We start from the raw sequence: 72089 nt of genomic DNA on the forward strand, positions 1-72089 counted from the left end.
AATAACAGAATAAACCATCACACATAAGCAACACACATGAACGCCAAGAATTAAGGTGAAAACCCAATGCAGGACAAAAACCACCTGCTGTTGTCTTCTTTTAATATAATAAAAACCTTTTTACAATCTTGTATTGGTGCAGACTCATACCAGTACGCAGGCACCCACTTGCAGAAGGATACAACTTTCTCTCATTCTCTAGCTTCTATTGGAAGTGAGCTACAACCCCCTAGCTCTTGTACTAGCCGATCCATTTACTAATACGTAGGTGTCGGCCTACAGAAGGCTCCAACCTTCACTCATTTTGCAACTGCTACTGGAAGGGAGCTCCAAACCCCTGGATCTTGTACTGGACAATATATTTACTAGTACGTAGGCACCGACCTACAAAAGGCTATGACCTTCTCTCTTCCTCCAGGGACCACATTTCATAAATTTTCAACTATATACTCCTGGAACACAACACCACAATCTGAAGGCCTCATTTCATCCAATTTTCATACTGGACCCCTCAGCAACATTGAAGCTCAAAATCAATCACCACTGTAATACAATCAATCACTGAAAACCCATCATCACTGAAGAAAATCACAGTCGATCAACCTGAACATTCAGAACATTGTCACGAGAACACAGTCACCAGAATGCAGAGCAGAACCGAGAACTCTGTAACAACAACTAGAACCAACTGCAACTTCAAACATCATCTTTGAAAACAAGACTGAAAGAGCACGAAGTTGATATTAAGAATGGGAGATCTCGTACTTCAGCCCTTGCGAAATGCTCATCCAAAACCAAACATCATGTGTGTTTAGAGGACGCCAAAATTATTGCAAGAGAGGATCATTATCAAAAGAGGAAAATCAGAGAGGCTATCAAAATTATGAAATTTCCTCAGAACCTCAATAGGGACAATGGGAGTGAGATTAGTGGAAACTGGCTCCCCCTGATTAGACAAATAAATCCCTCCAGATCTTTTGAGGCGTAGTATCACTAGTTTCTCCCCGTTCCTTAATTAATAGCTGTCTTAGTGAAATTTTTTTAGGAATTAATAATTATTTATTTGACATAATAACCATTTATCTTAAAATAAATAAATAAATAAATGATTATTATTAACAATAACCAACATAACAAAATAAAAATTTATTCTAGTGACTATAGATTATAGTAACAATAGTTTTTAAAAATTAACATTTCCAGAAGGAGAAAAAGAAAAAATATTAAATTATTAAAACAAAAATTATAAATTAATTAAATAATTTACTTCTTTATTAATAAGATACTTTGGGTTTAATTATCTATAAATAAAATAAAATAAATCTATAAAAAAAGAAATAAAATAATTTAAATCTCTCATCACGTTAGTATTTAATAGCTTAATTAATTGACTAATTGATTAATTTATTTAGTAATAAATAAAATTTGATTTTAATAAATTAAAATAAACTATTATATCAAAACAAAAGAGAAAAATAAAAATATATACGAATTAAAATTAAAAACTTATTATAAATAATAAATAAAAACTAGAAACTAATCATTATATAAATAAACTTATTACAATTATTTTATTTATTCAATATCTCATTAGTTTTAATTAGTTGTATTAGTATACACTAATTCATGTTAGGAATTAATAATTAATTATTTATTTGACATAATTAAAACTAAAATAATTAAAAATTGAATAATTCATATATGTATGTTATTCTTTGAACTGGTCGGAAGATTCTTCTCTTAAACTATCATTCATAATCTATCATTTTCGGTCCTGATGATGGACCCCCTTTGGGGTTCGAAACGTTGACATAATGAGCATAATACTGTGGATAATCTGGATCATACTACTCCATCATATTTCATAATGTATACATTACTTTGACGTGTTGAACTACCGTGTATATGTGCTTTTAACAAAGCGAACCAACGTATAGATCTGCAAATACTAACTTAACACTGCACAACTATTCCAAACTTCAATCATATCGAGATCATAACATTTATAGAATGAAACATGCGTTAGTATTCAGAGCTAGACTATCCATGATCAAACCACATAATGATAATTCATTTCAGGCCTTATGATCTTGATCCATCATCCATCATCAACCACTGAGGTGCATCCTTAGTTTAGATTGAGCAAAGCATTAGAAACCCATAACCTGCATATTTGATCTACCTTTCATAAGATATTCAATACTTGCACTCCTCTAACCCTTTGATTTTCTCCTCGTTATATACTTAGATCCTTTGTTAACACCTCGGACTAAAACCACTTAGTACACGTGGTATTCTTGGGCAGGATCAAATAGTCGTTACTCCATTCAATATTGTGGGCTAATACCATGGTATTGACCCCTAGTATTCTTTGCTCTTGAATTTCCTTGTTTTTCCACCCTGTACGCGCTTTTCTTCTTGTGAGAGTGTGTGTATACGTATACTCCCTTTTTGTTCTATGGACCCATGTCTATACGCTGCTTTGACAAAGTGAACCATTGTATACTTCTTAAACCAATCTCTTTCTTCAATCTCTGGAGTCTAATTTGGGAATCTGCACAGTACGCTACCATAGCATTGTGAAAGTATTTGAGCCGCCGTTAGGGTTGCGCGAAGGTTGATCATACCCTTCCACGAAGGTATTGAAGGGCAGAATAAGGGGCTAGTCTAGCAAGCCCTAGAGCTAAGTGACCTGCGCGAAGGCAGTGATAGAGGGAATTAACTAACATCACAACCATCTCAGGGTGTGGAAACTTGGTTCCAGCATCCCCCCATACTGCTTCGGGTGAGACTTCATTGCGCGCTCTGCGGGTTGATGCTGAAAGGGCCAGTAGTGTAGGGATTTGTTTGGCTAATTAACGTTGAACCTGGGTCAGGCCCCAACAAGCCAACAGTCATACCCAGATCATAACATTTATAAAATGAAATATGCGTTAGTATTCAGATCTAGACTGTCCATAATCAAGCCACATAATGATAATTCATTTAAGGCCTTATGATCCCGATCCATCATCCATCATCAACCACTGAGGTGCATTCTTAATTCAGATTGAGCAAAGCATCAGAAACCCATAACCTACATATTTGATCTAACTCTTCATAATATATTCAATACTTTCACTCCTCTAGCCCTTTGATATTCTCCTCCTTATATACTTAGATCCTTTGTCAATACCTTAGACTAAAATTACTTAGTACCTGTGGTATTCTTGGGAGGGATCAAATAGTCATTACTCTGCTCAATATTGTGGACTAATACCATGGTATTGACCCCTAATATTCTTTGCTCTTGAATTTCCTTGTTTTTCCAACATGTATGTGCTTTTCTTCTTGTGAGAGTGCATGTATACGTATACACCCTATTTGTTTTGTGGACCGGCGTGTATTCGCCACTTTGACAAAGTGAACCAGTTTATACTTCTTAAACCAATCTCTTTCTTCAATCTCTGGATTCTGATCTTTAATCCTTTGCTCTTAACCTGTTGCACTGTGAACTGTCATCTATGTGAGTTGCCATCAAGGACAACACCTGTATCATAATGCCAAAAATCTCCCCCTTTGGACTTGATGGTAACCACAACACCAAGATACTCTCCCCCTTTGACATCAAGGGCAAAGGGAGGACCAAGATATTCTCCCTCTTTGATATTCATTATGGTGTCCATGCTTCCCCTAAGTTCATGTAGAGTTTGCAAATATATTTTTCAAAAGAATAACATGAAACTATAACTCAACTAAGTGAGTATGAATTCCCTAAGACCAATGAATCATACATACATCAATCACCCAACCAAGTGGGGATACACCAAATTTGACTCATCCACCCAACCAAGTGGGGATATACCAAATGTTTATACATGACTGAAATAACAATTATTACATCATCCTTCCCATGCATAGTGGGGTTACAAATTAGGTCTTTTCATGACCTTTACATCAAATGATATACATGAAATTTATAACAAGGACCAACAATATAAACAAGACCATGATAGTCATCAGCAACTATCATACACCATATATGATCTGCACCATCAACATCTGTCAGCAGCATCAAGATCAACAGCCTGTATATGTCCATCATCAAAAGAGTCACTTGAATCAAACAACTATGTGGATCAAGCAATATAATTATCGTCATGTACCAAGGTCTTCTAATATAATTCCAACAATGCATTATTAGAAACATATGCTCCCCCTGAACCTATGCCAACTATTCACTATCAAATATGATCATTGCATTTGTTAGTAAGAATCATCAAGGCATCATCGTCAACGAGTTATTCATCAAATTATTAAAAACTTATGAGCGCCAAGAGTACTTCTACATATTATCAACAAACTATAATCATCATCAAATAGAACAGAACACATATTAGATAATTGACTGAACCATATTAGACCCTTTTTTTCTAAGTTTGTCCCACTACTTTTTCCTCAAACCAACATATACGCGATTGTGCAACTTAGAAATTGCGTATATACTTGACTTGTCTTCATGTTAACTCCATATGAGATTTATAACAATGAAGTTTCACACTTTCAGCTCCCCCTGAGTCTGTTATGTCTGTATACTATGCTATGCCACATCTTTCTAGTTGTACTTTGTTCTTCTTGCATACCTTGGAGTGTGATGATGATTTCTCCTTTTGGTATGTTGGCTGAAATTTGCTCCTGCATTCTTTTGCTATGTGCCCAAACTTGTTACAAGCATAACATCTTATATGTTTCATATTCCCTCTATAGCAGTCAATGGCTTTGTGACCAAACATATTGCAAGAAAAGCAATATCCCTTAAAGTACTTGGAAGCTGATGATCTTTCTGTGTGATGGTTATTAGCTTGAACCATTCTACTTCTGCATCTGGCTGCAACATGTCCAAAATTATGATGTACAAAACATTCAACATTATTCATCAGAGGAAATGACTGACTATCACTTCCATATTTATGAGTAAATGATTTTCTTTGAACACTTTCTCTCCTTCGTTGTTGATGGGGTTGACCTCTTATCTCCTTGTTGATCATTTCAGAATTTTCATTAGAGTTCCTTGCCTCATATTGTGAGCTAGATTCACCTTCAATAGTTTCATGAAAATCAAGACCAATTTTGATGGAAGGAGACCTTTGACTACTAAGAATATTATCCAAAATATTAGTATTGTCTTGAAATCGTAAGAGTTTATCCTTTTCTTCTAATTTACCTTTTAAGATATTTACCTCAACCTAATATTGCTCTTCCGTTTCCAGATATTGCTTCTTCATGATTTCTTCAACCTTTCTTCCTTCTTCCACTTATTTCCTTAATGTGTGAATCTCATTTTCTTGTTCTTCATCTGCTTGAGGTAGTTCTTTATTCTGCTTATTTGAATTTTCAAGATATTCTTTTAGAGAGAGGATCTTAGCTTCAAGACTTTCGTAGTAACTAGATCTATCTTTAAGTCTCTTTATTGTTTTACTCTTTTCATTTACTTCATTTCTTAATGATGTCACTTCATCCTGCAACTTTTGACGTTGATCTTCCTTTTCCTTGTATTGTTTTCTTACCTTGTTTCCTTCCTCCAACTGAGTTTTTAATCTAGTAACTTCTTCTTTGAAGGAACACTCCCTTTTGTTAAATAGATCTTGTTGATCTCTAATTTTATCTATGAGTCTTTTAACTTATACCTCTATATTTCTTTCACTATTACTTTCAATATCTTCAACATTGCATGAGCGGAGAAAAGTAGCACCAGAGGATCAAAAATTTGTACCTCATATTTCTTTTGCTTGTTCATCTTCAATCTGAGGTGATTTTGAATCTGAATACTTGCTTTCACCTGATGGCCAATTGTTTCTCCTATTGTCACTATTCCTTTGAGATGTCTTCTTCTTCTAAGGCACTTTCTTCTTTAGCTTCTTTCCCATTGTTTGCACGGATATCCTTCAAGTGATCAGGGTTCTGCCAAAGGACCTGCTCCAATTCCAATTGTTGGAAATAATACTGAGAGGGGGGGGGGGGTGAATTAGTATTAGTCAAGTCAATAACTTTTTCGTTTCATACTCTAATTTATATATGCTACTTCAATGAAGGGAACTCACGTGTGCATGCAACTGGCTTTAAGGAAACCAACGTATATCCAGTGAACTTGTGATTCAGTTAATTGATCATATGTTGATCTTTAGTCAATGCATCAGTACTTTATTAACAATTTGAATGATAACCATGTGCGGTAATAATAGAATAAACCATCACACATAAGCAACACACATGAACACTAAGAATTAAGGTGGAAACTCAATGTAGGACAAAAACCACCTACTTCTGGCTTCTTTTAATATAAGAAAAACCTGTTTACAATCTTGTACTGGTGCAGATTCATACCAGTACGCAGGCACCCAACTATAGAATTCTAAAACCTTCTCTCGTTCTCCATTTTCTACTGGAAGGGAGTTACAACCCCCTAGCTCTTGTACCAGCCGATCCATTTACTAGTACGTAGACGTCAGTCTACAAATTGATCCAACATTCACTCATTTTCCAACTGCTATTGGAAGAGAGTTCCAACCCCCTGGCTCTTGTATTGGCCAGTATGTTTACAAGTACATATGCACCAGCCTACAGAAGGCTACGACCTTCTCTCTTTTTGCAGGGACCACGTTTCATAAATTTTCAGACTGGATACTCCTGGAACACAACACCACAATCTAAAGGCCTCTTTCGTCCAATTTTCATACTTGACCCATCAACAACATTGAAGTTCAAAATCAATCACCACTGTAATACAACCAATCACTGAAAACCCATCATCACTGAAGCAAATCACAATCAATCAATCTGAACATTTAGAACTCTTTCACCAGAACACAGTCACCAGAACACAGAGCAGAACCCAGAACTATGCAACAACAACTAGATCCAATTGCAACTTCAAACATAATATTTCATATGTATACACTACTTTGATGTGCTGAACCAGTGAGTATACGCACTTTCAACAAAGCGAACCAACGTATAGATCTGCAAATACTAACTTAACACTACACAACTATTCCAGACTTCAGTCATACCGAAATCATAACATTTACATAATGAAACATGTGTTAGTATTCAAATCTAGACTATCCATGATCAAACCACATAATGATAATTCATTTCATGCCTTATGATCTCGATCCATCATCCATCATCAACCACTGAGGTGCATCCTTATTTCAGATCGAGCAAAGCATCAGAAACCCATAACCTTAATAGAGTTCAGGCTTCTGTGATCCATATCAGGATAGAGAAAAATTCTTCGGCGAAAATCACTTGGAATATCATTTGTCGACGCGTTTTGAACCAACTAGTGTGGTTCATCGTCAGGACAAGTTGAAGAAACAGATCTAGCTCATCATGTTAAATAGTCTGAGCGGAGCCTCCAGCAGCTACCTTGCCTAACGGCTAGTTTGACTCTAGGATTAGGGTCAAAATTATTATATTAGATTAATTAGTATAAAATAAATAAATTATTATTCGGTTTAAGAATTAATTATTAAAAATTATAAAATAATAATTTAAAAGAAAAATTAGTTAAATAAATAACCTTATAATAAATGAATAAGTAATAAATTTTATTTAAAAGTATTATTAAAAATTGTATGTTAATTAATAAAAGTTAATTAAGTTGTATGAAGGACCATATAAGATAGAAATTAATAAAGAAATTCAAAGGGTGTTATATTAGTTAGGAAATTAGCTAAAAATATAAGCTAATTAGAATTTGAAAGGAAAAATTAGTTAAATGAAGGACCTCAGAAGAAAAAAAAAAAAAAAAACAGGAAGGGGTGCCAATTTATAGGAATTATACAAAACATAATTGAGAAGGGGGTACCAATATATAAAAAGAAGATCACATCAGGAAAATCAATAAATATCACGTGAATAAAAACTAATAAATAAATAAACATAAAATAAAAATAAAAATGAAATAAAAATAGAAATAATAAATATAAAAATAAATTAGTTAAATATATATATATATATATATAAATAAATAAATAAAAATAAAAAATAATAATAATAATAAAATAAAAAAAAATAGTAATAATAAAAAAAGAAGAGGACGAAAAAACGACTAGGAGGAGAGGGCAGGGACCCAACACCTACTGACATTCCAACCATCCTCTCTATTGAGATTGCTTGGTCTCTTTTCAATCTCAAGCGCTTCCCTGAATTTTCGATGATGAAAATGCAAAACCTTAGCAATAACACTGGCCTCTTCTATACAAACATGATGATTGGTTTTCTCAGCATGTTCAGCCAAAGCGGAAGACTTAGCTCTCCTATGCTTAAGATCCGCTGCGTGCTCGCTAATCCTCTGATTAATGGAGCGACCAGTCTCCCCAATATAGGGGGTCCCACAGGAACAGGGGATCATATAAACACCCTTCATATCCTTAGGGTCGATAGGATCCTTCGCTGATCTGAGGGACATACGAATGGTGTTCAGGGGCCTAAAGGTCACAGGGATACTATGCCTCTTGAGAATCCTACCAATTCTATCAGTGGTCCCTTGAACATACGGAAGATGGACACCTTGAACTCGATCTTTCGGTTCTCTTTTAGTCAGAGAACTCTTGGAAGCTTTACGGAAAGCCCTTTGACCCATGTATCTACTATAACCATTCTCCACAAAGACATCCAACATATGGGATTTTTCTTTCTCAATGCTCTTCTTGTCCGAGATCCTCAGGGCTCGAGTAGCAAGGGTATTGAGGACACCCATCTTTTGAGCCGGGAAATGGTGGGAACTGGCATGAAGATACTGCTCCGTATGAGTTTTCTTTCGAAAAACTCGATGGGCAAGGGAACCATAATCATTCTTAGAAATAAGAATATCAAGGAATGGAAGGCATCCATCAACTTCCTGCTCCTTAGTGAACTTAATGGCTGAGGATTGCCTATTGAGATGATCAAAGAAAAGATCAAGCTCATCCTGGCCATGAGACCAGATGACATTGGTGTCATCCACATACCTCCTCCATAGCTTAGGCAGGAGTCGGGCAGAATTCAGAGCCCTGGACTCAAAATCTATGAATTATGCTCAGCTCCTGCCTAAGCTATGGAGGATGTATGTGGATGACACCAATGTCATCTGGTCTCATGGCCAGGATGAGCTTGATCTCTTCTTTGATCATCTCAATAGGCAATCCTCAGCCATTAAGTTCACTAAGGAGCAGGAAGTTGATGGATGCCTTCCATTCCTTGATATTCTTATTTCTAAGAATGATGATGGTTCCCTCGCCCATCGAGTTTTTCGAAAGAAAACTCATACGGAGCAGTATCTTCATGCCAGTTCCCACCATTTCTCGGCTCAAAAGATGGGTGTCCTCAATACCCTTGCTACTCGAGCCCTGAGGATCTCGGACAAGAAGAGCTTTGAGAAAGAAAAATCCCATATGTTGGATTTCTTTGTGGAGAATGGTTATAGTAGATCCATGGGTCAAAGGGCTTTCCGTAAAGCTTCCAAGAATTCTCTGACTAAAAGAGAACCGAAAGATCGAGTTCAAGGTGTCCATCTTCCGTATGTTCAAGGGACCACTGATAGAATTGGTAGGATTCTCAGGAGGCATAGTATCCCTGTGACCTTTAGGCCCCTGAACACCATTCGTATGTCCCTCAGATCAGCGAAGGATCCTATCAACCCTAAGGATATGAAGGGTGTTTATATGATCCCCTGTTCCTGTGGGACCCCCTATATTGGGGAGACTGGTCGCTCCATTAATCAGAGGATTAGCGAGCACGCAGCGGATCTTAAGCATAGGAGAGCTAAGTCTTCCGCTTTGGCTGAACATGCTGAGAAAACCAATCATCATGTTTGTATTGAAGAGGCCAGTGTTATTGCTAAGGTTTCGCATTTTCATCATCGAAAATTCAGGGAAGCGCTTGAGATTGAAAAGAGACCAAGCAATCTCAATAGAGAGGATGGTTGGAATGTCAGTAGGTGTTGGGTCCCTGCCCTCTCCTCCTAGTCGTTTTTTCGTCCTCTTCTTTTTTTTTTCTTTTTTTATATTATTATTATTATTATTATTTTATTTTTATTTTATTTTATTTTTATTTTTTTATTTATTATTATTATTTTAACTAATTTATTTTTATATTTATTATTTTTATTTTTATTTCATTTTTATTTTTATTTTATGTTTATTTATTTATTAGTTTTTATTCACGTGATATTTATTGATTTTCCCTGATGTGATCTTCTTTTTATATATTGGTACCCCCTTCTCAATTATTTTTTGTATAATTCCTATAAATTGGCACCCCTTCCTGTTTTTTTTTTTTTTTTTTTCTCTGAGGTCCTTCATTTAACTAATTTTTCCTTTCAAATTCTAATCAGCTTATATTTTTAGCTAATTTCCTAACTAATATAACACCCTTTGAATTTCTTTATTATTTTCTATCTTATATGGTCCTTCATACAACTTAATTAACTTTTATTAATTAACATACAATTTTTAATAATACTTTTAAATAAAATTTATTACTTATTCATTTATTATAAGGTTATTTATTTAACTAATTTTTCTTTTAAATTATTATTTTATAATTTTTAATAATTAATTCTTAAACCGAATAATAATTTATTTATTTTATACTAATTAATCTAATATAATAATTTTGACCCTAATCCTAGAGTCAAACTAGCCGTTAGGCAAGGTAGCTGTTGGAGGCTCCGCTCAGACTATTTAACATGATGAGCTAGATCTGTTTCTTCAACTTGTCCTGACGATGAACCACACTAGTTGGTTCGAAACGCGTCGACAAATGGTATTCCATGTGATTTTCGCCGAAGAATTTTTCTCAACCCATAACCTTCATATTTGATCTAACTCTTCATAAGATATTCAATACTTACACTCCTCTAGCCCTTTGATCTTCTCCTCCTTATATACTTAGATCCTTTGTCAGTACTTCAGACTAAAATCATTTAGTACCCGTGGTATTCTTGGGCGGGATCAAATAGTCATCACTCCGCTCAATATTGTGGGCGAATACCATGGTATTGTCCCCTGGTATTCTTTGCTCTTGAATTTCCTTGTTTTTCCAACCTATATGCGCTTTTCTTCTTGTGAGAGTGCTTGTATACATATACACACTTTTTGTTCTATGGACCCACGTGTATACACCGCTTTGAAAAAGTGAACTAGCGTATACTTCTTAAACCAATCTCTTTCTTCAATCTTTGGAGTTTGATCTGTAATCCTTTGCTCTTAACTGTTGCACAGTGAACTGTCATCTATGTGAGTTGCAATAAAGGACAACACCTGTATCATAATTCCAACAGTAACTTCAACACAAAGAATATCAACATGTGATTTTTATTAAAATAATCAAATAACTATGGAGAAGAAAATGAAATATTATGGTAATCTTGTTCCATTTTAGATCCAAACATGTCGCTAGAATGAGGATGCACATCTACATGATATGATCATGCTTCTAGAGGCCCATATCTATAAGAGAATGTACAATTAACAAGCTAATATCACACAATTCAATGCAACCTACAGTCTTTGGGACAATTCCATAATGGCATGGTTTTCTTGGACTAACTCTCCAAGCTCCACCACTCCACCATTGACAAGGATTAATTCAGTACTATTTTGGTTGGAAGTTCATATTACCATTTACAGTTAACGAAAATTTTTCTCCATTTTGGTGAATGCATCACATAATTCCACACCTTTGGCCTTTTTTTATGGTGATTTTGCAATGCTTTGTGTTGATTTTCATTTTCCATATCAAATAATCATTTTTCGTCGTTGAAAATTACCCTAAAATTGCATGATAAAAAACTACAAAAACAACAAAAAACTTTGGGATCAACAAGAAGATAAGGGGCAGTGGGAAACACTAACGATACTTAGAGACAATAAGATAATGGAGACAAGCTACATCAAATGGAGTTTGCAGATAAACCGTAGCTAATAATAAGCCATGCAAGTAATGTTTGATTGGGATCATTATACCTCTTTAAATAGCATAATGTGTAATCATTTTGGCATTGCAAATGCAAAAGGAGGCACACCTAGACATGAAGGCGAATCCACAGTGTAAACATAGTTTAATTGAGACTTTTGGGCAACTGAAAATCATATTAGATACTCATAAGATTTGAACATGCGGTGAAATGAAATACCTGGTCATTTTAAATGTAAATGTATTATTATTATTATTATTTCTACACCACCAAAAACATTATAGCTATAAACCTAATATAATCACCTAAAAACAAAACTATCTTTCATAACATGAAGAAACCTAAACTATAAAAGAAGATATGACCATTGAGAGCTTCTTGCTTATTATTTGCATGATGATTGAGTTGCAAGACTACATATTCATATATCATCTCTTCTTATCTTTGTTGCACTGTTTCATCATCTTTGGAAGTTGTTGACCCTTGGAAATGATTACAAGGAATGAGAGCTCCTAACAGGACCTAAAACCAGTTAATAGAGCATGTTATGATTCGCGATAAATTTCTAATTTTTCTTGCTTTGGATGGTCACCATTGTGTTGTAGCGTTTGCAACCACCCTCCAAAATTTGTCCTATGATTCGATTTTGAAGCCTTCCTTCTAAACCACAACAACTCATCTCGCACTGATCCAGGTATTCATGTTTCTACTGAGACTTATATTTTCATTTTTTCTTTTGTTTGATCACTCAACTGATTCTTCTAAGTCACAAGCTAATCTCCCAACTTGGTCTCACAACAATTTTGAGCTTGCGTCCAGAAACTGCATAATCCTTGAGGGAAAGTAACCTTGATGATGGGAATTGTGCAATCTTGACTACCAGTGAGTCTTGAGCTCAAAAACTGCGTAGTAATGGGAGGTAGCCCAAATTGAACCCAAAAATTATGTAACCCTCACTGAGCTCATAAAATGTGCAGTGCACTGAGCCAAAAAGTTGCCAAGTTCTTGAGAACTGCGCAATCTTTCCTGACAATGTGCATGGAAAGTTTACCCAAAAAAAAAAAAAAAAATAAATAAATAAAAATAATCAAAAAGAAAAAGAATCCCTAAAATATAGGGATCTATTTTTAGTATCATGAAGAAGACGCTTACACTATTTTTAGACACTTCTGCCAAGTGTCACTTTTTCCTTGATTTTAGACATGCGTGCCATAAACCCTGATTTGTTAATCTATTTAATAGATGCTTCTAGAGCTCATTTGCACACTTGATCTTAGAGCTCTAGAATTCCTAAGGAGATCAAGGAACCTTTAGTGCGATCGTCATTGCTTTTCCGGGTGAGTTTTTCCTTTGTCGTCTTTTGCCGCTTTTTTTGTCACTTTTTGTCCTTTGTCTTGTGTAAGTGTTGTTTCACTTGTTTCTCTTAATGGTTGCTAGTTTTTTAACTTGATTTAACTTGTAGAAGTGTTGTTTTAAGTTTTAGATTTCCTTTCCCAAGTGTTGCATAATTTTTCCTATTTTTTGCACCAATAGTCACTATTGCAGCGACTCCCCTCACTTTGTTTTCCTTCTATTTGATCAATTGTTCCACTTGATTCACATGCATTAATATACACTTAGTTAGATATGCACTCATATTCACACTATCTCTCATATTTGCTTGTTTTCACACTTCCCTTGGGTAGATATTGGTTTCCCTTGGCCGAATTTCACTTTGCACAGCTGGAACTGCGCAAGCTTGGCCTATGGAGTTGCATAGTGCATAGTTCAAGATGGCTCCAAATTTGTATTATGTAATTCCAGGAGCCAACCTCTCAGCATGGTCACTAAGATTTCATAAGGAATAGTCTCTCCCAGGTTGAACTGTGCATTGCACAGTTTCAACCATTAGGCTTCCACCTTGGCTTCTAGGATTGGACAGTGTGCAGTTCCCACAAGAAGCCAATGCCCCCTGTTAGAAAAAAATTGCTCAATCCTTCCCATGTAGTGCCTGGTTTGTTGCTTGAACTTGCCTTGTAAGTTGTTTTTCTTAAAACTGACATTTTCTTTCCGTGAGTGTCCTTTCTATCCCACAAGTACAATAGTTATTGAGCACCTATCCATTAGTCATTGTTACCATGGCATCTAAGAGAGCTGCATCAAAGGAAACCACCGAGAGAAGTACTGGGGAAGCAATTGAGAAAACATCAGTTCATTTTCTAGTGTATGCAGATACTCAACTATTTATAGAGAAGGGATCAACAATGACATGGCAACATATTAAAGACACTTTTGCAAAGGACTTTGAGGTAGACATAGAGGACCGGTAAGTTTATCTTAGCATCCGTCAGTCAGGGTTATACAAGGTTTCATGCAGGTATCCTTCCTTCCCATGTGTAGACATCATCAGCTAGATTGTCTCACATATGGATGAGAAGACCATGATATTGAGAAGTACCATCCGGTAAAAGCTTGTGACTTTCCGGGTAGAATATTTTCAATAGATGTATCACTTGCCCGAGCTAGTAAAGTGCATGGATTCACTCTTCTATGCCACCCACAAATTTGTGAACATAAGAGACATTATCAAACGATTGGTGAAAGAGGAAACGTATTGAAATTGAAAAATTACACAAATAAAGGTAATTTGCAAAAAAAAATCAGTAATAAGAGGATAAAAATGCAACATAATACAAAAGAAAATTGATAACAAAGTTCACCCATTTTGGGATACATCCACAGGTCGAACTTCCATTGGTGATCACTTCATTAAAATGTTAAAATTTTAATTACATATGTTTATAAGCTTCAAACTGAAAATATGACACTTCCACACTGCTCAGAACAGTCAAAACCCCCCATTTAGGCTCTTCTTGAGCTAAAAAATGTTAAAAGTTTAGTAAAATATGCCCCTTACAAAATTATATCTACAAACCCCCTTCATTATCTCTTGGCCCTATCAATTGTGTAATAAAAACATAATAACCCGATTGGTTGGGTGCTTAGGTTAGTATTTCACAGGTTGGGGATTCAATCCTCCCCGCCTGCCATTCATTGCATTGTTTGTTTTAAAACGTGGCGGGCTTCGCTTCAACAACTCCACCCTTTTTGGGCCACCCACTAATGGTAGTGACAAAAGGGAGGGTGTGGAGGTGGTTTAACAAACTTCACCCCACCCATTGTGGTTAGCACGTGACCATTTAAGAACTTTGGCAGGGCTTATCAAGGGTTCGACCCACCAACCCACCACATTTTCCACCAACCATCCATTAATTATAACATAAAATAATGTTTCCATCCTTTGGTTAATGAGAACCACCTGTGGCTCAACGGTTGGGAAGCTGTTTCGTGCAATGGAGGTCCCGTGTTTGAATTCTCCAGAGGTTGGTTGGTCCATTAAACAAATTTTTGGTGTCAAAATATAATCCACTTGGCAGCCTCTCATAAGGACATGTGACACCCTCTAATCGGCCCACGTGGTGACTTATTATTGGTCCATCAAATAAATCATACACCCAATAACCGTGTGCCATGTTCCCTCACTCCATTGGTCCAATTACCATCCATACAACTCTATCAACAATTGATGTCATTACCAATTCAACATCCATATCCTACACAATCAACTTGCAACTTTGACGTTTTTACTATTTGGCCAAACCTTTAGAATGTGATAACTTGCTGATATTGTGTCATATTGATGTGATTGAAGCATCATTGGGATCAGAATGTGGAGCTATACAATTTGGCACTGGTTTTGGGATATTTTGAGCATTTTTTGGATCCCTTGGATCAAGTAATGGAGACAAAATACATATTAAATAATCGATGTATAATTTTCTCTTTATCAAAACATTGATGAGTTTGTCTTTTTTCCAGAAAACTAGTGTAAAGGTGAGACACTCTTGTCCAAGTCAACAATGAGTGTGTCCCTTAACAAAATGAATAAACATGAAAGCATGATACTCTCACTGATTAGGAAAATGTTCGAGGACTAAAATATCCAAGGATATTCAAAAATCACTCTAGAAACACAAGGCATGATTAGGATCATGGCTGGTATTGCACTGCTTAGGAAATGATAGTGTGGGTGCCTCTAAGCCCATTTTGAATTTTCTTTAACATGGGAACTTGTCATAACAAATTGGTGGCTATAACAATCCACTAAGATATGCATTAAACATTCCTCTCCACTATCATTGGTATTTAATGATATCACTCAATGATTTCCTAAGAATTCATTTCAAGCATAAAAGGAGTTATGTACATACATTTTCCTTGCCAAAAATGTTGAGTTCATGCTTCATCCTTGGCAATGTTCATGGAGATGTTTTCTCCTAGACTTTAAATTCGAATAGAGTTTAAATTCCAAATTACTAGTGAGGTATAAGTGCACGCAGAGGTCTAAAATTTGACCTTTCTCTCCCACAAAAGTTTGAACTAATCACAAAATAAAACCATAGAAGCTTTGACCCAGAAAATCCACACGTGTGAGCAACATAAGGTCAAATATCCACACGTGCGAGGTCTTCTCTCTCTCCTTTGACTTCCTACTTCTTCTCCATGTCTCGGCTTGCTATTTGGGAGGGAGAATAAATGCATATTTGTAGTCTTCTAGAGAGGTTCAAATAGGTGCCACTTAGGGGCTAGGTTGACTTGACCACTAGAAGGTCGACTTGGACTTCTTGTGGTGCCAAAAATAAACATTCAAAATTCAAATTTTCTTTTTGAGAAGGTCATTAAGAACATGAATTATTTTTCTTTTTGACAAATATATGAAAAAATAACTTTCTTTTGAGCATGAAGAACATTATTTACATAAATATTTAATGTTACAATTACATCAATGATACAAAAATTAATTGTGAAGGCCGACCATATCCACAAAATTCAACACTCCCTCTTAGCTAGGGAGGCATTCATAATGTCTGCCTAGACGCTCTCAAGTTGAGGAATTCTCTAAGGAAGGATCAAGATTAAGATAAACATCATAATCAATATCATTATCAGCAACATCAATCAAGTAGTCAATAACCCATACTTATAGTCATGGTACTCTTGACATACATGCATCAACTAGTATACATAGCCTTGGTTCACCATCAAATGACTAGTTCCCCTACATAGTCTAGGTGAAACTCCAAAGGCCTCATCTTAGTCTTGATGCCAAATAATCTCACTCTATGAAGAGATTTGAGCATGGTGTTGGGAGGCTCCTACTCACCTAAGTGACCTCTAAGACTATTCTTCTTATAGAAGAATACTATCCTCTATAGAGCATTGTCCAACAAAGGTCATAGAGACATAGGGGGAATGTTTTTCCATTGAACCATTCTCTAACAAAGGTCATAATGACATAGGGAGAATATCCATCCATTATGTTATCTAATATGTCAAACCATTCTCCAACCAAGGTCATAATGACACAAGGGGAATGTTGGACCATTCTACGAGCAAGGTCATAATGATATAAGAGAATGTTGGTACAAAATGCTAACTCATCAGCACTCTGTTGGGCATGGAATCCCCCCAAGACAGTTTTGATCGAATATTTTTGTAAAATGAATTTCAGGCACAGGGTGTGAAATTATAATAGAGTCATAGGGTTGTCCGCCCTATTTTTTGTGATGTGCGGGCTGGATAGACCTACCCATGGTTCAGGGACCATCGGATTGTATAAATAGAGCAAGGCTCTAAGTTGTAAAACATATCAATATCAAGATCAAAATGGAAGTTTGAGTCTAAGTATAGAGTGTGTCTTTGGGTCGTAGAGTAGGAGAAGGCTCTGCAGCTGAGTGCACAGAGACCTAGTAGTCCGCAGCTGAGTGTGCGAACCCCTGCAGCTAAGTGTGCAGGGCAGGATGATTCTATAACAGTTGGAAGAATCAATAAAGAGAAATTTTACCATATTTCTGTGCATCTTTTCCTATTTCAATATATGTTTGGGTATAATTTGCAAATATACTGTTTATATGATGTGCGAGCTTATTTGAATGTTTTGCATAACTAATTATAACATAAGGCGTCCAAATACGTGAAGGTATTTAACTGGTATAAGAAGATAAGTAAGGCCGCATGTAATAGCCCCGAGTGTGGCTCTAGTAGTGCGGAAGCTCCACAATCCCTGGTTAGGGTTGTGCGAAGGAAGTATATCAGGGCGTAAGGGATAGAGAAGCATGCGAAGTGACTTGCAAGCAGGGACACCCAGTGAGACCAGTCAAACCCCTCAGAAATCTCAAGGGTGTGGAAACCTGGTTCTAGCACCTTCCCGTACTACTTTGGGTGAGACCTCAGTCCACGCTCCACGGACTGTTTCCGAAAGGGCTAGTAGTACCGGGATTTTCTTGGCTAAATTAACTCCAAACCTAGGTTAGGCCCCAATAAGCCGACAAATGGTTCTGTTGTCTGGACCGAGATCTACATAAGAGATGTCTGATGTCGTATCACTGGAATTCAACAAAGAAAGAAATTGAAGATTGGTTGGACAAGAAGATTCTCTAGTTCGTGGTGTAGGAAAACAGGGATTCGCGGCTATCAAAAGAAAAGTGGTTAGACTACTACTTATATATAGAAATCCATGAAATTTTCTTTGCATCCTTCCCCATTGAGTTGTATGAGTGGATCGCAAAGCTAGTAGATATCCAAGGAAGGTGTAAACTCGACAAACCGATTGTGTGGACCCCAGAATTGGTGCGCATACTGGAAGCATCGGAGGATAAGATTGCACACGCTATCAATCATTGGCTCGATCGAATCATAGGAGGATTCATCACCGAATTCGCGGTAGATACTTCAGTTAGTTATAGTGAGGCAAAATGACACTTCCTCAAAGGACCACAAGGTAAGTACATTAAATCTTTAAACACTTGGATTAAAAAAGTACTGTGTGAAAAGCGGGTTATGCGAATAAATTGATGTTTGGGGATATGCGAAGTGGGAAAATCTATAAAAACGAGGGTAGCGTAGACCCAGAAACTCGCCCCTTGATTTCACCTCCACGAGGGGGCGAAGAAGAGCTCGCAAAAGTCTCGCCAAGAAGTGCGATCAATCTGATAAGACAAAGAATTCTGCGCATACCAACTCCACCTACACCACCTCCAGTTTCACCATTTTCACCCCCATATTTGCCCATACCAACCCCGCCACCACCACAAAGTAGTATGGCAAGCGCAATAAAGCTACCAGTGTTCAAGGGAGTAGCAAATGAAGATTCAGACCAATTTTGGTTCGTGATAAAAGCTATATGGGAAGCACAGGGAGTCACAGATGACAATATAAAGAAGGCAATGTTGGTCAGCGCTATGCAAGATTGTGCGCTAACCTGGTACATTAAGCATTCCAATGACAATCCGAATGCAGGGATCACAGATATCCAAGTGGCACTAAGTAAAGAATTTAGCAGGCCGAAGTTAGAGGCACAGTCAATCATTGGGTTCAATGAAATCAAAATGCTACCAGGTGAAACCCCGTGGGAGTTAGATCAGAGACTGAAGTGAAAAATTCATGAAGCAAACATGACATTAATAGATGGGAAACACTGCGAATGGTTTGTAGCATTGTTATTTCCGCATCTACGAAATGCGTTGTCGCAACAAAGGCTAACCACTCAGGCCGAGGCCTTGGAGGTCGTAATGAGATTGCACGAGACCCCGATACAAGATCCTAACCTGGGAGTTCAGTAGATTCATGCGTAGTTGAAAAACTTGTTCCTGGAAATGCAAAGTTTGAAACAAGATAGGACAACCCACCCAGAGGTGCACGATGAGGTATGGTGCATCAAATGCAAGGGTTGGGGCACGACAAAGACCATTGCCCGGTGTTTGAGAACTACCTTGCGGGAGGAGGGCTAATGCCACTAAGACCGGAGGCACAAGCAGGACCAAGCGCGGTGCTTACATTATGGTGCACGATTTATCAGATAGGAGGAAAGCATGCTACAAATAATTGCCATCTATTACAGAAGTACAAAAATAATTCACAACAGTTGTTCTACAATTTTTGTAGGTCCGTAAGACATGATGAGTGCACCTGTAGGAGTTAGGAGATGATGATGGACTGGACCCCTACGTATAGGGTTCAGGCCTAAATGTGGCCCCTTGACTAGGATGTAGGAATAGCGCGGACCGGATTTCAGGGGCATGGACAAGGCCAAGGTGGAGGGGGACTAGGAAGAGGTCGCAGACAACTAATATCTTACAATTGCAGAGGGCAAGGGCATTATGCTTGCGATTGTACAAATCCAACGCAACCATCATGTTTGTACTGTACGTTGTTTGATCATGAGACAGAGGACTGTCCCACACTAATAGCAAGGTTGCACAATAAGGGAGCACTCCAACCTCCCCCAACCCAGAACCTGCAAATGATGAGGTCTGAGCTGCGTGAGGAAGACCCTTACGTAAATATTGGGCTTCGGAGTGGAATTACGACAGGGGATGACAGAGGCAAGAAATCTGAAGCAAGTACCTGGGTTCGCAAGGCTGCAACGAAGGAACCGTAATTTGATTTGGAGCATGCTAAGGAGACTTTCATGGAAGCTAAGAAGAGCTTCGCTGAGGCCTCCACTTCAAGAACTAAAGACATATTGGAGCCATAAATGGACCGATCGATGCTTACTATGTTCTTGGAGACATGCATGAAGTTGTTGCGCGACAGCAAGGCTGTAAAGGGACTACAAGAACTCATAACTAGATGTGCTCGGACCGTGTCAGGAAAATCGCGCCTAGTCCGGAAGCTCGAGAAACACACGACGCGAATAGGAAGAGGGATGAGATTAACCACGGAGATTGGGGAATATGAGATGGACCAAGTGATTCAGGATCTAGGATTGGACGTGAATGTCCTACCAAAATAGACATGGGAGCGCATGGGCAGGCCTGCATTTCAATGGTCTCCTATCCAGCTGCAAATGGTGAATCAACAAAAGATCATACCTATGGGGAGATTGCAGGGAATCACAGTAGATGTGGAAGGAGCAAGCGCTCTAGTAGATTTCAAAGTAATAGAGATTGTTGATGACATCAATCCCTACCTCGCGCTATTGGGAATAGATTGAGCCACTGACATGAAGGGAGTGATAAATCTAAAAAAGCACAAGATGATCTTTGAGAAAAAGTCACTACGCGTAGTGGTACCCTTGGACCCTGTAGAAGGATCGTGCTACAAGGAGCCAGTGCGCGACTATGACAATGATGATGATCTAAACTGCATCTACAAAATAACCACACGAGAGCAAGACTGGGTAAACCCAACCGTGGATGACCGACTCTCTTGGGAGCGTGAAAGCTCCTGCACATCAAATTCTAACGAGGAGATAGAACGATGGAGGAACCAGTTATATGAGGTAACCATGCTCAAGTGTAACATGATGACGAGATCATTGCGTTGTGTAGCGACAAAGGTAAGAGCTCTGCCTAAGTATGATGGGTTAAGCGAGGTGGATGACTTCCTAAACAAATTTGGAAAAGAAGTACCAGAACAACAGCGTTTCGAAGCTCTGAAATGGGTACTGCGCACTACGCCCACAAGATGGTGGGGTATGCACCAACGAATTTTTGAGGACTGGAGAAAATGCAGAAGGATGATGCGCATACGTTTTGGGAAGCCACCAATGCGATTAACAAACAATATTGTCGTACAAACCGGCCTGTGCACCCACCTATCGAGGTGGATACATACATATGGTGCAGTAGGAGACACGATCAGTAAGCAGGTGCAGGTAAGGCAATGGCGTGAACAACCCCTCCGGTTGGAACCACAAAGTATGGAAAGACCGAGTGCGCCAAAGGACATCCACACAGAAGCCTTTAACAAAGTATGTGAAGCGTTGAACAGGGTCCACAATGCGAAGCAAACTGACTATGACCTGTGCATACCAATAGTTCTACAGGCTTATAGGACCGCGTGCAAGAACCTAACAGCGCAGGCACCCCCATGGCTGGAGTATGAGACAACAGCTGTAATCCCCATGGAGCATGAAATACCTAGTCCATGCATGGCAGCAATAGTAGATATGATGGTTCGTGGAACCTTGAAAGAAGGGATCGCACAGCCGAGATAAGTAGAATGCTTGGGACTTGAGGAAGAAGTCCAATAGGGCAACTTTAGGCTCCAAGAACTTGTGAAGGAAAGGGTGTGATTAAGGAAGAAAAGCGCTCTAGTAGAAGTGGGATTCAAGAAGCTGGAGGACGAGATAAAGGAAGAGTTTCTCGATAAGAAGACCAGGCTGACAAAACAAGGTGCGCGTGGTCACGTTGACCAGTTTGAGGCCTATTGCCACAAATTGATCAATCTGATGCCTTGGCTTGAACCACACATTACTAAGAGAATTGACCATGGTAACGCATTGCAGAGAGTAACATGCGTGATACCGCCTATAACAATGAAAGATGGGTATTTCCTAGGGAATGCGATGGATGACAGGATGAAACTTTACACAGGTGGTGCGACCACCTGAATATACGAGGGAAGTACAGTCTTAGCGCTCCATGTAGTTGAAAGGAAGCGCGGGACTATAAACTACTATGCCTGGGAGCTACGAGATGTTGAAGCTGTGTGCTGAAACAAAGAGTCACAAGGTCTATGACCGCGCACGAGTGGCTGCACTACTGCGTGGGTTGGCCAGAAAGTGAACATTGAAGTCACTATTCACCATGGGATTCTCAACTTGAGGCCAAATGGAGCGGGCGATAGGCATTTAAGACGCGATTTATGGGCAAGATTTGGGAAAATCTACCGCCAAGGGACCATTTATGAACCGAATTTGGTGCGAATGATCGAATTCAAATTCAAAAATCGCTATAAATTACAATGGGCTACCCAGCAAACAACCCTTGGTCGTTTGCGAATTGAGCTATTGAGCAGAGCCCTGTTTGTTTTGTGTCGAGCGTTGATTGATCCCCTGAGTTTGCGAGTGCTAAATTTCTGGATGGACACAATGGCAACAACTAAAGACATTAGGGAGATAGCAGGAATAATCGCCGAAATGGCCGCACAGGCCCTGATTGTGAGGGATGCCCCAGAAGCGTCGGGATTGTGGCAGAAATCCTGAAATCACTGCGCACGCCAAGACCCGAGAAGGAAAAACAAGCGATGGTTCTCGTACGTGTTTCCCCAAGAAACCCGCTACGCACCAAGCTGTCAATGGAGGACAAGGGGAAAGCCGTCACCATAGAGACCAATGAAGAAGAGAAAGACCTGGAGGACTTGATTATCGAAGAGAATGAGGATGAAGGCATGGGGGAGGAAGTTGAGCCTGTGCACCCCCCGAAAAAGTTGTCCGATTATATCCCCTCGTGGAAGGAAAGGCTAAAGTGCCCAAGGACCTTGACGAGACCAAAAGCTCGCTCCAGAGCCCGCTCCTCCCAGACAACATTATTTTTGAGGGCACATAACTAGGACGGGTGCTGAGCTTAAAATTAGAAGATTGGGACCTCATTGACCACGAGAAGTTCCCTCATCTTGCAACCGCAAATTTCATGAGGCCCAAGCAGAACACAATGGTGGGGGTTGCAGATTTAGAGCCACGAAAGTGGTTACATAGAGTGGAAAAGGTTGGACTACTTAACCTGCTCTGGGTGCCGCATTTCCATCGTGCCCCAATAACCATTTTCGTCATCAGGCAGCTGCTCTGCCTGGTGCATGATGGGTGTTTGTGGCTGGCGGAGCCCATCCCCATCATGGTAGACTTAGTTCACCAAATTTCCAAGCTTTCATGCAAAGGGGAGGACCCCACAAACATCTCGGAAGGAAAAAGTAGTGATTTGGCCATTGCAAAGGCCATGAAGAAGAAGTACAAGCTGACCAAGAAGAAGAGGGGCTATGCCATATCCAGTATCAACGATAAAGCAATAAGAGTGGCGACCCAAATACTGGCCGGTAAGGTTATGCGCAAGTGTCGCGCGGACGAGGTACCCACACCAGTGGTAGCACTTGCTGAAAAGTGCGTGGAGGGGGTCCAATTCAACTGGTCTAAGTTCCTCTGCAAGGAATTCTTGGAGAATTTCCACGAAGCTCAGGAACAGGGTAAAACGTTCCACTATGCATGGCTTCTGCTGTCCATAGTGCTCATGGTAGGAGAATTACCCGAAGACAGTCAATTCCCCATAATTGACAAGAATCTGTCAGAGGCCACAAAGTATGCTTTGCTCTGGGCCACAAAGAATGCTGAAAGGATCCACGACAATAAATATTCTGGGTGTTCATGGAGATGAACCTCAGAATGTGGATCAACCGCAAGCCGCAGTTGTCGCCCACTATCTACGACAACCTGCAGAGTTTTGCAGAATTTAAAGCAGACATCCATGGTATATACATCAGACCACGCAAAGACCCGACCAAACAATGGAGGAAGCTACCCTTTGTCACCACAGACGATGTCATCTTTAACATCTTGGAAATGTGGCTGCCAGAGTGGCACGCCCCTGACCTCGCGAAAATAGAGAAGTCGGCAACACAAAGGCAGAAAGAAGAAGCCAAACTGTGCATGGCCCAGTTGGCAGAGAAATGAAGGAAGGAGGCAGTAGCAGGCGAAGCATGGATGGCACAAGACGTTGCACAAACAGTAACTGAACTGGAAAAGGTAGCAACAACAGTAGCACAGGAGCCAGCCGTGAAGGCGTGCGAAGGCCAAAAGTCACCTTCTCATGGGCATGAAGCAGAGGAAGAAGGGGGAGGCGCAAACCAGCAAACCGTGTAAATACAGTTGAAGCGACTGCACCCGACCGAGCGGACAAGGTCGCGCAAGAAGGTTAAGGCATCAAAATTGTCTATGGACCCAATCACCCTTATCGAGGGTGATTTTCACGATATCGATGAAACAGTGCGTGATGTCACCTCCAAGGCCCTCCAGGATTTCATGCTGGAGATCCAGATTGTGTTGGGGGTCCTCAGGATGCAGCTGCAGGAGTTGCAGGTGCGCACTCCTCAGCAGGGAAAATTTTAAGGATGGAAATTTATTTTAAAGTTTCGAAACCTTGGCCAATATCATCGGTACATGACATGCAATTTGTAAAATGTTTGGCAATGTTTTTGTAAAAGTATTCAAGTTTCTATTAATTTAATATTTTCTCTATTTAAAATTGTGGCGATTTTTAAGGCAAAAGATTTTTATACTATAAAATTTGGGCGAATAAGATTTAGAAAAAATGTAAATTAACGATTCTTTTTTTCGAAAAAACATGGAAAATTAACCCATTTGTGAATATTAGCCCCTAAAATTTTCCCTGCTCCTCAGGTTGGTACCCTTTCAACCAGCCTCGCAGTTGGAAAAACGATAGCCGAACAGATGACGCGCGCCCAAGTGACGAATATCATCATGTTGCTAGAAGGGGCACTAGTGATAGCAAATGAGGCTGACAGGCCTACAATTAGCGCGATGAAGGGTCTCGACATCAACCTATCTGTGCTCCCACTGGATACCTTATACGTTCTGCAAGATGGGATAACGACAGAATTGTGGGCTAGGGAGAGCCGCGCACTACAAGTCATCAGCAAGTAGAAAATAAATATGGAACAATTGAGCTTGCAGCGCGACGAAGTGGTGTCATAGAATCGACAGCTGGAACAGGTAATAGATGACACTTGTCAAAGCATCCTCGAGTTGGCCATCCCAACGGACACTCCAGCAGAGGCGCGCATCTTCAGGTTAGCAGCAGCAGTACGAGAGGCGCGGGAGGAACTCACAAAGGTTCAGCTGGAGTTGAACCTCCAGATCACCGAGCTGCGGTTAAAGGCACATCTGTCCACCCCTCTGGAAGTCAGAGAATAGTGCGCTAGCGCTATTACAGCAGGATTGGATGAAATTGACAGTGTAGTGTAGGACTACACCAGCGTGTTGGAAGAGTCATTGGAAGTCTTCATAAGTTTGCAGGAGGAGCCCAACATCTAGCGCTTAGAGACAGAGGCGCGAGAACTCCAACAATAGTTTTATAGTGTTAAAGGAACTACTTAGACGGTGGCCCTCACCCAGAGGCTCGCGTGGATGCAGCAAGCCAAAACACTGAAGGAACAGGTGGACGCGGCATGACTCAATGAAGTAGTACTAAAGGTGCGCGTTCAACCTTGGATCGATGAGGCCTTCACTATCACGACAGCAATTGAAGGCAAGCTCGCAAACATGCAGGGGGTAAACATATAGATGTACAGAAGCACTTCCGACAACGTGGTCCCAGAACAATGCATGCAGTAGATCCAGCGGGCAACAGCTCAATGCACTGTCGACCTGGCCGCAAGTTTGAGTAGATTTGGAGGGACTCCATGCAAAGATCTCTGTGTCAATAGAGTGACTCGAGGGCGAGTCATGATGTTTGTGTTGGGGGCCTGTTGGGCATGGAATCCCCCCAAGGCAGTTTTGACCGAATCTTTTTGTAAAAGCTCCGCGAATTGCGGACATGGGGCACGAAATTATAATAGAGTCATAGGGTTGTCCGCCCTAGTTTTTATAATGTAATGTCGGCTGGATAGACCTACCCATGGTACGTGGACCATGGGATTGTATAAATAGAGTGAGGCTCTAAGTTGTAAAACATATCAATATCAAGATCAACACGGAAGTTTGAGTCTAAGTATAGAGTATGTCTTTGGGTCGTAGAGTAGGAGAAGGTTTTTCAACTGAGTGCGCAGAGGCCTAGTAGTCCGCAGGCGAGTGTGCGGACCCATGTAACTGAGTGCGTGGGGCAAGATGAGTCTGTAATAGTTGGAAGAATCAATAAAGAGAAAGTTTACCATATTTCTATGCATCTTTTCCTGTTTCAATATATGTTTGGGTATAATTTGCAAATATACTGTTTATATGATGTGCAAGCTTATTTGAATGTTTTTCATAACTAATTATAACATAAGGTGTCCAAATACGTGAAGGTAATTAACTGGTATAAGAAGATAAGTAAGGTTGCAGGTAATAGCCCCGAGTGTGGCTCTAGCAGCGCGGAAGCTCCATAGTCCCTGGTTAGGGCTATGTGAAGGCAATATATCGGGGCGTAAGGGACAGAGAAGAGCGCAAAGTGACCTATGAGTAGGGACACCTAGTGACACCAGTCCAACCCCTTAGACATCTCAAGGGTGCGGAAACCTAGTTCTAGCACCCTCCCATACTACTTCGAGTGAGACCTTAGTCCACGCTCTACATACTATTGCATTAAGGGCTAGTAGTACCGGGATTTGCTTGGCTAAATTAACTCCGAACTTGGGTCAGGCCCCAATAAGCCAACACACTCCCTCACAATAAGAGAGGCATTCTTCACAGGTCCAAGCTTCTCCATGAAGTACACAAACTTCATTCTGGATAGAGGCTTCGTAAGAAAATCAACTATCTGCTCATTAGTGGAGATATACTGGAGCTTCACTGCTCCCGTTTGCACCATGTCTCGGAATGAAGAGGTGCTTGATCCAATGTGCTTCGATATATCATCATGGTTGTCTCCTGTAATTGATAAATACAGTACCACAAACAATCTTTGAAGCTACACTGTCGTTGAGTTGCCAAATTGCCAGTATTTTCACCATCAAATTCTTTCCTTTGTGATCACCCCTTCAATCATTTATTTTAATTTTCATCACAATCCTTCATTATAAGCCTTGATAATTTAATAAGCATCAAGTAGTTAATTTTCATGCATTTCGTTTATTTTTAGTGAATTAAGAAAAAATTTGTTTGGTTTTACTAACGATAATTTTCTAAATTAATCTCTATAGCTATCTCTGTGATCGAGGTAGTACCACCATTGTTGAAGAAAATATGGCATGTGGACTTAGTTTCTAAAAGCTCTAATATGGATTTTTGTTTGCCAAATTTCACCCAGCTTGTATGTGTGAACCTTCAGTAAGGGATTAAAGGAATACCTGACAATTTTGACTAGTCAACATCCAATCAATTTTGACCAGTCAAATTTCAATTTTGAGGAAGGTTGAAAGGGTGGGGTGACCATGTGTCCAGATAAAAAATGTATCATCAACAAAGCAATATCAATAAATGGGTTTTTGGAAGATCTAGCAAGGGCTAATTCTTTAAAATGTTCCATAAAGATGCTGGCAATAGTAGGGAAAATGAAAACCCCATGGGTTTAGTCTATTCATAGCAGATCTCTTTAAAAGTAAAGAAGGTTGATGTAAGGAAAATGTTAATGAGGTTGAGACTTTTAGGGCCTATAAGGTTGGAGAGCATGTTAAGGGATTCAAAGATAGGGATCTTGGTGAATAGACAAAAACATTAAAACTAACCGTAATATCATTATCATCAAGTATAAGATGTTGATATTTTTCAATAAAATTAGAAGAAACTTTGATAACGGAGGGGAAACCCGTGCATCTCTTGAAGTAGCATAAGAACTATGAATGATCATTGAAATATACATTCACAAATTCATGTATTTAATTAACAAGAAATGTTGACATATGTAACCTCACAAGTGAAGTACATCTTGAAACTCTGGCATATCGAGTGTGACACCCATACTATACAACATTGAATAATGACATTCCCTACAACTTAGTTTCTTATGCAAGCAACCCTTGTAATATAGTAACTATATTCATAGAGCTCAAGTCTATACAACAAAGTTCACCAAGTCGTAAATTACTGTACAAACAATTGAATTCCAAGAAAGGGAACCATAACCTCATAATATGTACTTAAACTTTGTTGAGTAAATTTGTGAAGTTTTAGATTTTTCATGTAGATATGTGTATTAGTCTTAATTATTTGTAAATGGAAATGTTTGCTGATATATACGAAAACAACCCTCAATCTTAAAATATATCTCAAAGAAATAAAGGCTCCTAAATAATTTTATGATTTTCATATTCAAATATCTTTTAAATTTTATAACCTTAGCATTCAACTTAAATATAATCAAATTAAATACTATACAGATTGAGAAAGTGAGAAAGTGAGACATAAATCATGAACTTATACTTCCCCATATCCAAATTTAAAAGCCAAGACACATCCTTATAATTTAGAGAAGTTGTTTATCAGCTCATCAAATGTATTATTATTATTATTATTAGAAATTTCTAATTTTTGATGACAACTGATTATTTAGAATAAACAATACAACAAAGGAGATTAACTATTCAGATTAACTGATCATTTGAAATCAAAGTCAATAAATATGTATTTCCTCTGTCACATAAAGGCATATTTAACCTAAAAATCAAGCAATGCAGTTGTAATGAAGAAAATAACTTCTACAACTTATTCAGACTATGAAGTTAATCATGTCGATTTCTCCAACCATCATTATATTACTTCAATAAATCATGTATTATGTAGTTGTTCGCCATTTCGACAATATTAATGGGTAGTCCTTTTACATTTGAAAGTTGGGCCTCGTGTAACTTCAACACAAAGAATATCAACACATGTTTTTTTATTAAAATAATCAAATAATGATAAATAAGAAAATGAAAAACTATAGTGAGCTTGTTCCATTTTAGATCCAAACAGGTCACTAGAATGAGGACACGCATCTACATGAGATGATCATGCTTCTAAAGGACCTTTTCTAGAAGAACACGTACAGTTAACAAGCGACTATCACACTATTCAACATAACCTATAGTCTCTGCGACAACTCCATACTGGCATGGTTTTCCTGGTTTTTCCCCATCGAATTAGAAGCCCTTTGGTCTAACTCTCTAGGATCCCCCACTCCACCATTGGCAAGGATTGATTCAGTACTATTTTGGTTGGAAGTTCATATTACCATTTACAATTAAGGAAACACTGTCTCCATTTAGGTGCATGCATTTCAAAATTCCACACCTTTGGCCTTTGTTGATGGTGATTTTGCAATTCCTTATGTTGATTTTCATTTTTCCATCTCAAATAATCAGTTTTCATTGTTCAAATTTCCCTTGAACTTTCATGAATACAAACTACAACAAAAAAATATAACTTTGGGATCAACAAGAAGATGATAAGGGGCAACGGGCAAAAGTAAGTATAATGAGACACAATAAGATAAGGGAGACAAGCCAAATTAAATGGAGTATGAAAATAGACTGCCACTGATAATAAGGCATGGCATGTAGGTAGCTTTTGATTGGGATCATTATACCTCTTTAAGGAGCACAATGTGCAATCATTCCGGTGTTTCCAATGGAAACAATTGCACACCTAGAGATGAAGGTGAATCCACAGTGTAACCATAGTTTAGTTGAGACTTTTGGCCAACCCAAAATCATGGTGGATACTCATAAGAATTGAACTTGTGGTCAAATGTAATAGTACTTGATCATTTGAAATGCAAATGTATTATTATTGTGTTTTAAAAATTGAAATCAGTATTGATTATATTGAAAGAAAGTTGCAACCACAATGTGTAGTGGGCTTACAACTCAAAAAGAGAGACTCTAATACCAGGGATTCAAAAAGCCTCGAGATTTCAACAATACTACTTGCAAGCTGTGTAATTCTTACAATTATTTATACATCACCAAAAAGCTTATATATATAAACCTAACATACTGGCATGCCAACAAAACTATATGGCATAACATGAAGAAACCCAAATTTTAAAAGAAGACATGCCCATTGACGACTTCTTACTTGATGTTTGTGTAGAGATTGAGTTGCAAGACTACATTTTCATATACCATCTCTCCTTGGTTTTGTTGAATTGTTTCGTCATCTTTGAAAGCCGATAATCCTCGGAAATGATGACAAGGACTGGGAGATCCTAGTAGGACCTAAAACCAGTTCATAAAGCATGTTATGGTATGCAACAAATTTCTCAAGTTGGTTGCTTTGGTTGCTCACCATTGCAGAAAAATTATGCATTCGTAGTTGTATGAGGCTCCAGTTGGGAAGACATCCTACTGCCGTAGTGGGAAAATGCAACTTGTAAGTTCTCAATCTGACAACCATTAGTCCACTAAATCTGAAAAAGATCGCGAAATTTGCACAGGATGCATTAATTGGAGTGTCTATGGCCCTCTTTGTTGGGTGCAAGTGTGCAAAGGGTTTCAAAGCCAAAGACAATGAAAGAGACAAAAAAATTCCAAAATGAATGAAACAAAAGAGGAAACCACCAACTGAACTAGAGAGAAACAGAAAACGTGCCACTACATAGAACAAAAAACAGGCCTGGCCCAAAAAGTAGATTCTTATCCAAGTTAGAAGGCAGAGCGTGCAAAGACCTTACTATGCTTTCTTAACAAATACTTCAACATAAACCATTAAGAAAACCTCACCTTTGTTATGCGTGAATATCTCTTTAGGTTTAAAGACTCTCTCGTCACCATGATTGAAGAAATGAGGGGTTTACAATGAGAGGGGGTTGTATTATTGCCTCCCTCATGTGCTTTAATGCACTATGCCACTTGTCCTTCTTCACTGTCGAGTGGCCAATTCTAATGTTTCGCTGGAAGGTTGGAAACAATTGTTGGGAGAGAAACAAAAGTAGGAATCCTCCCATTTAGACTCAAAAGTAGTGATTTGGCCATTGCAAAGGCCATGAAGAAGAAGTACAAGCTGACCAAGAAGAAGAGGGGCTATGCCATATCCAACATCAACGATAAAGCAGTAAGAGTGGCGACCCAAATACTGGCCGGTAAGGTTATGCGCAAGTGTCGCGCGGACGAGGTACCCACGCCAGTGGTAGCACTTGCTGAAAAGTGCATGGAGGGGGTCCAATTCAACTGGTCTGAGTTCCTATGCAAGGAATTCTTGGAGAATTGCCACGAAGCTCAGGAACAGGGCAAAACGTTCCACTATGCATGACTTCTGCTGTCCATAGTGCTCGTGGCAGGAGAATTACCCAAAGACAGTCAATTCCCCATAATTGACAAGAATCTGTCGGAGGCCACGAAGTATGCTTTGCTCTGGGCCACAAAGAATGCTGAAAGGATCCGCGACAATAAATATTCTGGGTGTTCATGGAGATGAACCTCAGAATGGGGATCAACCGCAAGCCACAGTTGTCGCCCACTGTCTACGACAACCTGTAGAGTTTTGCGGAATTTAAAGCAGACATCCATGGTATATACATCAGAGCACGCAAAGACCCGACCAAACAATGGAGGAAGCTACCCTTTGTCACCACAGACGATGTCATCTTTAACATCTTGGAAATGTGGCTGCCAGAGTGGCACGCCCCTGACCTCGCGAAAATAGAGAAGTCGGCAACACAAAGGCAGAAAGAAGAAGCCAAACTGTGCATGGCCCAGTTGGCAGAGAAATGAAGGAAGGAGGCAATAGCAGGCGAAGCATGGATGGCACAGGACGTTGCACAAATAGTAACTGAAATGGAAAAGGTAGCAACAACAGTAGCACAGGAGGCAGCCGTGAAGGCGTGCGAAGGCAAAAGTCGCCTTCTCATGGGCATGAAGCAGAGGAAGAAGGGGGAGGCGCAAACCAGCAAACCGTGTAAATACAGTTGAAGCGAATGCACCAGACCGAGCGGACAAGGTCGCGCAAGAAGTTTAAGGCATCAAAATTGTCTATGGACCCAATCACCCTTATCGAGGGTGATTTTCACGATATCGATGAAACATTGCGTGATGTCACCTCCAAGGCCCTCCAGGATTTCATGCTGGAGATCCAGATTGTGTTGGAGGTCCTCAGGATGCAGCTGCAGGAGTTGCAGGTGCGCACTCCTCAGCAGGGAAAATTTTAAGGATGGAAATTTATTTTAAAGTTTCGAAACCTTGGCCAATATCATCGGTACATGACATGCAATTTGTAAAATGTTTGGCAATGTTTTTGTAAAAGTATTCAAGTTTCTATTAATTTAATATAATCTCTATTTAAAATTGTGGCGATTTTTAAGGTAAAAGATTTTTATACTATAAAATTTGGGCGAATAAGATTTAGAAAAAATGTAAATTAACGATTCTTTTTTTCGAAAAAACATGGAAAATTAACCCATTTGTGAATATTAGCCCCTAAAATTTTCCCTCCTCCTCAGGTTGGTACCCTTTCAACCAGCCTCGCAGTTGGAACAACGACAGCCGAACAGATGACGCGCGCCCAAGTGACGAATATCATCATGTTGCTAGAAGGGGCACTAGTGATAGAAAATGAGGCTGACAGGCCTACAATTAGCGCGATGAAGGGTCTCGACATCAACCTGGCTGTGCTCCCACTGGATACCTTATACGTTCTGCAAGATGGGATAACGACAGAATTGTGGGCTAGGGAGAGCCGCGCACTACAAGTCATCAGCGAGTAGAAAATAAATATGGAACAGTTGAGCTTGCAGCGCGACGAAGTGGTGTCATAGAATCGACAGCTGGAACAGGTAATAGATGACGCTGGTCAAAGCATCCTGGAATTTGCCATCCCAACGGACACTCCAGCAGAGGCGCGCATCCTCAGGTTAGCAGCAGCAGTACGAGAGGCGCGGGAGGAACTGACAAAGGTTCAGCTGGAGTTGAACCTCCAGATCACCGAGCTGCGGTTAAAGGCATAGCCGTCCACCCCTCTGGAAGTCAGAGAATAGCGCGCTAGCGCTATTACAGCAGGATTGGATGAAATTGACAGTGTAGTGCAGGACTACACCAGCGTGTTGGAAGAGTCATTGGAAGTCTTCATAAGTTTGCAGGAGGATCCCAACATCTAGCGCTTAGAGACAGAGGCGCGAGAACTCTAACAATAGTTTTATAGTGTCAAAGGAACTACTTAGACGGTGGCCCTCACCCAGAGGCTCTTGTGGATGCAGCAAGCCAAAACACTGAAGGAACAGGTGGACGCGGCATGACTCAATGAAGTAGTACTAAAGGTGCGCGTTCAACCTTGGATCGATGAGGCCTTCACTGTCACGACAGCAATTGAAGGCAAGCTCGCAAACATGCAGGGGGTACACATATAGATGTAGAGAAGCACTTCCGACAACGTGGTCCCAGAACAACGCATGCAGCAGATCCAGCGGGCAACAGCTGAGTTCACTGCCGACCTGGCCGCAAGTTTGAGTAGATTTGGAGGGACTCCATGCAAAGATCTCTATGTCAATAGAGTGACTCGAGGGCGAGTCATGATGTTTGTGTTGGGGGCCTGTTGGGTATGGAATCCCCCAAGACAGTTTTGACCGAATCTTTTTTTAAAAGCTCCGCGAATTGCGGACATGGGGCACGAAATTATAATAGAGTCATAGGGTTGTCCACCCTAGTTTTTATAATGTAATGTCGGCTGGATAGACCTACCCATGGTACGTGGACCATGGGATTGTATAAATAGAGCGAGGCTGTAAGTTGTAAAACATATCAATATCAAGATCAACACGGAAGTTTGAGTCTAAGTATAGAGTATGTCTTTGGGTCGTAGAGTAGGAGAAGGTTTTGCAACTGAGTGCGCAGAGGCCTAGTAGTCCGCAGGTGAGTGTGCGGACCCATGTAACTGAGTGCGTGGGGCAAGATGAGTCTGTAATAGTTGGAAGAATCAATAAAGAGAAAGTTTACCATATTTCTATGCATCTTTTCCTGTTTCAATATATGTTTGGGTATAATTTGCAAATATACTGTTTATATGATGTGCAAGCTTATTTGAATGTTTTTCATAACTAATTATAACATAAGGTGTCCAAATACGTGAAGTTAATTAACTGGTATAAGAAGATAAGTAAGGTTGCAGGTAATAGCCCCGAGTGTGGCTCTAGCAGCGCGGAAGCTCCATAGTCCCTGGTTAGGGCTATGTGAAGGCAATATATCGGGGCATAAGGGACAAAGAAGAGCGCGAAGTGACCTATGAGTAGGGACACCCAGTGAGACCAGTCCAACCCCTTAGACATCTCAAGGGTGCGGAAACCTAGTTCTAGCACCCTCCCATACTACTTCGAGTGAGACCTTAGTCCACGCTCTACAGGCTATTGCATTAAGGGCTAGTAGTACCGGGATTTGCTTGGCTAAATTAACTTCGAACTTGGGTCAGGCCCCAATAAGCCAACACACTCCCTCACAATAAGAGAGGCATTCTTCACAGGTCCAAGCTTCTCCACGAAGTACACAAACTTCATTCTGGATAGAGGCTTCGTAAGAAAATCAACTATCTGCTCATTACTGGAGATATACTGGAGCTTCACTGCTCCCGTTTGCACCATGTCTTGGAATGAAGAGGTGCTTGATCCAATGTGATTCGATATATCATCATGGTTGTCTCCTGTAATTGATAAATACAGTACCACAAACAACCTTTGAAGCTACACTGTCGTTGAGTTGCCAAATTGCCATTATTTTCACCATCAAATTCTTTCCTTTGTGATCACCCCTTCAATCATTTATTTTCATTTTCATCACAATCCTTCATAATAAACCTTGATAATTTAATAAGCATCAAGTAGTTAATTTTCATGCATTTCGTTTATTTTTAATGAATTAAGAAAAATTTTGTTTGGTTTTACTAACGATAATTTTCTAAATTAATCTCTGTAGCTATCTCTGTGATCGAGGTAGTACCACCATTGTTGAAGAAAATATGGCATGTGGACTTAGTTTCTAAAAGCTCTAATATGGATTTTTGATTGTCAAATTCCACCCAGCTTGTATGTGTGAACCTTCAGTAAGAGATTAAAGGAATACCTGACAATTTTGACTAGTCAACATCCAATCAATTTTGACCAGTAAAATTTCAATTTTGAGGAAGGTTGAAAGGGTGGGGTGACCATGTGTCCAGATAAAAAATGTATCATCAACAAAGCAATATCAATAAATAGGGTTTTTGGAAGATCTAGCAAGGGCTAATTCTTTAAAATGTTCCATAAAGATGCTGGCAATAGTAGGGAAAATGAAAACCCCATGGGTTTAGTCTATTCATAGCAGATCTCTTTAAAAGTAAAGAAGGTTGATGTAAGGAAAATGTTAATGAGGTTGAGACTTTTAGGGCCTATAAGGTTGGAGAGCATGGTAAGGGATTCAAGGATAGGGATCTTGGTGAATAGACAAAAACATTAAAACTAACCGTAATATCATTATCATCAAGTATAAGATGTTGATATTTTTCAATAAAATTAGAAGAAACTTTGATAACGGAGGGGAAACCCGTGCATCTCTTGAAGTAGCATAAGAACTATGAATGATCATTGAAATATACATTCACAAATTCATGTATTTAATTAACAAGAAATGTTGACATATGTAACCTCACAAGTGAAGTACATCTTGAAACTCTGGCATATCTAGTGTGACACCTATACTATACAACATTGAATAATGACATTCCCTACAACTTAGTTTCTTATGCAAGCAACCCTTGCAATATAGTAACTATATTCATAGAGCTCAAGTCTATACAACAAAGTTCACCAAGTCGTAAATTATTGTACAAACCAATTGAATTCCAAGAAAGGGAACCATAGCCTCATAATATGTACTTAAACTTTGTTGAGTAAATTTGTGAAGTTTTGGATTTTTCATGTAGATATGTGTATTAGTCTTAATTATTTGTAAATGGAAATGTTTGCTGATATATACGAAAACAACCCTCAATCTTAAAATATATCTCAAAGAAATAAAGGCTCCTAAATAATTTTATGGTTTTCATATTCAAATATCTTTTAAATTTTATAACCTTAGCATTCAACTTAAATATAATCAAATTAAATACTATACAGATTGAGAAAGTGAGAAAGTGAGACATAAATCATGAACTTATACTTCCCCATATCCAAATTTAAAAGCCAAGACACATCCTTATAATTTAGAGAAGTTGTTTATCAGCTCATCAAATCTATTATTATTATTATTATTATTAGAAATTTCTAATTTTTGATGACAACTGATTATTTAGAATAAACAATACAACAAAGGAGATGAACTATTCAGATCAACTGATCATTTGAAACCAAAGTCAATAAATATGTATTTCCTCTGTCACATAAAGGCATATTTAACCTAAAAATCAAGCAATGCAGTTGTAATGAAGAAAATAACTTCTACAACTTATTCAGACTATGAAGTTAATCATGTCGATTTCTCCAACCATCATTATATTACTTCAATAAATCATGTATTATGTAGTTGTTCGCCATTTCGACAATATTAATGGGTAGTCCTTTTACATTTGAAAGTTGGGCCTCGTGTAACTTCAACACAAAGAATATCAACACATGTTTTTTTATTAAAATAATCAAATAATGATAAAGAAGAAAATGAAAAACTATAGTGAGCTTGTTCCATTTTAGATCCAAACAGGTCGCTAGAATGAGGACACGCATCTACATGAGATGATCATGCTTCTAAAGGACCTTTTCTAGAAGAACACGTACAGTTAACAAGCGACTATCACACTATTCAACATAACCTATAGTCTCTGCGACAACTCCATACTGGCATGGTTTTCCTGGTTTTTCCCCATCGAATTAGAAGCCCTTTGGTCTAACTCTCTAGGATCCCCCACTCCACCATTGGCAAGGATTGATTCAGTACTATTTTGGTTGGAAGTTCATATTACCATTTACAATTAAGGAAACACTGTCTCCATTTAGGTGCATGCATTTCAAAATGCCACACCTTTGGCCTTTGTTGATGGTGATTTTGCAATTCCTTATGTTGATTTTCATTTTTCCATCTCAAATAATCAGTTTTCATTGTTCAAATTTCCCTTGAACTTTCATGAATACAAACTACAACAACAAAATATAACTTTGGGATCAACAAGAAGATGATAAGGGGCAATGGGCAAAAGTAAGTATAATGAGACACAATAAGATAAGGGAGACAAGCCAAATTAAATGGAGTATGAAAATAGACTGCCACTGATAATAAGGCATGGCATGTAGGTAGCTTTTGATTGGGATCATTATACCTCTTTAAGGAGCACAATGTGCAATCATTCTGGTGTTGCCAATGGAAACAATTGCACACCTAGAGATGAAGGCGAATCCACAGTGTAACCATAGTTTAGTTGAGACTTTTGGCCAACCCAAAATCATGGTGGATACTCATAAGAATTGAACTTGTGGTCAAATGTAATAGTACTTGATCATTTGAAATGCAAATGTATTATTATTGTGTTTTAAAAATTGAAATCAGTATTGATTATATTGAAAGAAAGTTGCAACCACAATGTGTAGTGGGCTTACAACTCAAAAAGAGAGACTCTAATACCAGGGATTCAAAAAGCCTCGAGATTTCAACAATACTACTTGCAAGCTGTGTAATTCTTACAATTATTTATACATCACCAAAAAGCTTATATATATAAACCTAATATACTGGCATGTCAACAAAACTATATGGCATAACATGAAAAAACCCAAATTTTAAAAGAAGACATGCCCATTGACGACTTCTTACTTGATGTTTGTGTAGAGATTGAGTTCAAGACTGCATTTTCATATACCATCTCTCCTTGGTTTTGTTGAATTGTTTCGTCATCTTTGAAAGCCAATAATCCTCGGAAATGATGACAAGGACTGGGAGATCCTATTAGGACCTAAAACCAGTTCATAAAGCATGTTATGGTATGCAACAAATTTCTCAAGTTGGTTGCTTTGGTTGCTCACCATTGCAGAAAAATTATGCATTCGTAGTTGTATGAGGTTCCAGTTGGGAAGACATCCTACTGCCGTAGTGGGAAAATGCAACTTGTAAGTTCTCAATCTGACAACCATTAGTCCACTAAATCTGAAAAAGATCGCGAAATTTGCACAGGATGCATTAATTGGAGTGTCTATGGCCCTCTTTGTTGGGTGCAAGTGTGCAAAGGGGTTCAAAGCCAAAGACAATGAAAGAGACAAAAAAAGTCCAAAATGAATGAAACAAAAGAGGAAACCACCAACTGAACTAGAGAGAAACAGAGAACGTGCCACTACATAGAACAAAAAACATGCCTAGCCCAAAAAGTAGATTCTTATCCAAGTTAGAAGGCAGAGCGTGCAAAGACCTTACTATGCTTTCTTAACAAATACTTCAACATAAACCATTAAGAAAACCTCACCTTTGTTATGCGTGAATATCTCTTTAGGTTTAAAGACTCTCTCGTCGCCATGATTGAAGAAATGAGGGGTTTACAATGAGAGGGGGTTGTATTATTTCCTCCCTCATGTGCTTTAATGCACTATGCCACTTGTCCTTCTTCACTATCGAGTGCATGCCAATTCTAATGTTTCGCTGGAAGGTTGGAAACAATTGGTGGGAGAGAAACAAAAGTAGGAATCCTCCCATTTAGACTCAACATTCCACAATTTAGAAAAACTCTTTTGTTTTCCATTGAGTTTACCAGGGTATTGAAGATCTGAAGCACTTGGAAGAACCCTATAGAACCCTCAGTTCTTAGGATCATCCCAGAGAGACTTGTGTTATGAGAAAATTATGGTAGGATTTGACATTTGGAAATTTGTAAATGTATTTCTTATCTTAATTTCTGGATATATCAAGGATGGAGAAGGTTTGAAAATAAATCCAAGTATAATTTTTATTTTGTTGCTTAAAAGGTTTGAGAAAAAGAGTTCAAGACCTATATGGATCTATACTACTTTGTTATATGCATATTATAGTAATTAATGATATTTTTCCTAAATCATCATCATATAATTTTAACATATATATATTTTCCAAAAAAACTCGCACGATCTTTACCCTTCTTTAGAATATTTAGATGGAGAGTGGCTCAACTCGTAGCCATAACAATGATTAATTGATGATAAAAATATGTGAAGTCGGCGGATTGCAAAAACCTCTCAACTTTATATTATTATTCATATATAATGAAATGATATTTTTAAGTCCAAGACACAAATAGTGTAAGTAATTAAAGTTGAGTCTGAAATCATTAACCACCTCAAACTCAAAATCAAAAGCTCGCTTGCTCGCGCTCAACTCTCTGTTGCTTCCGGCAAACGACGCGACCTCGTTTACCTCTCCTTGGGCCGTAATCTGCGTCTCAATCGGTTCGGCCTCCGAATCGTTGTACGGTGCTATACAGTGGTTTTTTGGCACTGTGGGTCAATCCCCTAAGTTTGGGGCAATCCTGCTCTAAGTTGTTTGTATAGCCCTGAGGTTACCAGTAAGTTGTCGGGCTTTTCGTTGGTTTTCTGTTGTTTATCTCCATGGCGACTTTTGGCAACCCCGAAAATGCTCTCAAGAGGGCCGAAGGTAACTGTTGTTATTTATGTAGATATAGATTTAGTTGTGCATGTAGGTTGTTTGGACATAAGTAGAATTAGTGGTATCATTTTTTTTTTCAGATTTGAGTTGGAATATTGTACCAAGGTAACTATAAAAAAATATGTAAGCAGAGAAGAAATTTGTGTGAAACTTAACTTTTGAGTAACTAACTTTGTTGATGTTATTGTATGCAGAATTGGAGAATGTTGGGCGGAAAGAGGCGGCATTAGAAGCTCTTCATGACTTGATAACGTCAAAACGACATAGATATTCATGGCAAAAACCTCTTGAAACAATAATGTTCAAATATGTGGAACTTTGCTTGGAACTGAGGCGTGGCAGGTTTGCAAAGGATGGGCTTATTCAGTATCGTAATGTATGCAAGCAAGTTAATGTGAGTTCATTGCAGGAGGTTATAAAGTATTTCCTGCATCTGTCTACTGAGAAGGCTGGTGGAGCAGTAGAGGCTTCTGGCCGGATGGACTTGGATCATGTGGAGGACTTAGAGGCAGAGAAGAGGCCAGAGGACTTGATGCTCAGTTGTGTGAGTGTCAGTGGAGAGAAAGAGCAGGAGCTTGTTACACCCTGGCTTAAGTTTCTGTGGGAAACGTATAGGACTGTGCTCCAAGTACTTCGCAACAATTCGAAGGTGGAAGCGTTATACGCTGTAAGTCTACTTGTAGTTTCCTTTTCTTTTTTGGGAGTGTGTGTATTAATTGTTGTTCTTAACCAATTTGGATGCATTGTCAAGCTGGATTGACCGTGGCCTATCTGGTTTTAGAAGCTTAAGTACTGGTTTTTTCTGGTTATGGCAAATGTGGCAGAATTTTGTTCTATAATATCATTAATTAATTACAACAGAGACTTGTCTGTCCTCCTAATTAAGATGACCTGTTACCGGGTATAGCAGCTGCTGCGCCGGTATATGTATATTGGATTAGTTTTAATGCGTAATACAAATTTTACAAAGATATTTTTGGATTTGGGTGGCTGACTACAATATTCGTAATTGGATGGATGGATGGATGCACAGATGACTGCACAGCGAGCCTTCCGTTTCTGTTTGCAATATAAGCGGACAACAGAGTTCCGCCGGCTTTGTGAAATAATTCGTAATCACCTGGTCAATTTGACTAAGTACAGGGATCAAAAAGACATGCCTGATCTCAATCTACCTGAGACTTTGCAGCTTTACCTTGATACAAGGTTTGAGCAACTGAAGGTTGCAACCGAGCTTGAGCTCTGGCAGGTTGGTGAACTTTTAACTAGTTTTAAACTTGTCATTTTCATGCTTTGCCTTGTAGTGTTAGATTAATGACAGACATGACATGGTTGGATGGATGTGCAGGAAGCTTTTCGGTCGATAGAAGATATTCATGGTGTTATGTGCATGGTTAAGAAGACTCCCAAGCCCCAAATGATGGCGATTTACTATTCAAAGCTAACAAAGATATGCGATTTACTATTCAAAGCTAACAAAGATATTTTGGATATCAGAAAGTCATTTGTATCATGGTTATGCATGGTACAAGCTGTTTATCCTTCAAAAAGATACAATAAAAACTTGACCCACAAGGATTTGCAGTTGATGGCATCATCTGTCTTGTTGGCCGCCATTTCTGTTATGCCCTACGATCACAAGCAGCATGGAGCTCACCATTCTGAACTGAAAAATGAGGAGGAGAGGAGTTTAAGAATGGCCAGCCTTTTGGGATTTAGTTTGGATCCTAAAACGGACAACAAAGAAACGGTAGGATCCTAGTCTAGTTTAAATTAGGTGGTGTTCAAAGATTTCTGCTTGCTTATTTATGTATGTACCTAGAGTTCTTCCATTTTCTCTACTGATATATAAAATCTCTTTCTTTTTGTTTGTTTTTTCAGTTGTCACGTTTGGCCCTTATTTCTGAATTGGTGAGCATAACAAGTTCAAAAGTTATTATTGAAATTATTGAAATTGAAATTGAAATGCCTCTTTTAAAAGATTTCTCTCTTCTCTGCAGCATGCAGTACATTTCTTTTTCGTCTTGAGTACATGCTACACGATTTTTTGTGGGTACACAATCTTTTGTAGGTAACCGGTCTCTTTATTGTGTGTCAGGTTTCCAAAGGTGTCATGACATATGTTCCGCAAACTGTCAAAGATTTGTATCATCTACTGGAAATTGATTTCCACCCTTTGGATCTCGCTGACAAAGTTCAGGCTTTGCTAGGCAAGCTCTCTGAACTTAGTGACAAATTGTCTTCAGCTTCGCCTGTCCCAGAAGTGCAGCTGGAGCAATACATTCCTGCTTTACAAAGGCTAACTACTTTGAGAGTGTTACAACAGGTGATTGTTCAATTTAGTACCTACTTTCATTGTTTCAATATGAACTGTTTACTGCTTTTTAGTGTGTGATCAGATCCTGTGATTTGTAAATGTGAACACTAAATTTACAACTTTTGGCATTCATGGGAGTAATTATTCCTCTTCCTCTTCTTCTGTTTAATTCATGCTTTTGTATTACGGTGGCAATTCGATCTGTTTCTCTCTGTGTTAAAGTGTCTACAGTTCTGATTTGTCTACTAAAATGTAAATGTAAATGTAGAGAGAGAGAGAGAGTTTGAAGCGATTTTAAATTAGGTTAACCCTTGATTAATGTTGCAGGTATCACAAGTGTATCAAACCATGAAAATCACAGCCCTTTCGAGGATGATACCATTTTCTGATTTTGCTGACGTGGAGAAGCTGAGTGTGGATGCTGCCAAGTGCAATTTCTTACAGTTGAAAATTGACCATTTAAAAGGCATTGTCCAATTTGGCAGTCAGGTGAAGTAGTATTTGGTATTTTTGAAAATTTTCATTATTTAGAACACAAAAGGCTAATTAATGCGTCTATGTTCATGCATAATTCGAGATTTATTGCTCTTAGTAATTCTAGGATATAGTTGTAATTTAGTTGGTGGATTTAATATTGGTGCAGGACCTTGAGTCGTGGGACAAGATTCGGAATCATTTAACTATTCTTGCGAAGCGCTTAAACAAGGGTAGGAGCCTTATACATGAAGGTATTGAGAAAGTCGCCAAAGCTCCTCAACATGATGACTTGCCGGTATTGCTTCAAGATATAGAGAAAGAGCATAGCAGGCTACTTGCACGCAAAGTATTGATTGAGAGGCGCAAGGAGGAGCATGAGCGGCAGATGCGTGAAATGGTATGTTCCAGATTTGCAGCAGCTAATTTTTTTTAGCTGTTTGAGTGTGTGTTGATTGTTGGACTAGTGTGTGTGTATCGGGATGGATAAATAACTTACTTTGCTTTTTTCACTGTTATGGTATGGTATTGTGAAGGAACGAGAAGAAGAGTCCAAGAAATTGAAGCAACAAAGAATAATTGAAGAAGCGGAAGAGAAGAGACGTGCGTTTGAGTATCAAAAGAGAAAGGAGGAGAGAATTAGGAGGGAGATTGAAGAGAAGGAATCGGAAGAAGCCAATTCTTTAATGCTTCAACAAGCTGAGAGAAGGAAAGGGAAGAAGCCCAAAAATCCTGCTGCGATTGCAATTGCTATTGAAGGGGTATGTATGCATGCAGTATTAATTATGTATTATGGAGTATTTGCGTACTTATATGGTTCTCTTAATTATGCCATGCCTTAATGTAAATGTTAGTGGCAGAGAAGAGGAGGAATTCTATGCATCGCATGAAATGTTAGTTTTCTCTATGGCAGAGGAAAGATACACTTACGTCATTATTCTTTCTTCTCATTATTCTCCCACAGGAAAAGGTCACAAAACAGATGGTCATGGAACAGGCTATGCAAGAGCTACTTAATAAAAGGCAGGAAATGGAGCGCAAATTCCACAAACTAGAAAAAGCTAGGGATTACTTGGAGAGGGCCAAAAGAGAAGAAGAAGCCCCTCTGATTGAAGCGGCCTATCAAAAACACTTGGTAGATGATGAAATTTTCTTCCAACATCGACAACAGGTGAGCAATGCATGATCTTGACTTTCCCAGTCCAACATTAATATTACCAAGTTTGAGAATATTGGATTATTTAAAACTGAATTGCTTCTGCAATTTTTAGCCTTTTAATCTGCACGGGTTCGGTGGGGCTCTTTTTAATATAATACAAGTTTGTGCAATGACAGCAAGGAATTGAAGAGAGAAGACAACAACACGTTGCAGATGTTGCGCAGAAGAAGAGGCTTATACGAATGTTGAGCGACAAGGTAGTGTTTTGCATTTTTTAAATTTCCTACCCATCATGGCAGGAGGTGAGCTATTTTATTTTTTCCAGTGCGACGGACGGACGGACGGACTTATTTGGGTTTGTTTTGTTTTGATAACGCAGAATGTCTTTCACAATCAAGTAGTCAGCCGTCGTGAGGGAGAGTTTGAGAGACTGAAGAGAGAAAGAGAAGAGAGGGTTGCAGAGGTCCGAGCAATTAGGAAGCAGGAAAGAGAGATGCGCAGAAAAATGGAACATTACCGAAGGCAGGAGGCGGCGAGGTTGATCAAATTGAAGGAAGAGGAAGAAGGCCGCAAGCGTGAGGGTAAGATTGGGATTCAAGCTGCCATATGCTATTTCTATATAGTTAGATTGTGCTTAACTTGTAAGTGTGTTATGGTTTTTTATTTGTTTCCGTCTATGATCAACTGTTCATATATATATGTGTGTGTTACAGAGGAGGAAAGTAAACGCAAACAGGATGCAGAACGGAAAGCCAAGCTGGATGAGATTGCTGAAAAACAGAAGCAGCGAGAAAGAGAACTGGAGGAGAAGGAGAGGCTACAAAGAGAAGATTTGATCAAGGAGGAACAAATAGGTTCAAAGGCCGCCTCACAGCCAACGGCAAACAAATTTGTTCCCCGAGCTCTGCGCAAGGCGGTTGAATCAGCTGGCAGTACTGAAGCAGATAATGAGAGGTGGCGCCGTGGAGATAATCGCCAAAGCCACGTTCATGCAGGGAGAGATGGCCACCCCATTCCTACACTACGTGAAGCAGATGCGCCCGCTCAAGCTAGGGATAAGTATGCCCCTCCATCCCGTAAATATGAGCCACCTACAAAACGGACACAGACAGAGACACAGGGTAAATATGAACGTCCTCCAGTGGTTTCTGGAAGGCTTGAGCCACCACCAGGAGGACGGGATGCCCAGCAGGGACAGGGACAGGGTCCCCGTTATGGTCAACGACCAAAGTATGGTGCATTTGGATCTGGTAATACTAGGGACGAACGTGATCGTGATAGTGATCGTTGGGGAGCTAGTCGTGGTAATACTAGGGATGAACGTGATCGTGATGACCACCGTGGTAATACTAGGGACGAACGTGATCGAGATCGTTGGGGCGCTGGTCCTGACCATCGTGAAGGGCAACGTGATGGGGACCGATCGGCTATGGCTGCTGATAATTGGAGGCGTCCTTCAAAACTAAACCAACCTGACAGTCACAAGTGAAATATGCTGCTACCACAGCCCCTTAACCCACTCACAAGTGACATATGCTGCCCCCTCATCATGAATATAGATATGCATTTAGTTTCATAAACAGATGTGTGTGATATCTATTGAATCTGAATTTGATCGCCATTAAATGTATTGAAGTAACATAGTAGGTTTCTAACTTTATGTGTTTTAAGTTGGTGAATATAATGTTTTATTAATGTTTGTGTGGAGTCAACAAAGAATTTTATTGGTTGCATGTCATGATTAATTTATTTTCTCAAATTGTAAATTATGCTTAACTGTTAAAAGTCATATAAATGAATTTAAAAGTTTACATCATGGATCATTTTAAGTGACATAAACAGATGTGTGTGATATCTATTGAATCTGAATTTGATCGTCATTAAATGTATGGAAGGAACATAGTAAGTCTCTAACTTTATGTGTTTTAAGTTGGTGAATATAATGTTCCATTAATGTTTGTGTGGAGTCAACAAAGAATTTTATTGGTTGCATGTCATGATTAATTCATTTTTCCAAATTGTAAATTATGCTTAACCGTTAGAAGTCATATAAATGAATTTAAAAGTTCACATCATAGATCATTTTAAAAATAATTCTAAAATTAGGCTCAGAGTGTATGTCACATCCAGCTTCTCACCCCAATTAGAGGGATAGCACAAGATTTGAACCCAAGACTTCCGATCGGTAAGACTTCATTTCTACAACCATTTCCAATTGAGCAACCCCAAGCAAACAATATATTTATATATTTAAAAACTAATAATTTTATTAATAAAAATTGCATCTAATTTATTAGAGTGAAAAATTTTGTGATCCATGTAAATAAATGTCTTTCCGATTAATCACATCATTAGGATTTGGTCAACATTTCGAACCAACTAACTTTTAGATCTAATTTACTAAAATTGTTTCACTCCATAAATTAAAAAGAACTTTTTATAATTAAATAAAGAGGATATTGAATTTTTTAAATTCTTTTGAATGGAAATATGTGTTCCTTTGTGTGTCTTAGTTAAATCTTATGGTACTTGAGCGTGCGTGCACACACACATATGAGAAATTATAATGCTCATATTTTTTCTTAGCCAAATACCATATAGTGAGAAAAATTTATAGGTAATTTTCCCTCATTATAACGATGGTACTCAAAGTAACCCACATTCCCCAAAGACTTTGGTCTTTGAGGCTTTGCCTATATAAATTTGAAACTTTGTTTACACAAGGCTTACAAAAATATACTTATTAAATGGTCAACATGTCATTTGCATGAATTGGGCATAGATGGAGAGGATAATAACCTTTCCTTGAAACCACCTAAAATAAACCGAGTTGACATTATATTGCCATAATTTCTAAATTCATTGTAATTATATTGAAATAACATTAACATATAACATTAATACTAATATTGTATAGATAATCTTCAGCAAAATCACATGATCAATATTTTGTCGACGTGTTTTGAACCAACCACTGTGGTTCATCGTCGGGACAAGTTGAAGAACAGATCCAGCTTAGCCTGTTTAAATAGCTAGAGCAGAGACACCAACGGTTACCTGGTCAAAGGTTGACTTAAGGAGCAAGGTCAAATTTAGTTAAAATAGGTAAGAAATAATTAAAGATAACTACACTTATATATTTATTTATGATTTTATATTTATAAAGTAAGTAAATAATTTACCTTTGTTATTATACTTATTAATTTATATTTATTTTATTTAATAAATACATAAATATAAATTATTATATGTTATTTTTTGAATAAATAAATATAAATTATTATATTTTATATTTATATATTTATTTAAATAATTCATTATTATTTTATTTATATATTTATATATTTATTTAGTTATCTCACACCTAATTTAACTAAATTGATATATATTATTTATTTTTGATTTATTTATTATTATATTATAATTTATCATTGATATATTTAATTATTTCTTACCTATTTTAACTAAATTTGACCTGCTCCTTAAGTCAACCTTTGACCAGGTAACCGTTGGTGTCTCTGCTCTAGCTATTTAAACAGGCTAAGCTGGATCTGTTCTTCAACTTGTCCTGACGATGAACCACACTGGTTGGTTCGAAACGCGTCGACAAAATATTGATCATGTGATTTTGCTGAAGATTATTTATACAATGTTATGGATCACAGAAGTCTAAACTCCTTAATTAATACTAATAGTTATGGTGATATAACATGTTAATGAGAAGAATACTATTTTTTTTTGTGATCAAATAACTTGGACGTAAAATTACTAAGATGATTTTAATTTTTATTGATTAAAATATCATTAATATTTTGTATATTAATGATGCGAAATACCAAAATACTATATTTTCTGAATTTACAATTTAAAAATATTAGACACATACATGGCGGAGGCGGAATATGAATGTTAAACATTGAGTTGCATATATTATTTTCATGATATACATTTATAGTACATTGGAGTGACCGTTGGATTTCATATTCCAAGGTCTCTTGGACTTTGGTGGTTGTTCACATTCCACACCAACCCATAGAGGATTAGGTGTCCAACATCGCCCCCCCTCAATTTGAAGGGTTATGTATGAGTCCAAGAAGAGAGCTATAATACAAAATGTGCAAAAACATGCATGTCAGCACTAGGTTGAATGTGCTCTCTGAAATGTTGGTATAAAGGGGTGGTTTAAGGATGACCACCAACACTGGAATGCTTAGTGCAGCTCCTGGAACTCTTCCAAATCTGGCATGAAGCTAAGGTCTTCAACTAGAGGGAGTGCTCCTCATGTTTTCAAGAGGGAAGGGAGGTCTCACACCACATAAAAAGGGAGAACCTCAACCTGAAAAGGGAGGTTTCAACCTGTGATGGTTTAAGGATGACCAACAACTTTGGAATGCTTAATGCAATTCCTGGAACTCTTCTAAAACTGGAAAAAGCTGAAGTCTTCTGCTAGAGGAAGTGTCCCTAATTCTTTTGAAGAGATGTCTTAACCCCGCATGCTGAGGGGTATATTTGTCTCTGGCTACAACTTTGAATCTAGTATGGCAAGTTGTGGTTTTGGCTCGCTTAATGTGGCTTTGAAGCTTGTAGATGACCATCATTCCCCCCCTGTCAGGGACAAGGTGAGAAGATGGAGAAAACTCAACTGCAAGACCTGTTAATATTCTAGAAGAAATTCTGACATATGACTGAAATATCTTTTTGGCTGATGAAGCCCATTACCAAGAAGCGATCCATCCCAGATGATTTTTTGTCATTGCGGGAGGCTTGTTTTTGAAGCATGTATTTGAAGAATGACTGGCTTTATGAAAATGCTTACATGGATGAAGATCAAAATAGTGATTTTTCACATGGCCAACTCTGTCACAATGTTGGCATTTCACAATCTTTTGTTGTTGTTGTGGAAGGGGAGAAGAATTTGGAACAACTGAAGGTGAAATGTCATGACGAAATCCAGCGCTCTGAAATTGGATGGGCTTTGAGTAATCTGGAATGTGAAAGGAAACCTCCTTATCATATGCAAGACTTGGTCTGTGTTTGTTATGGACAAGGTCTTCCCAAGGTCTGATGATTGGCTTGGGAAGTGCAGGCTGAATTTCTGCTTTTGCATGCAAATGTTCTCTTACACTAGGGGCAAAATGTGAATCAACCTACCTCTTATGGGAGTCTGCTTCAATGTTCTGAATAGATATGGGTTCAAAATGATGAATCAAGTGTTGTAATTCTTCTTGCTGCAGTTGAGATTCAAGTTGCAAAAAATCAATATGTTCTTGTGCATTTTACAGACAAGTCTAAATCTATGAAAGAGAGACTTTTCTAATTTTAACTATGTCATTAGTAGTAGATTGTATCAGATTTTTTAGGAAATCTAATACTTCATAAATTTTGGCAATTTTCTCCAGTTCAAGTAACAAAATAGGAAATATGGTCTAGCTAATAAAGGTGGTAATACTAGGGACGAACGTGATTGTGATTGTTGGGGAGTTGGCCCTGACCACCATGAAGGTCAACGTGATAATTGGAGGTGTCCTTCAAAACCAAACCAACCCAACAGTCACAAGTGAAATAAGCTGCTACCACAGCCCCACAGCCCCCTCACAAGTGACATATGCTGCCCCCTCATGATGAATACAGATATGCATTTAGTGTCAAACAAACAATCATTAGCAATCTATAAATAACATTCCATTCCAGACTCCACTGTGGGTACCAAATCGCAGTGACTGTGCATGTGCCTATAAAACAAGACAGTTAAAGTGTAATATTATTTAACAATTTTATTTCAATGATATCACTAATTTCAGTATATTGTTTCATGGTGATTTATGATGTCAGGTATAAAGACAAGTATAAATAGCTATGATTCCAAAATATTATACATTCCAAAATACTATACATTTTTTAAATTAAAATTATATATATATAGATATATATATATATATATATATATATATATATATATATATATATATATATATATATATTATATATATTATATATATATATAGATATATTAATTTATTTATTATTTATTTTTTATTTTTATTTTTTCTTTTCTGAATTTGTCTACTGTCCAAAAAGACCTACTGAAGACCGACTAGAAGGGCTTCTAGGAACATGACCATGACTAGTACATAGAAACAGAAAAACACCATTATCATAACTGAAACTGAAGACTGACCAGAGGTAATTCAGCAACCAAAACAAGATGACTGGGCTCAGGCAAGAAAATAGAGAAGCGCTGCCCAAATCAAAATTGAAGTTAGACCTCAAAAACAACTGTGACTGAAATTGAGACCAAAACACATAGCCAGAAAAATGCCGCCCACACAGGGGAAACCGACTATTTGACTTTGAAACAAAGGACTGAGCATGAGAACTGTTTAGCATATCATGGCGATAAAACAGGAGGAAATTGAGCGCCTTCGAGCCACGGAGAAATAAAAACCATTGAACACAGACCTGATTAAGCTTCATGAGAGGTGGAGGGATGCTCTTCAATGATGCGGCACCCATAATTGTAAAGGTCTTCATCCTCAGAGGGATGGCCCTCTTTTCTTGAAGAACCACCACCAGTAGGGATGTTCGAACCAGCCTAATTATCCATGATCTGGGTTGCAATGCACTTACTCGGACCCGGAGCCTTACCATGCTTGTTATCAATCTGAGTAGTGCCATGCCTATCTTCCACCCTCGTCTCCAGAGTCACCCTAAAGGTCACGACAACCTGACTAGAAGTAACCTCTCAAAGCTCAATGGTGATAGAGGCTAAGAAGGAGACATTACTGAGAGTATAGGGGAACTGAAGACGAGCTGTATTAGGTGGAGAATTGAGAGAGCGTGCTGCCGAATTAAGCTGCCCACGACCCCGTCCACGACCACTCCTGGTAACAGGATATCGGTCAGAGCAGAAGTCCAAGGAGAATGACAAGGAATCCGTCGTGGAGGAGGAGGCTTGGCGGATAACTTGCCCCCGGGAACTTCCCCTCCTGCAACTCATTCTCTGGCGCAATCTGGGCATAGTGGGAAGAGCAGGAGGTTCAGAACTGGCTGCAATACTGTGGAGGCAGAAGGGGACTAAAAGTAGCTTAGCTTCAGCACCCAGAGGGGCAGTGGGAGGGACAGAGGACGAGCTGCTATTGAAATTGCAGAAAGGGTTGTGAGAAACTTGAAGGCCTAGCAATAAATCCACCCAGCGATCCAGAGCCCAACGTTTCCCTGGGCTGGTCCGAGAGCGTGGCTCTACGACAGCAAGGGAGTGACGCGAGCGCAGAGGAGAAGCGCAAATGAATCCAGATAGGGGCGTCATGATAGAAGAATGAACAAGCTGGTAAGGAGGGACATGCTACATTAATGCAGCATTGAAGTTTAGAGCAGAGGAATTAAAGACCCTAATTTCGCGAGGCCGAGTGGCGGTGGTAATAAGCCACGCACCAACCCATTTAGCTGCCCACGTACCGATCAAACCATTAAACACACGGATCTGGGATAATTAAAATTTAAAAATTAAAGTAAATTATAAAAAACGTTTAAAAGTATTACAAAAATTAAAGCTATATTTGAATTAATACACTAAATAAAATTATAAAATTCACTTATATATTTAACCAAAAAAAACTACAAAATTAATTTATATAAACCTACTTTAAATAACACATCAAATAAAACTATAGAATTCACTTAACTATAGAACCTCCTCTTAATGGTATCTCAAGTAAAATTGGTGAACTTCTTTTTAGTTTATGTGTAATCTGTGTCATGTGATAAATGACATCAACTTAGGCTATTTGATACTCCATTAAGATCTAGCGTATCGGTTACACTTTTGGGAGGGTTTTCTGGCACTCTTTAGGCTGTTTGATACTCCATTAAGATCTAGTGTATCGGTTACACTTTTTGGTGGGTTTTCTGGCACTCTTTAGGCTATTTGATACTCCATTAAGATCTAGCATATCAGTTACACTTTTTGGTGCCAAAATAGAAGCCATTTGGTGGCCTCTCATAGGGCCATGGGGCACCCTTTGATTGGCCCACGTGGTGACCTATGATTGGTCCACCAAATCAACCATCCGCCAAATAATCGTGCGTTGTGTGACATCATGCAATTCGTCCACTTGCCACCCATACAAACCTATGAACTGATGACGTCAACACCATGTCAACGTACGAACTGCCACATCAACATCCATACCTTGCATAGTCAACTTGCAACTTTGGATTTTTTATTGTTTGGCCAAAACTTCATAATGTGTTAAATTTCTCATATGGTGTTAGATTGAGGCGATTAAAGCATCGTTGGAATAATAACGATGAAATCTATTATTTGGCATTGGTTTCAAGATATTTTGATCATTTTGATTTTTGGGCATTTTCTGGATCGTTGGATCACTCCTCCCCACTAGAAGCTTTTGGTCCACCAAAAGTCTGTTTTTACTCAGCAAGTAAGTGAGGGTACAACTCCCTCACTTTTCGATATCTATCCACCTTTCTTTACTTGGATTGGTACCTTTGAGCCCCACATGAAGATACTCCACATTGCCTCTGTGTGAAGTTCTTATTCTCCTATCAAGAATAACGTATTCGTGCAAATCATTCAAATATTCAGGAGAAAAATATTCTATAGATGGAACTTGAACATTATCTTCTTGATCAATTATCATAGGAGGCTCATACAATCTCAAGTTTTCCGCATTCACAACAAAATAAATTTGCATGTAAGGTGGAAAATCTAATCGGAAAGCATTGTTACCAATTTTCTCCAAGATTTTAAAAGGACCATATCTCTGATTGGTTTGAGACTTTTACCTTGACCTTGCATTCTTTCCTTATTGATGTTTTAACACTCTCCTGCCACATATACCCAAGTAGCTGAGCAACCAGGGTAAACATATGACGAAGATTACTGTAACATCCTCCTACCACATCTACCCAAGTAACCGACCAACCGAGTTAAACATGCAACAAGAGGCTACTATGGTTGGATTCAACCTCCTATGTAGCCTTAAGGAAGTGGAATCGATGAAAACACAACAACCAAACCTTCCACGTCAGCTACGGGTCCCGTGAGAACCATGCCAACACTTTGGGAAGCTTGCTGCTGGGTCCCACTGAAATTTATGATCACTTGCCCTCTGGACATTCTCATGCTATGGGCATGCCAACATCTAGGGACCAATTTTTCTAGTTTTGTGCTAGCATCCCCAAGATTTAAGCCACTTTTTCCAGCCCAGAGCCCAAGTCACTACCCAGAATGGAATGATATCTTAAGAGCAGTAAAATAATAGGGAAACAATGAAGTAGAAGCAATTAGTTAAACAAGCCCTTAACTAAACCCCTACTAGCCATGACAGACATTTCATCAAACATATCGCAAACATGTAATCTACAGGTGTAAACAACAGAATTAAGCATAGGGATCTCATACTTATCTGAGAATCTCTAAGAACCATTGTTCCCTCATGTCTTTTGCTGCATTATCATTTATTAGGTGATAGATACATTTCCCATTCATTTACAAGTAAAACATACTGAGAGCCATACATAGTTGTTGTCATAAAACATACATATAACCAACACACTAACAATAGAAATACCATAAATATATCAGCCATAAAATCCACATATAAACCAATACATTTACACATGAAAACCAAGGGAATGAATTTCTAATTAATGAATGCAAAACCAACTGGAGATGGGATTACCACATTCCACCCAACCATAGATTGGCTGAGCCAAGTCTTTCTTCAGCCAATCACCCCCATGCCATATTCCAAGCATGAATGTGGGACTCATAACCAACCGAAAAGAACCAAACAAGCATAGATGATACCAGAGTTCTCCACCTACACCATGAGGAATTTGAGTACCTCCTAGTCTCTTAGGATTTACCGTAATCCATAGTCCGATCTAGGGATCACTAGGCCCTACATCAAGACAAAATATCCAGGCTTTACACATACATCCCATCCCAAGGTTACTAGGCCCAACGGAGATCAATCCACCTCTTGGCTTTACTGTATATCCTACCATTCACTGACAAGGATTCCTAGGCCCACCGAGGCACACAATCCTGGCTTTACTGCAACCCACAGTCTGGCTCAGGGGTCACTAGGCCAGTGGCTTTACCTTGATCCACAATCCGGTTCAGGGACCACTAGGCCATGTGTTTTTCAATTTGGAGATACACCCCACTCATCTTTGAATCCATTTGACAATCTAGCTCAAATGAAGTATGAGAACCCATCTCATCAAGGTTATCAAGAAATGGCAAGGCTAGGCTGAAAACACTGTCACACCTGGTAAAACACATGCCATGACAGAAAACAACCACATGAAACACCATGCATGCAAATCTAGTAAGGAAAATATACATGCAAATCAATACCTGCAATGAATGCTGTTGTAGTTGCTTGATCCTGCCTTTCCCTGCTTAATCTTTGCTTCCTCTTTCCTTATTTTCCTTTCTTGCTCCAATGCCAAAGTGCTACAAGAAAAATAAGTGTCAAGAGTGAGTGAGAGAGAGAGAATAATGAGATAGCTCCAAAAATGAACTGACAAAAAGGTTCCTAACTGTGAAAAGAGATTTATCTACTTTTATGGGGTGAGAATGTACAATATATTGAATTCCTTTCTTGAACAAGTGATGTTTATTATATTCCCTGAAAAATATCGCTTTCTAATCATATAAATATGGGCTACCAAGACCATCCCACATGTATCTAGTTTTACCACATCACCTTATCCTTAAATTGAAAAGTTATTGCAGATGGTAACATACATTGTTTAGTCACTCGCAATTCATAGTTTCTTCTCATCCAAATTAAAGTATAAGGTTTACGATGCTTTATGGTTTTCAATCCCAATTTCATAACCACTTTTTTTGAAATTAGGTTAGCTTGAGATCCACTATCTAGTAATGTGTTGATATTTGTATGTTTCATAACAACCCTTATATGAAATAACTTGTGTCTAGAACTGTTAGAATCATTATCTTTATCAGATTTACCGGTCATAATCAATGATATGATATGTGCCTTGTCGCTTGAATTTGACCCTAAGTCCATTTTCAATGTTGCCGCAACCTTTTGCTTCCCTTTTATGGTCCACTTTGGTTTCATTTCAGGATGCAATTTCCAATAGTGATCTTCGTCACGTCACTCTTTCTTGCAATGTTTACAAGAGATATTTTCAACCTCGATCTTAGTATAGTTTGCTTTCCTCACTTTTCCTTTTCCCTTGCTCTCCTTTTGGTTGTCGATTCTGATGATACCCGAAATCCTAAATTACCTTCTTCAATGTAAGTTTCTTGTACTTCCACTTCATCCAGGTTAGTAGGACTGAACATAAATACAGTATAAAAAATATACTTAGGTAATCCTCCTATGTATTTCATTAGAGTTTCTTGAGTATACAAAGGAATATCTAACATCAATGCCTTCATATGAAACTCATCTATATATTCCTACATTGAATGACCTTTCCTAACTTTTAATCCTTGCCATTCTATTAAATCTTTTTCCTTATATCCCAATGGATAGAATTGCATTCTAAGTGCAGTAATATATATATATATATCTATATATATATATATATATATATATATATATATATATATATTATGGTGACCAAAAAATTGGTTACACCAACATGGAAAACATAGCCTTGTATTTTAATATGGCTCACTATAGGTATTGTATGGTTTCCACAATGGTTAAACATTTCATTTGTTTTAATACATGGCACACATATCATTTTTATGTTACACCACATAACATATATAGTAACCAAATATTGGATCGGCGGTAATGCATATCTAACCAACATAACATATAGTTCGAATTTAAATGATGGTAATACCAAACTAACCCGTGGCATAAGTTGTTAACATGTGGCCGGACTTTCTCCCGACGGTTTCGTTATTTAGCGGTGGTGACCTGTATTGAAACCTGTGGCTTAACTGCATACCATATATATCATAACCCTCAGTGCATGATGTGGCATGAACTGTGGAGGTGGTGAACGTTGTTATATGCACTCAGATCTATGTTTGGAGGTTCATTAAAACAACTCTTAGATTTGACGAGGTTGCCAAATATGGGGGCCTCTGCTAACCCTACCCCCTTTACACTTTTACAAACCATACATAAATAATATTGCGCCAATGTTTAATAAAACACATGCATAGACCATTGGTAAGGTTTTGTGATAATGCAACGAAGGTCATGGGTTCGACTCTGACCCATTCCATTTGACCTTTGACTTGTACCTACGCTGACTGCCATGTGTCACTTTGAGAATATACCGCCTGTCATGATGTGACACTGCCACTTGGCCTGCAAAGACCCATTTTTTTACCTATTTGCCACAAACTTCAGAGTGCATTTTCTCCTTCATATGAAGATCATTGTAGTATTGTGTCTTGTTAGGCTATCAAGTTGTCTCTACCCTAGTTTGTCTCACATGGGTACAAATGGAAAATGTAATATTATTTGTAATTATGTTATAAGTGAAATTCCAAGTGTCAATATTGGAATATGAAAAGTCATCATGTAATGTAATGTGTTATTTTGTGAAGAAGTTGAAGAGTCATGAGGGTAGTCCAAAGGTCACAAGGGGGAGTTGAAGAGTCACCCCCTCTTATTATAAATAGAATCTCATAACTCATGTAAGAGGCTTTTGGGAGCCAAGATTTTGGCTAGGTTTAGGTTTATAAAGAGTTTGGGAGTATTGTGAAGAGCCTTGGCATCTCCATAGTGTAGAGCAAGTATACTTCTTTGGTGGAGCAGGTGTGTCTGACTGTGTAATGTTTCACTATTGGGGCTAGTGGTTGTACTATACTACTCTAGACTATACTACTTTGTTGTATACACATTATAATAATAAATGGTGTTTTTTCTAAATCATCATCATATAATTTTAACAAATATAATGAGCTATTTTATGTTTTTTCTAATGCGATGGACGGACGGACGGACAGACTTATTTGGGTTTGTTTTGATATCGCAGAATGTCTTTCACAATTAAGTAGCCAACCATCGTGGGGGAGAGTTTGAGATACTGAAGAGAGAAAGAGAAGAGAGGGTTGCAGAGGTCTGAGCAATTAGGAAGCAGGAAAGAGAGATACGCAGAAAAATGGAATATTATCGAAGGTAGGAGGCGACAAGGTTGATCAAATTGAAGGAAGAGGAAGAAGGCCGCAAGTGTGAGGGTAAGATTGAGATTCAAGCTTCCATATGCTATTTCTATAGCATTAGATTGTGATTAACTTGTAAGTGTGTTATGATTTTTTATTTGTTTCTGTCTATGATCAACTCTTCATATATATATATATATATATATATAGATGTGTGTGTGTGTGTGTGTGTGTGTGTGTGTGTGTGTGTGTGTGTGTGTGTGTGTGTGTATGTATGTGTGTGTTACAAAGGAGGAAAGAAAATGCAAACAGGATGCATAACGGAAAGCCAAGCTAGATGAGATTGCTGAAAAATAGAAGCAGCGAGAAAGAGAACTGGAGGAGAAGGAGAGGCTACAAAGAGAAGATTTGATCAAGGAGGAACAAATAGGTTCAAAGGCCGCCTCACAGCTAACGGTAAACAAATTTGTTCACCGAGCTCTACACAAGGTAGTTGAATCAGCTCGCAGTACTGAAGCAGATAATCAGAGGTGACGTCGTGGAGATCATCGCCAAAGCCACGTTCATGCAGGCAGAGATGGCCACCCCATTCCTACACTACGTGAAGCAGATGCACCTGATCAAGCTAGGGATAAATATGCCCCTCCATCCCGTAAATATGAGCCACCTACAAAACAAACACAGACACAGACACAGGGTAAATATGAACGTCCTCCAGTGGTTTCTGGAAGGCTTGAGCCACCACCAGGAGGACGAGATGCCCAACAGTGATAGGGACAGGGCCCCCCACATGGGCGTTATGGGCAATGACCAAAGTATGGTGGATTTGGATCTGGTAATACTAGGGACAAACGTGACCGTGATTGTTTGGGAGCTGGTCCTGACCACCGTGGTAATACCAGGGATGAACATGATTGTGATGACCACCGTGGTAATACTAGGGACGAACATGATCGTGATCGTTTGGGAGCTGGTCCTGACCACCGTGAAGGCCAATGTGATGGAGACTGATCGGCTATGGCTGCTGATAATTGGAGGTGTCCTTCAAAACCAAACCAACCTGACAGTCACAAGTGACATATGCTACTACCACAGCCCCTCAACCCACTCACAAGTGACATATGATGCCCCCTCATGATGAATATAGATATGCATTTAGTGTCATATACATATGTGTGTTATATCTATTGAATCTAAATTTGATCACCATTAAATGTAGTGAAGAAAAATAGTACGCCTCTAACCTTATGTGATATCTATGTTTTAAGTTGGTGAATATTTATGCATGAAACATTGATGCATGCGGAACAATGATGGTATAATGCTTCTAATTGTATAAGAGTTATGTCAATACCACTTATGACTATGCCTTGAGGACTATGATCATGATTCATGGGCATGCTAGCTATAGTAAACTGAAGATAATGTTCCATTAATGCTTGTGTGGAGTCAACAAAGAATTTTGTTGGTTGCATGCCATGATTAATTCCTTTCTCCAAATTGTAAATTATGCTTAAGGTTTAGAAGTCATATAAATGAATCTAAAAGTTCACATCATGGATCTAGTAAAGCATAGAAGGAGCATGTAGTATTATGGTTCATTACTTTTGATGTTGGATTATTAAGAATATGAGTATAGTTGCATGAATAATATTTGTTCATGTAATGATAGAATAATATTAATAATGGTTGAATATTAACTTTAACTGAAGAAAATTTTAAAGAATGAGAGCCTAGTAAATAATTCTTAAATTAGGCTCAAAGTGTATGTTACATCTAGCTTCAAACCCAAGACTTCCGGTTCGGTGAGACTTCATTTCCACAACCATTTCCAATTGAGCTACCCCAATGATCCAGGTGGATATTGGTGGCCACCTGCCAAGTCCACCTGGACCCCCACCATTGTCTTTCTCAGCATTTTCAGTTTCCTTAATTGTAGCACAACTTACTATTTTTAGCAGTTTTTCGGGTCCTGAACTTCTGGAGCCGTTTTGAGGCCCTAAACGACGTTTTTTGGGAAATCTGGGGGCAACATGGGTCCATGGACCGATGTTGCCCTTCCCAAAGTGGTAGTGCTCGGATAGATCTTTCTAACGAGCTATTGTACGCGTCAAACGGAGATCGTATGCCAAAGTTACGACCCTGGGAAGTTGATGTACCAATTTACCCAAACGGGGCCCACAGTTTGGCGTTTCATCTCCTAGGGTTAGGTTTTGGAATGTTAAGGGTTTTCCATTGTTTCTCAACAATAAATAGGCCTTCGAGCCTCATTGTAACACAGTTCAGAGGCATGTAGCCATCACATCTCTTCTCAGAGATAAGCTACCATCGCCCTAGCTAGTTTATTTCCATATCTGTTTGTAAGCATATTTCAATATTTTCCATTAATGAAATGAAGTATTATTTCCTCTGCATCTTTGTGTATATGGTTATCTCTGTAATTTGTTGCGTTCCTGTTTAAATCCGGATCAGTGGTATCAGAGCGGTCTGCTTTTTCTCTGTTTTTCTTTGCATGTCCCCAACAAGGTCGGGATATAAGGAGTTAGGGCTTGAACTGGTTGAACCTTTGCAAGACCAGCCTCGCAAATCCCGACGGCCTCCCATGGCGGACGAGAAGAAAGACGAGGGGGCAGGAGATCCCATCAAAATCTTGCTCGAAGAAGCGCTCGAGCGACAACGGAACGCGATGATGGACAGCTTTGCGCAGATCCTTCAGCGGCTACCCAGAAGCGGCGCATCGGCTTCCAGCAGCTCCTCTGGAAACGCCACACCCTTTAAGGTACAAGTTAATTTTGAAATCCCCATATTCGAGGGTCAGATAGACGCCGATGCCGTAGATAAATGGTTAAATCTGCTAGAGGGTTATTTTTCTGTTCATGAATTTTCGAGTCGGGAAAAGATTGTTTTTGCTCTTCTCAAAGCAGCCCCCCACGTCAAGGACTGGTGGGAAACCTACTGCGAGCAGAAGGATGAAAGTACTGGCTCACTATTTTCAGCCGCACCCACCTGGGATTCGTTCCGGGATGCCATCAAGGAGCAGTACTACCCTGTCGGAAGCTATGAGGATGAATACATAAAGTGGACCACGCTGCGGCAGGGAAGGGACCAAGACGTGCCGGAGTTCACCAATCTTTTCCATACCCTTCGCACAAAGTTGGGTATCAAGGATTCGGAGCAACATTTGATACTCAAATACCGTGGCTGCCTGCACAAGTACATCCAGGAAGAAATACAGTTCCTAAACATCCCCTCGCTCGGCGCAGCATACCGGTATGCCGTCAAGGTCGAGCAGAAGTTTAAACAAAAGAAGCGAGACTTTGGATCTGCGAATCCAAAGCAGGGGAAAGGTGCCCCTAAAACACACAGAACAAAGGACAAAGCCAGGCGGGACAGCCCAAGACAACCAGCCGAAGCTGCAAGCAAAGAGCAATGCCGCGAAGCCGAGAAAGGACACTGGAAAATGGTGCGAGTTCCATAAGAGCTCCACTCACAACACAAGTGAGTGTCGGGCCAAGCAGTCACTGGTGGCTGAGCTAAAGGTTTCAGAATCAGATGCATGTTCCGACTCTGAGTCAGAACCCGATAAGGGGTATGAAAAAGGGAAGCAGATCATTGATGCGGATCCCAGCGCCACTGTTGCTACCGCAAAGATCCAGAAAAATGAACCCGAAGATCCAGAGGAGGAGGAGCGTCTCTTCCACTCCCAGATGTGGGTAAAGGGCTCCCCGATACAGTTCATTGTTGATAGCGGGAGTCAAAAGAACCTCATTTCGGCAGAGGTCGTGAAGCGGTTGGGCTTACCGACCACAGCACATCCACAACCATACACCATTGGGTGGCTTCACCAAGGGCGAGATCTTCGCGTGAGCCAGCAGTGTCGCCTTCCATACAACATCAAGCCCTTCACGGATGAGGTATTGTGTGACATTGCTCCCCTTGAAGTTTGTGATGTATTACTAGGACAACCATACTTGTGGAAGCGACATGCTGTGTATGAATCAAGGCCCCGTGCTGTTATTATTACATTGGGAAATAAGTTGTTCAGGATACCAGAGGTAGCACCACCTGCCGCCATCTCTTTGATTACTGCAAAACAATGCAGTAAGATCATTTCCAAAACCAGGAAATTTGTTTTCCTGATGATACGCCCTCAAGGGAAGAAGAAGACAGTGGCCGCGGCCTCCAAACGGGGTCCCTCTGCACGGCAGCTACAGATGGACAAGATTGTGGAGGAGTACGAAGACATCTTCACCTCCCCGGCAGGGGTTCCTCTGCACTGTCAAGTCAAGCACTCCATCGATCTGACCCCAGGTGCGCCGCTACCCAATGGACCAATTTATCGGCGCTCCGTTCTGGAGAACAATGAAATCAAGAGGCAGATTCAGGAGCTCCTGCAGAAAGGTCACATCCGTCCGAGTTCTTCGCCCTGTGGGAGCCCGATAGTGTTGGTACAGAAGAAGGATGGGACGTGGAGACTCTGTATTGACTATCGGGCGCTGAACAAGATCACTGTCCGTAATAGGTACCCGATCCCGCGGATTGATGACCTCCTAGACCAACTAAAGGGGGCGAAATATTTCAGCAAGATCGATCTGAAGTCAGGATATCACCAGGTACCAATTGAACCCTCAGATGTGTGGAAGACTGCCTTCAAATCCAAGGAGGGCCTCTTCGAATGGTTGGTCATGCCTTTCGGATTGACGAATGCTCCTGCAACCTTTATGAGGCTAATGGATGACATCTTGCGGCCATTCACCAACTCCTTTGTAGTAGTATACTTGGATGACATTCTGATCTTCAGCCAGAGTTGGGAAGAGCACCTCCACCACATCCGACAGGTTCTCCAAACACTGCGGCAACACAAGCTATGTGCCAATTTGGAGAAATGCACTTTTGGCATGACCGAGGTTCAGTATCTGGGATACATCATTGATGAACAGGGGGTGCATGTCGATCCAGCCAAGGTCCAAGTCATTCGGGATTGGCCCTCTCCAACCACTCTAACAGAGCTCCGCAGCTTTCTAGGTCTTGCCAACTTCTACCGCAGGTTTGTGTTGGGATTTTCTCATATTTCTTGGCCCTTGAGTCAAGTCACCAAGGGCGGGGCGAAAGCAAAATTCTTTTGGTCTGAATCTCAACAGAAGGCATTCAGGGAGTTGAAGGATCGCCTCTGCACGGCACCAGTGCTCGCGTTACCAGATTTACAACAACCATTTGAGGTCGAGACAGATGCCTCTGACTATGCTATTGGGGCAGTCCTTACTCAACATGGACATCCAGTGGCATATCACAGTGAAACACTTTCAGACACAGTCCGGAAGTACCCCACTTATGATAAAGAGATGTATTCCATTGTACAGGCTTGCCGACAATGGAAGCATTACATTTTGGGGAAGGAAACGGTCATCCACACAGACCACCGACCTCTGCAGTTCATACAGACCCAAGGGAAATTGCAGAATGATCGCCATCAGAAGTGGTCTACATACCTGCAACAGTTTCACTTGAATATCAAGTATAAAAAGGGCAGCACCAATAATGTTGCAGATTGCCTCAGTCGACCACCGATCATGGCGCTAACCACCGTGCTCAACTCTTGCGGGCACGAGACTTCTGATTGGCCACTTCTCTACAAAAGCGACCCAGAATTCGGCCACACATACCAGACACTCTTGGAGGGTCGGCAGGTTGCAGATTTTCACCTCCAGGATGCCTATTATGCCACCTCGGTCACCTTTGTGTTCCTTCAAGCGAGCGTGCCAAGATGATTTGGGAAGCACACTACAGTCGGGCTGCTGGGCATTTTGGGGTCGAGAAAACAGTGGCAGTACTGCAAAACTATTTCTATTGGCCGAATCTTCGACAGGATGTTGGGAAGTACATCCGATCATGTACTGCCTGTGCCATTGCCAAACCGACCATTAAGAAGCAAGGCCTCTATACCCCGTTGCCTACCCCTAGTCGACCTTGGGAATCCATCTCCATGGATTACATGTCAGGCCTTCCTTCCACTAAACATGGAAATGACTGTGTTTTTGTGGTCGTCGACAGGTTCTCAAAGATGGCCATTATGATGGCCTGCAAGAAGAATATCACAGCAGAAGCCACTGCTAAACTCTTCTTTGAACGAGTGTGGGTGCACTTTGGGATCCCACAGTCTATCATCTCAGATCGAGATAGTCGGTTTCTCAGCACCTTTTGGTCCAGTCTCTGGTCAATGCTGGACACCAAACTCACGAAGTCCACATCCTTCCATCCTCAAACTGATGGCCAGACAGAGGTTGTCAATAGGATGATTGTGCACATTCTGCGCATGTATAACTCAAAGCATCCACGCACATGGGACGAGAGCCTCCCCTACGTTCAGCACAGCTACAACCGAGCTCTTCACAGCGCCACTGGCCATAGCCCTTTTCAGGTGGGTTTGGGATTCCAGCCACTATGCCCCATTGATGTGGCCATGCCACTTGCAGCTACTCACATGAATTCAGCTCATGTCCAGTCCGAAACAGATAAGGCCACCAGCTTCATTGAGCGCATCCAACATATTCGCCAGCAGGTCCATGACATTCTTGAGAAATCAAATGCCAAGTACAAGCAGCAACATGATCAACATCGGGTGCCACACAAGTTTCAGGTGGGCGACAAAGTCTGGTTGCATTTGCAAAAGGAACGCCTTACTGGAGCCTATCGAAAATTGAGACCACTCTGATATGGTCCTTACACCATTACTAAGGCTATGGGAGACAATGCATTTGAGCTCAGCATTCCCCCATTCCTTGGCCTACACCCAGTATTTAATGTGGACCGCCTTCGGCCATACTTTCCACCATTGCTAGACACATCCGACATTGCAGAACAGCTCAATCCCACAGAATTAAATCCAGATTGCATGGAACAAGCTGCAACTGATCGGATCATGGACACACAGATCAAGAACACTCGCCAACAGAATATCCAACTGTATCGAGTTGTCAAAGCGGGCCAACTCCTTCAGCAGGGCAAGTGGCTCACCAGGGAACAAGTTCAGCAGAAGTTTCCTCATCTCATGGAGGAGCTCAACGCAATGGGGACCATTGCTTCATAAGGGGGGAGGAATGATCCAGGTGGATATTGGTGGCCACCTGCCAAGTCCACCTGGACCCCCACCATTGTCTTTCTCAGCATTTTCAGTTTCCTTAATTGTAGCACAACTTACTATTTTTAGTAGTTTTTCGGGTCCTGAACTTCTGGAGCCGTTTTGAGGCCCTAAACGACTTTTTTTGGGAAATCTGGGGGCAACATGGGTCCATGGACCGATGTTGCCCTTCCCAAAGTGGTAGTGCTCGGATAGATCTTTCTAACGAGCTATTGTACGCGTCAAACGGAGATCGTATGCCAAAGTTACGACCCTGGGAAGTTGATGTACCAATTTACCCAAACGGGGCCCACAGTTTGGCGTTTCATCTCCTAGGGTTAGGTTTTGGAATGTTAAGGGTTTTCCATTGTTTCTCAACAATAAATAGGCCTTCGAGCCTCATTGTAACACAGTTCAGAGGCATGTAGCCATCACATCTCTTCTCAGAGATAAGCTACCATCGCCCTAGCTAGTTTATTTCCATATCTGTTTGTAAGCATATTTCAGTATTTTCCATTAATGAAATGAAGTATTATTTCCGCTGCATCTTTGTGTATATGGTTATCTCTGTAATTTGTTGTGTTCCTGTTTAAATCCGGATCACCCAAGCGGACAATATATTTATATATTTAAAAACATAATAATTTTATTAATAAAAATTACAGATCTAATTTATTAGAGTGAAAATTTTGTGATCCATATTGTAAATAAATGTCTTTCGGATTAATCACATCATTAGGATTTGGTCAACATTTCGAATCAACTAACTTTTAGATCTAATTTACTAAAATTGTTTCACTCCATAAATTAAAAAGAACTTTTTATAATTAAATAAACAGGATATTGAATTTTTTAAATTCTTTTGAATGGAAATATGTGTTCCTTTGTGTCTCTTAGTTAAATCTTATGGTACTTGAGTGCGCGTGCACACACACACACACATATATGAGAAATTATAATGCTCATATTTTTCGTAGCCAAATACCATATAGTGAGAAAAATTTATAGGTAATTTTCCCTCATTATAACGATGTTACTCAAAGTGTTTTTGTCATAAAGATGTTTCCCCTCGTGTTGCTTTTTGAAGGAGTTTACGTAGCCCTTTCCAGTGATCACATCAACAAGCTCGCAGCTACTTGCAGCTGCCCTCAGTGGCCTCCTGTTGTTGGGGACTGAGCACCATGGACGCTTTAGAGGACGGAGAGCCTCTCTCAGATCAACAACAAGAAAATGAAGGAGAAGCAAAAGATTTTGCCTCTCTCATTTCTGCAATGGGCCCGACAAAGAAGATACCATCAATCACCAAGTTTGTTAAAATATTGGAAGACATTCCTAAAATCTCACTCCCTCCTGCCCTTCCCCATAGAGCAGCACTTTCTCTGGTGGAGCATGGATTAGTGGGGCAGTTTACGGGGTTATGGTCATCACCCAAACTATGAAAAAATGGGTAGAAAGGAACTGGACTGCGTCAATAGATGGAAAAATCTCAATAAGGTTTTGTGGAAGAGGTTACTACACCTTTCACTTTGAAACCAAGGAGGATCGAGATCTGATTTTCAGGAATAGACCTTATTTTATGGATACAAGGGGTTTGTATCTAAACAGATGGAAGTCTGATTTCGACTGAGAAACAGATGTACCCAATGTCATCCCCATCTAGGTTAGATTGCCACACCTTCCCCTTCACTGTTGGGGGGATGATTCAATCAAATTCATAGGAAATGCAGTTGGGAAATATATAGATAGGTGTGAGCCAAAGGAAAATATGCATGCATGTGTCAGAATCTGTGTAGAAGTGGATCTTGGGAAAGGGCTACCAGAAGCTATCAAAATCAAAGTGGACTAGTGGACGCACATACAACAGCCGGATTATGAACAAATCCCCTTCAAATGCAAGGTATGTCATGGATATGGTCATTTTTCAAATAGATGTACAAAAAAAAAAGAAAATGAAAATGAACAGAGGGAAGATCCGGAAAAAAAAATCGGAACGGGTTGAAAGAAAGAAGACAGTCCACAAACAACCAAATCTATCTTCCTCATAGCCCTCCACATCCTCTGATCTCCATCCCCCATCACCCAAAGAAGACAATAATCCTCTTGCTAGCCTTAATCCTTTTGAGCCTCTGGATCCTTCAGCTCCCCCAACCCCTGGACGAAGATCCAAATCCCCACAACATACCCCCAACCCCCTTTCATCCCCTCTCTCTCATACCCCTCCCCCCCCCCCCCCTCAGTAGACAAAATTCTAACCAGAAAACAGTCAAAGGAAGCACCCCCAAATGTAGAATATCAAAAAAAAACAGGAAGAAAGACAAACAAAGAACTCAGGGATGAAGCAGCAGCAAAGGAAATGGCATTAGGAACGCAGCAACCTATGGAAACCTTCTTAGGAAGGAGTACAGGAAACAACGAAAAAATCCAACAAAGAGGGAAAGGAGCCATGCACCACCCAACAAGTAAATAATGATAGTGGTCTCCTGGAATTGCAGAGGAATGGGATCATCCGTTAAAGAAAATTCCACAAGAGACATTCTGGCAAAAGAAAACCTAGACATCCTTATGATTCAGGAGATAAAAAAAAACATCCAAAAAACTGAAAATATAAAAAAAAAAAAGTTCAGAAATTATGAAGGGGAAGCAATACAGGCAATAGGAGCATCTAGAGGTATTTGCACAATATGGAAAAAAGGAACTTGGGAATTCATAAAATACAGAAAGGACCAGTGTTGGATCCAAACGGATCTAATGCAAATCAGTACAAAAGAGAGGTACAATGTTATAAATATATATGCCCCAAACCACTACAAGGAAAAAGAGCAATGCTGGACCACCATAGAAGAAGTACTAAACCACCATAGAAGAAGTTCTATGGCTGAGTGGAAGAAGTGTGTGGCAAGGGCGAGACAGATTATCCATGAGGGAGTTCAAGAACATATTGTCTCAAGTCTCCATGGGAAGGATACTCCATTTTCAATGTGGAAGACATTGAAGGACCTCTACTAGAACAGTAGAAACCAGAGGAAATTGGTGCTCAAGGATAAGATTCAAAGATCAAGATGGACAAGGGCAATACTAGTTCCACATATCTGAACAAGATCACCACTTGCAGAGATGAGCTTGGAAGTGTGGGAATAACTACTACCGATGATGATATGGTGAGCCTCGCTCTCCTTGGCCTTCCAAAGAATTGGAATAGTTACCAGGACTATATGAATGGAATGGAGAAACTGTCGTATTAGCAACGACTGTGGTTGGATCTCATGCTGGACGAGATCAGGAGGAGCACATGAGATGGTTCTTCATCCAAGGATGATGATGAAGAAAATCTGGCCTTAGCAAGTAAGGCAAGGAAAGGGAAGGGAAGGTGTCCCATTCCGAATCGAGTTCTTCTCAGGGAGGGAAGAAGGGTGACAAGTCTAAAGTGAGATGCTTTAATTGTCTCAAGATGGGACATTATGCGACTAATTTCCCATCGAAGAAGTCCAAGAAGGGATTCTCGGAAGGATCGGAAGGTGAGGCATTAGCCTCTCAGTTTGAAATGGACTTTACCCTCATCGCATGCATGATGTCATCGATGATGGGTTGTGGTTGGTATCTTGACAGTGGAGCCTCATTCCACATGACCGATGATAAAAGTTTATTCAATGCCTTGGAGGAGAAATACCTCAAGATGCGCATAGAGATGGGTGACGATGGAAGGTGTAGTGTTTCAGGAGTGGGCACGATTACTTTTCAGAGGGAGCATGGAGCTCCTATCACCTTGACAAATTTGAAGTATGTTCCTGGACTGAAGAAGAACTTGGTATCAGTTGCGGTATTGGAAGACCATGGCTATGATGTCTTTTTTAGTAAGGGAAAGGTTTTCCTTAGACACATCACCATGAGATAGGTTAAATAGATTGGTTCACGAGTTAAGAACCTGTATGCTCTTAAGGTTCAAGATGCATGTAAATCCTTGAGGAGCAAGGCAAATGTTAGAGACTTGGTGGTTGAGAGGGAGAGTAAATTACCTCTCAACATGTAGTCCTAGAAGAAGTCTCAAACAATTATGGAGGAACCACAATTGGTGAAGCAGCTTCAGGAAGTTGTGGAGCAGCCACAACTAGAGAAGTTTAGAGGAGACCAGGTAGAGGTATCCAGTCATGGGAAGACCTCCAGTAGGGGGGAATTTCGAGCCGGGTGGGAAGAGGGATCACATGCAGTCATACATCTAGGTGTGAGGTGGGGCGATGTGGAGTGATCGTCCCAAGAATGCTGAAATTGGGCAGGGTCTATTGAGAGTGTTGGATCCCTATAATACTAGTGATTACCCCATTACTATTGTAGTTATACCCCTTATTAATATTTTTGTGCCCCTATTATCCCCATATTGTTATTACTGTGCCCCATAGAATCCCTCTATTGTTATTTTTGTGGCTTTATATTATTATTGTTAGGTCGGCTGGGTTATATTGTGACTCCTTAGACTCCTATATATAGAAAGGAGGTTTTGTCATTTGAATCATCCAAGAATTGTTCATTTATGTAATGTAAAGGAGGTTGCCCACTCGAAGAGGCTGAATTATAAGGTGTTGATCTATCTTTTCTATCTTTTTCTTGAGCTGGTTTCATAACATTTGGTATCAGAGCTTTGGATTCTAGGGTTTCGCTGCTCCAAACAGGTCATTGTGGCATTTTCGCTATAACTTTTTTCTACGACGTTTCAGAAGTTGAAAAAAAAAACCCATTTGAGAAGAAATCGCGATGAACCTTGGGTCCAAATTTTAGAGCTGTTCGCGCTATATTTTCGGAGATATGATCTGAGGAAGTTGGTCTTTTTGCAAACTCCTGAATTACATTCCAAACAAGTGACCTGGGGAAAAGCATCATAACTTTCTCTCTGGGGATCGGATTGAAATTTCGTAAGAAGGTACTAAAAGAGAATGGATTGCAGTTTCTTGTATGCATTTTTCAGATCCAAAGGTCGAAACAGTGACTCGTGGCACATCATACAAGTTCGCTCTACTGAACTAGTCTATAATCAAGTCACTGTGGGAGATTTCGCATAACTCTTCCTTGGAGAATACAATTTGGGTCAGACTTGTGGCATTGGAAAGAAGGCACAGAGGGCTACTGCAGATCACAAATTCAGATCTAGATGATTGGAAAGTACAGAGATACATCAGAGGCAATATCGAGCTCCTACAAAGTGAAAAAAGGTGTGTAGATTTTCTTAACTTTTTGCCTAAGCTTGGTTTGAAAATTTATTTTGAAGGAATTCAAAGGGCATAGTAGAGAATTATTAATGGTAACTGATGCCCCGAGGAAAGAAAATGCAAACACCTAGTAAGGAACCTGAAAGCTCTAGCATGACTCATGAAGAAGAGGAAGAAATGCAACATGATATATCAAAATTACAAGACCAAGTGCAACAACTGTCCCTTGCACAAAAAGGAACAGAATCTAAGATGGATGGTTTAAAGAAAGGCGTAGAAGCTAAGATGGATTGTTTAAATAAAGGTGTAGAAGCTAATATGAATGACGTGGAAGCTAAGATGGATGATTTGAAGATAGATTTGAAGACAGACATGGAAGAATTGAAGATAAATATGAATAAGTTGCTACAAGAAAGGGTCACTAATGGTGAAAGGGTAGTAAAGGAAACTCATGATGAGAACAAAAGAAATGTTAATCATGATTCCATAGACTCTATTGTTGGATCAAAGACCCACCATATTCCAAAAATCGATATGAGGAAGTTTGATGGCAAGGATCCCGCAACATGGATATTACAGAAGGAGCAATTTTTTGATCTCAATAATGTGCAAAACACACAAAAGGTATGTATTGCAACTTTATATTTGGAACCAAATCAGTTTGTATGGTATCAATGGCTTTGCTCTCGTAAACAATTTATCCCTTGGGAAATTTTTACGGAAGAATTGATAGCACATTATGAGGATACAAAAAGCAACACTTTTTTTAGCCAATTGATAAGTCTCAAACAAAAGGGTTCAATAATGGAGCACATTGAGGAGTTCCAAAAATTGAACGTAAGGGTAAAAGATATTCCAGAGGAGCATAGGATTGATGTGTTCATAGGGTCTTTAAAGGATAATATCCAACATGATGTTCGCCTTTGGGAACCTGATTCATTAGAGAAGGCATTCAGGTTAGCAAGAAAAATGGAAAGCAAAATTATGGCAACCAGGAAGCATACCACTCAAAACAATAAAGACGGAAGTGTTTTTGCCGCTAGTCTTCCACAACCTATAAGGTTGACACCACAACAATTGGAAGAAAAAAGAGCAAAAGGGCTTTGTTACAGTTGTGATAGAAAATACACTAAAGGTCATAAGTGTGCTAAGAAGAAATTATTCTACATAGATTGTGAAGAGGAAGAAGAAAAGGAGCAAGAAAGGTCAAAAGAAGAGGTATACTCCAGGAACAAAGCCTAGATAAAGAAGAAATGAATCCGACCATAACTTGTAATGCCTTGGCGGGAATTACCACTCCTCAAACCATCAAGATAGAAGGACAAATCAATAAGAAAAAGGTAATAGTGTTGATTGATTCAGGAAGTACTCACAATTTTATTCATTGTAAGGTAGCAAGAGAATTGAGTTGCTTCTTATATCTAGCACCAGAGTGTCAAGTGATGGTTGCAAATGGAGGAATAATAAATTGCTCGGGAAAGTGCCATAATATCAAGCTATCCATGGGAGAATATGTATTTACTAGCCCAATGCTTTCCATTCCAATGGGAGGTACTGATGTTGTACTAGGAGTCCAATGGCTACAATCCTTGGGTACAATAGCTTTTAATTTTCAAGAACTTTTCATGAAATTTTTTGTGGAAGGAAAGGAAGTTGAATTAAGGGGTATTGCAGGGAAACCGGGAAAGATAATCAGCTCTGTTAGGCCCCTATACTACTAGTGTAACCCCTCATTGTTATTAGTACAACCCACTTATTATATTGATGTACCCATGTAGTGCCCATATTGTTACTATTGTGCCCCATAGAAGCCCACTATTGTTATTATTGTGCCCTTACATTATTATTGTTATGTCGGCTCTGATTATGTTATGACCCCTTAGACTCTTATATATAGAAAGGAGGTCTTTTCATTTGTATCATCGAAGAATTGTTCATTTATGTAATGTAAAGGAGGTTGCCCCCTCGAAGAGGCTGAATTCTAAGGCGTTGATCTATCTTTTCTATCTTTTCTTGAGCTGGTTTCATAACATTTGGTATCAGAGCTTTGGATTCTAGGGTTTCACTGCTCCAAACAGGTCATCGTGGAATTTTCACTATAACTTTTTTTCTGTGACGTTTCAAAAGTCGCAAAAAAAACCCATTTGAGAAGAAATCGTGCTGAACCTCGGGTCCAAATTTCAGAGCTTTTCGCGTGATATTTACGGAGATATGATCTGAGGAAGTTGGTCTTTTTGCAGACTCCTGAATTACATTCAAAGCAGGTGACCTGGGGAAAATTGTCATAACTTTCTCTCTGGGGATCAGATTGAAATTTTGTAAGAAGGTACAGAAAGAGGACAGACTGTAGTTTCTTATATGCATTTTTTAGATCCAAAGATTGAAACAGTGACTCGTGGCACATCGTACAAGTTCGCTCTACTGAACTAGTCTATAATCAGGTCATCTTGGGAGATTGTGCATAACTCTTTCTTAGAGAATCCAATTTGGATCAGACTGGTGGCATTGGAAAGAGGACACAAAGGGATACTATAGGTCACAATTTCAGAACATAAAGATCTGAAAGTACAGAATTACAGTCGTTTCAAGGTCGAGCTCCTAAAATCAAGAAAAAGCAAGATGAGAAAATTTGATGGCAAGGATCCGGTAAATTGGATACTTCAGATGGAGCAATATTTTGATCTACATGGTGTACAACTGTTACAAAAGGTATGTATTGCATCTTCAT

At 39.4% G+C, this 72089-nt stretch overlaps 1 protein-coding gene and 1 pseudogene across 1 annotated transcript; both read left to right on the forward strand.

Moving 5' to 3' along the window:
- The first annotated feature begins 39906 nt into the window (after positions 1 to 39906).
- On the forward strand, positions 39907 to 44101 carry LOC149156928 (eukaryotic translation initiation factor 3 subunit A-like; annotated as a pseudogene).
- A 40-nt stretch (positions 44102 to 44141) lies between these two features.
- LOC149156929 (uncharacterized) lies at positions 44142 to 45403 on the forward strand. The gene is made up of 4 exons (XM_089444915.1): positions 44142 to 44171; positions 44294 to 44495; positions 44628 to 45188; positions 45285 to 45403. The coding sequence occupies exons 1-4, from the start codon at positions 44157 to 44159 to the stop codon at positions 45401 to 45403; spliced, it is 897 nt and encodes a 298-aa protein (XP_089301041.1). The 5' UTR covers positions 44142 to 44156.
- Positions 45404 to 72089: the final 26686 nt, after the last annotated feature.

The sequence above is a fragment of the Pinus tabuliformis genome, chromosome 9 (genome assembly GCF_031772625.1).
Source record: "Pinus tabuliformis cultivar Carrire ecotype Pingquan chromosome 9, CPIR1, whole genome shotgun sequence".
In the NCBI taxonomy this organism is placed as follows: domain Eukaryota; kingdom Viridiplantae; phylum Streptophyta; class Pinopsida; order Pinales; family Pinaceae; genus Pinus; species Pinus tabuliformis.

What these genes read in the sequence shown, in the direction of transcription:
- LOC149156929 (XM_089444915.1), top strand. An exon ending in AGAAGGCCGCAAGCGTGAGG is followed by an intron (nt 44,496 to 44,627) that starts GTAAGATTGGGA and finishes TGTGTGTTACAG; the next exon opens with AGGAGGAAAGTAAACGCAAA. An exon ending in TACTAGGGACGAACGTGATC is followed by an intron (nt 45,189 to 45,284) that starts GTGATAGTGATC and finishes AACGTGATCGAG; the next exon opens with ATCGTTGGGGCGCTGGTCCT.